Source organism: Vulpes lagopus, chromosome 19 (genome assembly GCF_018345385.1).
Source record: "Vulpes lagopus strain Blue_001 chromosome 19, ASM1834538v1, whole genome shotgun sequence".
Taxonomy (NCBI): Eukaryota; Metazoa; Chordata; class Mammalia; order Carnivora; family Canidae; genus Vulpes; species Vulpes lagopus.
Window position 1 is genome coordinate 5,230,474 of NC_054842.1, and position 72,089 is coordinate 5,302,562.

At 38.1% G+C, this 72,089-nt stretch overlaps 1 protein-coding gene across 1 annotated transcript; it reads right to left on the reverse strand.

Moving 5' to 3' along the window:
* Window positions 1-9,374: 9,374 nt before the first annotated feature.
* LOC121479042 (probable 18S rRNA (guanine-N(7))-methyltransferase) lies at window positions 9,375-32,983 on the reverse strand. Its single transcript, XM_041734550.1, is given in 7 exon segments — window positions 9,375-9,655; window positions 9,658-10,023; window positions 10,026-10,140; window positions 14,399-14,454; window positions 14,884-15,035; window positions 32,687-32,785; window positions 32,838-32,983. Coding segments are annotated over 7 exon segments (1,215 nt in total).
* Window positions 32,984-72,089: the final 39,106 nt, after the last annotated feature.

The window sequence follows — 72,089 nt, forward strand, 5'->3', positions numbered from 1 at the left end:
GTAGTCTGTCCATGCATGGAATACAATGTTATTTTCCCTGTCAGAATAAAGGATTAGGTTAATAACAGATGGTCTTTACTGTGTTGAATGTTATAAGGTGATGGAAAATCCAATGAATTTTACTTTCATGATATTATGCATAGTTATTGCATAAGCAAATACTAACAGGAAAAACATGCGTGAACTGTAATAAATCAAATTTGAGACATAAAATGAAAGAAAAAGTGATTTTTGACTTAGTGAAGAATGTGACTATGCACCAAATGCAGTAGAAAACACATACTAATTCAGTTTATAAGCATTTGAAGCCAACATCAAAGTGACATTCATGAAGTGGTGGAGGACTTGCATCGTATCTCATTGGTCCCATGTAGAGACACAGGAGCAGGGAGAAGGATGAGAAAATAAAGATAAACTCACGTTTTAGGATAACCTGCTGTTATTTTCCCCTTCCCAAACAGCTTCAACCCTACTGATGACTGGCATTGCTCAAGTTTATCAGGAAAAAGAATCCGTAGCAGTGGGGTATTAGTGACATGTTCCATATTTGATGAGGAATCCAAGGTTCTTCCATCCTCTAAGCCCACACTCCATAGAGGAGACTTGTTGGTGGAGGTCAAGGCCATGGATGTTGGTGAGCTGTGCTACATGGACATGTGACATATGAATACTTGGTTTAATCTCTGCTGTAACCATCTTGAAATTATTAATCATTTTTTAACAAGGTGCTTTGCTTTTTTATTTTTGCACTGGGCCCTGAAAATTATGCACCTGATCCTGGCCATGGTATAATAAGTGTACATTCCTGTGTGCTTTGGGGATATCATTGAGTTTCATTTTGTGTAATCTTTATTGCAGATCACACTTTTAGGTGGCTCCTATTCTCATGAATTTGGGGTGATAATAGAGGACAGCTACCTTTCCTCATGATACAGAAATTTATAGGATGGGAAGAGAAGCTCAGGAAGTGGGAAAGGACAGATGAGGCTTAAAATTGATCAGGAAATGAGAATGTTTTGGAAATTATAAGGTAAGACTACACGAAACCTCTGGCCCAGTGAAGTCTCTGAGCATACATAAGAATATAGGAAAATTGGTCTGAGTGTTTAATATTACTAAGTGTTCAGACCAAACTCCACTGCAGATCTGTAGCAATTTAGAATAGTACAAGTGAAAAACTCAGTCTAATAACACCCCTCCTTAAAACTCAGACTCAACCTCAGAATATTTTACTTTGAAGGACTTAACACTTTTCTCAGACCCAAGAGAAAATATACAGTATAGTTTTATCTATAACTCACTCAAGAATGTAGCCCAATCAGTATTTTGCTTTCTGACCAATGAGGTTAACACTTCTAAAGGTAAATTAAGTCAATCGGAGAAGGACAAACAGTGTATGTTCTCATTCATTTGGGGAATATAAATAATAGTGAAAGGGAATATAAGGGAAGGGAGAAGAAATGTTGGGAAATATCAGGAAGGGAGACAGAACATAAAGACTCCTAACTCGGGGAAACGAACTAGGGGTGGTGGAAGGGGGGAGGAGGGCGGGTGTTGGAGGGGAATGGGTGACGGGCACTGAGGTGGACACTTGACGGGATGAGCACTGGGTGTTTTTCTGTATGTTGGTAAATTGAACACCAATAAAAATAAAAAAAAATAAAAATAAAAAAAAATAAAGGTAAATTAATTAGGAACCTTGAGGATAGGCAGAGAGAATATTCTTGAATCTTTCTCCTAGAGGCCAGAAATATTCTTTTCAAATATACATAATTTTTAGAAGCTCCAGTTGTAATTGATAATAAAACTTTTATTGTTGACTGCATTTCTCTCCTCTCTCCAGCCTAATAGCTGTAGTCCAGAAGTTGGAGCAAGTTTCCCCAAGGGCTAAAACTGTTAGGATCACCAAACAAGAATGTTCATTGTGAAATGCAGTGAGCTCAGGCAATTTACAGCATTCATTCTCCCTATCCATAAATGGCACTTCATTGCTCCTCCATAGGCTGTGGGGAAATGTGTTTATTGCATTCATTTTAAGAAATATTCTTGCACCTCTTTTGTGGGCCTCCCTACAATCTCAGCTATATTTCATCTCCTAAGAAGTTTGCTAAATGTAGCTTCAAGCAGCTCACTCTGGTAGGTGTGCTTGAGCCATTATCATCCATTTTTCAATAAAGCTGTGGGTGAAAGTGTCATTGATTCTTTTTCACCAGGAGAGAATATTAGCTTTTTATCCTCATCATATTATCTCTCTGCTTGACTGATAAAACTGCCATGCTAAAGGAAAGGTCAGGAATTATGGAGTGGGTGTTCATTTAATTCCTCTTTCACCCCCCTCTTCCAACAAATGTGTTGGGAATGTAACAGAAAATTTGTGTTTATGAAATGAGAATAGAAGAGGGAGATAAATGGATGAAGTCCTCATGGATTAATACATCATTTTGTTGTCTCGAAATATGTGTGAGCCTTAAAGGGTCTTCATTTATAGCTTATAGTTTCCCCTTATTTCATTTTCTTACACTGATAGAAAGAATTCTCAAATGACATTTAACCAAACTATGAGACTTCTTTGATAGGTTGTCACCTTCCTGGACACAGGGAGGGGTCAGAGAACAGGAGGGGACAGAAGGTTCGTGTGGCCAAAAAAGATCATACAGCTCTCATAATTCAATACACTCAAGGAAGTTATAATTAGTGGGTGTTCTTCTAACTGTATTTTATTTTCCAGGTAGCATGAATTAATGCTGTGATGAGCAGCTGAGAATGGGGAGGATCCAAACAGAAGAGATTCGTTAGAGCCCTGGTGAGTAATTTAGAGGAAACCAAACTGTAAACACAAGCAATAAAACTAATGGGCCAGTTCTAGGTGCTTCTCTTCCCATTCCACTTTTTGTGATTTTCATCCTGCCCTATATTCTCTAGATGGTCTGATAAGGTGGGAAGTTTAGGATTTCCCCCTCTCTGTGCTCCTACTCCCTAATCCTAAACAGCAGTCTCACTGAACACGCAGGAGAGAGCGTGATCTTAGAGAGATCTAGTTTGAATTCCAAATCAGCCATTTCCTGTTATAGGATGTTAGGCAAGTAATTAACTTCTCTGTATCTCGCTGTTCTTGTGGGGAAAAGGAGACAGAGTGAGAGGTGATTATCCCATGGGATTTCACTGTGTCTCTGAATCCAAAACTTAGAAGCCATCCTTGACTCTGTCCTGCTTTCCATCCCTCACATCCGGGTGGTCAGGAAGACTTTTCCAATTCTAACCATTAAATATCTTTTGAGTCTGTGACTTGTTCATTTCTTCAATGCCATCCCCTTAGACCAGACTGTTGTGGTGTCTTACTTGGACTACTGAAATGGCCTTCTAGTTGGTTTCCCTCCTATCTCATACCCCTTTCCAGTTCCCTTCTCTCCTAGTCAAGATAGTATTTTTCCCAGGTGCCTAGCCCTTCCTGCAACTATAAAAGCTACACTAAAGTCTGGATGGCTTTTCCTCACATGTAAACTTTTCTACAATCTAACAATTGCCCACAACTCAAGAATGGGTCCTCTCTAACTCTCCATTTAGTTAACTTTGTAGAGCCAACCCCTTCGTTTCTTTGTATATGCCTATCCCTAGGCTTAAAGAGTCTCTCTACACGGCACTTCCTTCCTCACCCAGTGGACTTAGTTATTTTCTATTTATCTTTGAAACCTAGCTTACATATGTCATCTTTTTAACCCTCCTTCATTCCTTTGAACAATCTTAATAGTTTTAACATTTCTATTGTTATATTTATTGCACTAAATCAGACTTTTTTTTTTTTTAAAGATTTTATTTATTCATGAGAGACACAGAGAGAGAGAGAGAAAAAGGCGAGATAGGCAGAGGGAGAAGCAGGCTCCATGCAGGGAGCCTGATGTGGGACTCGATCCCAGGACTCCAAAATCATGCCCTAGGACAAAGGCAGGGGCTAAACTGCTGAACCACCCAGGGATCCCCAAAATCAGACTTTTTAAATGCATGCCCTTTTTACATATATCCCCTAGATGAAAAAGGCTAATCCAGAAGAATTTTGTATTCTGTGTCTAAGACAGTGCTGATGTTTAATATATGAATGAATACATTAATGAAGTCATGAGTATTTGATAGTAATATAAACCTTCAGGGTCACAGTCCATATTAAGTGCCAATAAATGTTAGTCTCTCTTTTTCTTTCTTTTTTTCCCCCTTTTTAATATCAGTGTTTTAGTTAAACACACACACACAATGTGAAAAAGACATCCATGAGAAATGCCCGCTTTAGGGAAACCAAGTAAAAGATAATTTCTAAGGGAAATAGCAGAATAGGTCCATGGAAGCCACCAAAGGTGAAATGAATGATACAAAATCAGTTCGTTTAGATTAATTTCTCATTGGTACAAATCTGGGAAAAACTGATTTGTGGGATGGAAAAACTCCATCTCCCATCTTCCTTCCCAGCATTTTACCAAGCTCCTGGAAGTTCACCAAAAGTGCCTTTCTGCAAGCAGCTTTCTCTTCCTGGTATAGTCTCTCCCTTTCTTCAGCCAACTGTATTTAACTTGAGCTCGAAATTAAAGCTCCCTTCTTCTGGAAGCCACCTTAAGGTGTTCAAGGCTGATTGCATTACCTCTTCTCTGTGTTCACATAGCCCCGTGCTTTCTGCCTTTCACTCTGTCTTGTAACCACCTTTTATGCATTATTGTTTCCCACTGATTGTGAGCTTCCTGAAGACAAGGTTGGTGCTTCATTGATCTCTATGTTCCAGTGCCCTGTACAATGTATATATTCACTAAATACCTGAATGTATTTATCACTGATAGAAGTCCTTGCCTGTCACTGTTTTACACTTGCCCCTTTCTGGAGTATATCCCACTAGGGGACAACTGCTTTTTGTATCCTGCGTATGGAACATGCTTTGTCCATTATTCAGACTGGAGGCAAAAGCTCTAAGAGCCAGGAATACTTAGCCCCACCTCTTCCCATCCAAGAGCAGTGGAAGATGTAAAAGGACCAATCTGAGAAACAAACCTACACTGTGGATCTTGACATCTACCTGCAAACATTTGTAACGTCCTTCTCTTTTTGGCCTCTCATTAAACTTGCAAAAATTATGAGGCAGCTCTTGGCTGGCACTTCACTTTTTCCTCTTTGAAACTTGTGAGTTCTAATTATTTGTTGCCCTCTTGTGGGTCAGAGTTCACTTCCCTGCTGGGAAGAGCCTGTCTGCTGATGCCCCATCACACCCATCCACTCCTGCCTTCCTGCTGGCATTTTAGAATGCTATAACACTTAGGGAAACTTCTGATTAAAAAAGGTTTAAAACGAGTCAAGATGGCAGGTTAAAAATAACTGAAATGCTCCTGCTGTCCCAGTTAGTAGACCCATGGTCTAGCAGTTAAACCTCCAGGCAGTGCCTCTGGCGAAGTGAATCCAGCACCTCATCATTATCTTCCAGAAATCCTTAGGTCGGCTGAATCTGTAGCCATTAGCTAGAATGGAAAGGTTTTGACCTGTCATTTAAACAAGAAACGTCAGCCAAGCCAAGTTCTTCATTACAGGGAAGATTTTTAGTGTTAGAAGAAATCATGGCCTCTTTAATTTGTAAAGGAATGATAAGGGAACAACTTAGTGCTTCCCCAGACTATCTTCCTTCCACTTGTGTCCCTGCCAGTCTGGATTACGTGTCCTTCTCATGTGTTCTGAGAACACCTCCATGATCCATAGCTCTCATTGCTGGGGGAGGCACCCAGGGACACCCAGGGACACCCACTTGTGTCCCTGCCAGTCTGGATTAGGTGTCCTCCCCATGTGTTCTGAGAACACTTCCATGATCCATAACTCTCGTTGCTGGGGGAGCCACCAACCTGAGAATGGTGGCTGGGAAGGCAACCTCTGGAGTTGAATTGCCAAAAGTGGATGTCAGCCCTGCTTCTTACTAGTTGTGAGATCTTGGACAAGTACTTTACCTTTCCATGCTTCAGTTTATTTATCAGTAAAGAGGAGGTAAAAATGTATTCCCTACATTATGGGGTTTTGCACAAAAACTAAGTGAGATAATATGTGCACAACTCCCTTAAGAGTACCTAGGACACCGTAGGTACTCTACATGTTAACTGTTTTTATGAGTATGATGATTTTTTATAATTTTTATCACCTTGTCTTTTGTGTGCATGCCTGCCTTTCCTATTGGACTGTGAATATTCTGAGGACAAGGATTTCATCTTTTGATTCTGAATCTCCAGGGCATAACACAAGGGCTTTGTTTTTAGTAGAAACACAATAACATGTTTGAATACATGGAAGGGCCTAATTCAACATCTTCATTTGAGAAAGAAGAGAAATGAGACCACAGATCAGAAAAGGATCAGTGTCTAGAATTATAATCCAGCTTTCTTTGTTCTGTATCTGGTGTACTTTTCTAGGCATTGCAGGGCTATTTGTGCAAGGAAAATGGAAGACTAGGGCCCACTTCATGCTCTGGGAGTTTGGCCAGTGATAGAATTTGAGGAAAGAAAATATGAGCTTAAATTATGAGGTATGTCATCTCACACTATTTTGGAGCCCAATTTTCCAGAGATTTCTGAGCCCTCAAACTAAAACCTGTCTCATTTAACAATGGCATTTGAAGATTAAATAATATCTGTATCTGTATTTATATCTATATCTACCTATGTATACATATAGCAATATGTAAAACCAAAACCTAGAGTAATTAATTGACTAACTATACATAAGAAGTGAAAAAGTGACTCAGCCAGCACAAGTTCTATTACTGGCCTTTTAATTCAGGGTATTTTTAAATAACACAAATTATCAATTATTAAATATTTACCCTGTGTTAGATACTGTGTTAGATGATTCCTGTTTATAATCTTAGTCATTCCTTATGATCATCCCTATTTTACAGATAAGAAACCTGCAGCTTACAGAAGTTAGGCAACTTCCAAGGTCATACACATAGAAAGTAGTAGGGCTGAGCACTGTGATTCATTAGCAGAGCACCACCAGAACATTTGTCAAATCCACCAAACCATCTTTGCAACTCTGCTTGGAAACTCTGGACTTCTATGAACCAGAAGGAACAGTGACAGCAACAATAATTATCATGAAATCCAGCGGTATGAAACTCAATTTCATGTTCATTTTCTCATCTTTCAAAAAAGATTTTTGGACTTCTGCTTTTGGTCAAGATGGAGAGTGGATTTGTTCTCTTAGCTAAAATACCAATCAAAGGCCAAATATATTTTTTAAGTATATTTATAAGACACTGGTTAGTAGTCAATGGAAGGCAGTGCACCTGAGAAACAGGCTAAAAACTCAGCAAACTACGAATACAAAACACTTCCTCAACTTGAGAAAAGGCATTTACAAAACACCCACAGCTATCATATTTAGCAGACTGAAAATTTCCCATGATACCAGGATCAACACAAGGCTATCTGCTTTCTACATTTTATTCAGCACTGTACTCGTCATTCTAGCCAGTATAAAGGTGGGGCTGGGAGGGAATAAAGGACATTCAAACTGGAAAGAAAAAAGTAAAACTTTTTATTTGATGTTGGTATGATCTCTATGTAGAAAATCCAATAAAAGATACAGAAAAGCTATTAGGTCTTATAAGAAAGTTTAGCCATATTGCAAAATACAAGATCAATGTGAAAACCAATTGTAGTTATATGTACTAACAATGAATAATCAAAGATTGAAATAAAAATGTCATTTACTGTAGCACTAAAAATGTGAAATGCTTAAGGATAAATTTGCAAAAATATAAAAGATTTATACACTGAAGATAATGAAATACTACTAAAAGGAGTTCTAGAACATCTTAATAAATGAAGAGATATGCAGGATTCATGAAATGGAAGTTAATATTGTTAATGTGTTTATTCAAAAACAAAATGCCCCCAAACCAAAAAATGATCTATACCTCACACCACATATAAACATTAACTGAAAATGAATCATATACCTAAAATATTAAGCCTAAAATTATAACATTCCAAGAAGAAATGTAAAAGAAAAACTTTATGATCCTAGATTAGGCAAAGATTTCTTAGTACACCAAAGGCACTACCATAAACTAAAATTTTTACCGAGTTATCAATGGGACTTTATAAACATTGAAAACTACTCTTTGGCTCTACATCACTTGCCATCAGGGAAATACAAATCAAAAGCACAATGAGATACCACCTCACACCAGTCAGAATAGCTAGAATTAACAAGACAGGAAACAACAGATGCTGGTGAAGATGTAGAGAAAGGGAACACTCTTGTACTGTTGGTGGGAATGTGAATTGGTACATCCACTCTGGAAAACTGTGGAGGTTTCTCAAAGAGTTAAAAATAGAGCTACCCTATAACCCAGCAATTGCACTACTGGGAATTTACCCCAAAGATACTAATGTAGTGGAGCATTGGGACACCTGCACCCCAATGTTCATAGCAGCAATGTCCACAATAGCCAAACTGTGGAAGAGGCTTCAATGTCCTTTGACAGATGAATGTATAAGGATGTCATATATATATTTTTTCTTTTTTTTTTAAACTGGTCATCCTCATTCATGAAGGCTGAAAGAAGTTTTTTATACATCCTCCATGGGTCCAGGGAGCCAGCCCCAGACTTGCAGTGAGGATGTGTGGTGTCACACGGAGGCTGGAGGAGCTCATTTGCCACTTCATGGCCTATAGGTTGCCTCCAGATTTCCATAAAGGGTACTCTCTTGGGGTGCTTCCTCCGGGTACTCAGCGGGCTTTCTCAATGATAGCCTTGGCAAGCCACGGTTCATGAATCCTTCTCAGGTGAGCTGCCCAAACCTGCAGCACATGGAGATGTGCATGCCCCAGTGATATTTACTGGGTAGATGGGAAGGTTGGATGGCTGGTTAGATGAACAAAACAAATGTTTTACAAAGTTCATCTGTTGCTAGATGGAAGACTAGGCTGGCCGAACGACCTAGGGCATTTCACCGCAGGGCTCTGAGCTCTGCCTCTTCATTGGTTCAAACAGGGCCTGGTCACCTGTGCACCAAGGGCCACCCTTGGCCTGGGCTGGGAACGCTTAGGGGAAAGCGAGGGAGGAGTGTCAAATGCTCAGGAAGAGTCTGAGTGTTCACTCCCTCCACCTCTGCAGAGAGTGGCTTTCCCAGGCCTTCTAGGAGGCTGCTTCCCCGCCCCCCCCCCCCCCCCCAGGAAGTGGTTTATTGCTTTTAGAACAAAATAAGATGCTATTAAAACTTTTGTTAAGTGAAGAGAAACTGTTAGAACATGAAAACTTTTCTAAAACAATATTTTTGTCAGCTGATGGATGTAGGCTCTTCAACAGAGAAAACTGCTCGCCTGTAACAACTGCGTGCAGCCTGAGCGACCACCTAGAAGCGGGGCTTGCGCCTGCGGCGACGGTCCTGCGTGTCAGGTCCGACCTCCTTGCCCTGCCGCCTCCCTCCGGCGCTCCCTCCCAGCACCCCCTCACCGCCCCGCCGCGCCATCCTGTAGGGGACCCTGTCTCCTGTGACTGCGGCCTCCTGGACCTCCTCTTCCTCGTTACTCTCCTTACTCTCGTTCAGGGGCTTGGGCATAAAGGTCGAAGGCCCAGAAAACAAGCAGAGGTAGAACCTCTTTGCTTTGGCACTATTGGGGAAGTCCACCCCCCGCCACCAGTGAAGCCAGCCTTGGTGGCCTGGGTCGTAACCAGCTCCAACTGCTCGGAGTCCTCCGCGTACAGCTGCAGGACGGCCCGGCCTCCACGAACCAGCACAGAGTAAAGTGAAGAAAAAGAGCAGTACAGGCGCTTTGCAGGGATGTCAGACCTCTTGTTTGCATCACAGAGCCACTGTATAGCGGAAATGCTGACACAAGCATCAAAGGAGCCTGGTTTGAAGGGGATGCCCTGGCCCATGTCCCCCAGAAGCAGGTCTCCCTCAGTGTCTGGGTCCAAGGCTGCATGCAGCATGGCAGGGCTGATGCCGATGCCCACCCAGCAGTGCCCTTCATCGGAGAGATAATCTCCACTCAGCCCGAACCACAGCCAATATCCAACAGGTAACAGGGCTGACCCTTGGGCAGACAAAGGAGCTCCAATGCTCGTCCAGCCATCTTGGTCTGGACATCAATCATTCGTGAGTTGCTCACATATTTCTCATTATATATATATATATATATAATGGGATATTACTCAGCAATCAGAAAGGACAAATATCCACCATTTGCTTCTACATGAGTGGAACTGGAGGGTGTTATGCTGAGTGAAATAAGTCAATCGGAGAAGGATAATCGTTGACAAGGGGAGGTGCGTGGGAGGATGGGGTAGCTGGGTGATGGGCACTAAGGAGGGCACTTGATGGGATGAGCACTCGGTGTTACTCTATATGTTGGCAAATTGAATTTAAATAAAAATTAAAAGAAAACACTACCATTTGTAAAATACTGTGAAGAGAATAAAAAGACAAGCTATGGATGTGGAGAAAATACTTCATAAAAGACTTGTATTCAGACTATAATAGCTCTCAAAACTCAATTATAAGAAAATAATCAAATAAAAAATAAGCAAAAGATTTGAATGGGCACTTCTCCAAAAAATATTCATATAGTAGAAAACATAAAAATATGCTTAACATACTGAGTCATGAGAAAAATGCAAATTAAAACCACAAGGTCATCCCACTACACAACTATCAGAAAGGCTAAAATGAAAAAGACTTACTGTACTAGATGTTGATGCTGATGAGGAAGAACAGTGACTCACAGTCTAGGTAGGCTTCTAAAATGGTCCAACTGTTCTAGGAAATATTTTTCAGTGTCCACAAATGTTAAACATATGCCTATCATTTGATCCAGCAATTGTACTCCTTGGAATTTACTCAAGAAAAATGAAAATATATGTTTTTTATTTTTTTAAGATTTTATTCATTTGTTCATGAGAGACACACACACACACACACACACAGAGAGAGAGAGAGAGAGAGAGAGAGAGAGAGAGGCAGAGACACAGGCAGAGGGAGAAGCAGACTCCATGCAGGGAGCCCGATGTGGGACTTGGTCCTGGGACTCCAGGATCACACCCCGGGTTGAAGGCAGTGCTAAACCTCTGAGCCACTGGGGCTGCCTGAAAACATATGTTTATATAAAAAAAAACCTTTTGGGGAGTATTCATAGCAGCTTTATTTTTAATAACCAAAACCCAATGATCATTCAGAAGTTAAAGGATGAACAAAGTTCAAAGTGTCTATACAATGGAATAGTATTCAACAATAAGAAAATAATGAATGACTAATACAAACAGCAAGGATGAATCTCAAAATAATTATGCTGAGTGAAAGAAATTAGGTAATAAAGAGTACACATTATGTGACTTATTTATATTAAACTCTAGAAATTCAATTTTTTGGTGTCAGAAAGCAAAGCAGTGGTTGCCTGGAAGGTGGACCAGGAAAGAGACAGGGGGCAGGCAGATGCTTCTATGGGTGATTAATACATTCACTATTTTGGTTGTGGTGAGAGTTTCACTGAGTATTTATATACCAAAACTTATTAAATTATGTGTTTTAAATATATTCAGTTTATTATGTATCAATTATATAGCAATGAACCTATTTTTTAAAATCTTGACTTTTGACTGTAAACTTGAGGAGGCAATCCTGAGTCAGGACCTAAGATCAGACATGCTGTGCCATGGGCTGATCAGGCATGAAGTATCTGGCAGAGGTTTCACTGTGGTGATGACCATTGAAGTCCCCTTAGTCTATTTACAAGACATAGTTCTGTTGATTTCTCTTTACTTGTTTATAACTGATTACCTTGTAACCTAATAAATGGTGGCCAGAGTGTTGGGTGGTGGCCAGTTATGGGCTCAAGGACAGGTATCTAGAGTGAGGCCTTTAGCCTGATGGCTTCTGGGGGCGTGCAGGTGAACCAAGAGGCAGTGGGTTTGGTGACTTCTGACCAAACAGGCACCATTTTTAGCTTTAAGGATCCTGGTTTCCATAAGGATTAAGATACAAATTTGTGCATCAGGGGTTCATTCCTAAATTCAAACCCACTTGTACAGCACAGGATGCCCTTCAGTTGGATTGTGATTTCTCTTTTAAAGCCCAGGAACTTTCATCCTAAGCCACTAAAGTTAGAGAATCACCGCATGCTTCCACACGAAACCCCCAGAGCCAGAGATATAGGCTTTCACCTGGTCCCAAACATTCTTCTGTCTCTAAGGGGTGGCAACCCTTGAACTTTTTAGTATTGAGGTATGAGGGGCACCTCAATGAAGACACTGGGATTCCAGGATTGAGAATAGGGCTGCCTAAGAAAGACACAGGAATCAAGCAGCTGTGAATGAAAACATCATGTGCATTGAGTCTAGATGCAATGGTGTGGACTTAATGGGATAGTTTCATTGAAGACAGGGGTAGAGGTTGTGAATGCTGGGGCTTTTGTTGAATTCCTGTTAGAACCCTCTCTGTAAATGATACAACTACACGTAATGAATTCATCTTTCAGCGGCTTTTACTCAACTGTTCTTGGGAATACAGAAGTGGAGGTTCACAGCACATGACTCTGGAAAACTGCACACCTTTCTTATCCCTTTCTTCTTCTAGAGTCTTGGAATTTAAAGCAACTATTCAATTTTTTTGCATTAACTCTCTGTTCTGTCTTTCTCTCCCCCCTTTCTTCTGCTGTGCCAGTTTCTCTCCTTGTCTTCATTCCATTTCCTCAGAGAGCTCTGTGCCCTTTCTTTGTTTATTGATCATGTAGTTCTACTAGCTACCTTGCTCTTTCACTCCTAGGAGACAAGAAAGAGTGAACATCTGTGAATACTTAACCTCTGACATTTTCTTCAGTCCTTGTCTCATCACAATGATTAATTATCTTGTTTCAGTGAGCATCCTCAATATCTGCAAATCCTCAACCCCTGACATGGGCTTCTCCATTCCCCAATTCATTTTTTTTCCTGAGTACTTACACTATCTAACTTGTCCACATATTTTATCTAATATTTTTTTTTCAAAATCATCTGTTGTCCTCTCCCCAGTTAGAAATATAAGACTCAATAGGGCAGAAACTTTTATCTTGTTTGGTCCATGGATAGATTTCGAAAACTTCAAACTAAATTTAGTGCAGGGATTGATATTCAATAAATATTTATGGAATGAATAACTGTAATTCTTGCAAGGAGGCATCTTTTTCGGTTATTTTGCCTTTCAGAGCAAGTCACTCTCTGGATGTTCAGTGACTCCCATTATTCTTTATCTGGGACTACTCCTTAAATTTTCTCCAACCATCTGTTGACTTCTCTTGGCTTATGAGTGTTTAGTAGCAATAGGCAGATTCCCAATTATTTTAATATATGACATAGTTATTCCAATATAACATGGTCAGTCTCCTCTTAGAGGTTACATTTCTATGCAAGGGACAATGAGCAGACTCTCTGGGAATCCCTGCTCTTTGGGCATTTGGAACGTTAGCATCAGGAATCAAAACTGAATCTAGATGCAAGGTTAACCAGTCTTTGAAGGACACAGATCTAGCTTTGAAATTGGATTCTGCCACTTACATACTATATGTCCTTTGACCAAATCCATAACCTTTGAGAGCTTCAGGTTTTTTTCCCCCACCTATAAGACCAATGAACCAACAGGCTTCACAGGCCATATATTAAATGAGATAGTGTATGTAAAGTCAGCCCAGGCCAGGACATATGAGAGGGCCCCACTAGATAAATACAGGTGAAAAAAGAGGGAGAGAGAGAAGAAAGCTGTATATTCAATAAGTAGAAGTCACAGAGAGAAAGCGATTTGGACTTGAAGAGTAATATTGGGGCAATTAGATGTATGCAATAATGGAATGACACTCCTTCAGAGAAGTGTGAGTCTCTGTAATGATATCTTAAGAGAGGATAAGTGACAATGTATCTGGGAAGATAAAGAGGCAAGATGTGCACCGGGTATCAGAGATGCTCCATGTGCTAGTTCAAAGTCCCCTGAGAAGTGGATGCCAAGATGGGATTAAACCTATGAGAAGTTTCTTAGGAAAATGCCTGTGAGAGACAATATAGTCAGGACCAGAAAGGTCTGGAGAGCCTCAGAACATGATGCATTCTGATCTAGAGCAAAAGAGAGAAAGAAGGGCAGAAGGAAGATAGAGTGGAAGTGTCTCAGACTTTCTTGCAGTTCTAAGCAAGGTGTCAAAAGGTCATTGAACCAAAGCCACTGTCAAAGAAGTCACATGTCTCCCAGGAAGATGTGTCCATGTTCTCAGTCGCTGAATGGGAGCAGCTAATGGGAAGGGTGGCAGTGGTACAGTGATGGATTTCAGAGAGCAGTAGCTAGGTCCCGAGTTCAGTAGCACTCATGGAGATGGGATTCAAGCAGAGCCTTCCCAATTCTGTTACACACAGCACTACCTTTCTTCTTGATTTAAATCTGAGGAGACTCAAGGAGAGCTCAACACTGTGAGTCCCTGAAAAGGGTCAAACACTTTCAAATCTAGTCTGAGACTAGATTTAATAATCAGTATTCTCAGGGGGTTCAGCAAATCTCAACAATCAATCTTTCCAAGAATGTTGACATTTAACTAGAATCCTTGCTTTGGATTGAATTGCACTTTGGCATTAATTAACTCTAGAGGTAGGAAAAAATTATTTTAATTTTTTTCATTGGGTCAACTTTAGCAAGAATTGAATGAAATGAAAAGTCATTTCCTAGTGCTGCAACTAGGTTGAGTCCCTCAGTTAAATTAGATTAATTAATAAAGTGAGTATCTATTCTGTGTCAGACACTGCACTCAGTGCTGATGAGATAAGAATGACTAAGAAATGGATCATGCACTCAGGACATTTGCACTGATGTCACATAGGGTATCTTATTCTGTTGACATCCGGCAACCTACTCTCATTCCTTAAAAGATGGCATTCTCCAAACCAGTTAGGGTCTTCACACCAGTAGCTCAGTATCTGCATTGCAGGATCCATCCACATCTTCCTTTCCCTTCCAGCAAGGCACAAAGGAAAAAGGACAGATTTAACGTCAAATTCCAATTGCCTAAACATGTAAATTTGGGCAAGTTTCTTAACTTCTACAGACTTTCATGTCTTGCCATAAGAACTGGGGAAATGAAACAAAATAAAACAAAAAAAACCTCCTACTTTCCTGGATGTTCTGAAGATTAAAGACAATCTATGCAAAACATTGTTGTAGGTAGGTCTTAGCACATCTCAGAGGCTCTAATTATCATAAATACTTTCATTCTTATAAAGTGACACAGGATTGGCCTGAACCTACTCCTGCTATTATGATAAGGGGTTAAGACTTGTCACAAATAACCTGTTTGACTTTATGTAATTGCCTTGTATTTATTTTTTTTAATTTTATTTATTTTTTATTTTTTAATTTTTTTAATAATTGCCTTTTAAAGTCACAGTGTCTATGCCAGGAAAATCAGGTAGTGCAGATGCCAGACCCCTTGTAAGACTTTGGCTTTGAAATCTGGAGCATCTATTAAGTCATGGCTACTCCAGTCAGCCTTAGATACATATCTGACTGTTTATTCATGTAATAAGAACATACAAACAGTTATTTGTTTCTTGCCCCACAACACTATGCCGATTCAAATAAAGCCTTTAAATGACTCATTTTGGTCATAATCATTTTCTCCATTAGCTGAGCTGGTCCAATTAGCTTATTGATTGAATATATTTCAGTTCTTATTTTCCTCAAATATTTCTGTATCATTTGGCATTTCATGAAGGACTCCCTCTTTCCTAGAACATTCTTTTTTCTAGCATTTCTGACATTGAACATTCTTCAGAATTCTTTTTGATCACCTCTCCACCTTATTCATTGCTGAAATATCTGGGACTCCTAGGATCCTGTCAGGCCCCTTTTCTCTAGATTCTTTCTATGGGAAATATCATTAGATCCCTTGGCGGCAAGGGTCACCTGTATATTGATAACTTCAAAATCTGTATCTTCAGTTGAGCCATCTCAGATGAGCTCTTTGTCCATATATCCTACAAAGTGTCAAGAATCTCCGACTGGATGTTTTTATTGATGACTATCAGATGAAGACCAGGCTGCAAGGAATACACTTGTAGCCAAGTAAAATTAGATTTGTTTAGTTTACTGTGGCTCAGGAGAGTTCACACTAGAGTCACCAAGGGAAATAGTTCTGAACTGTGTCTGTCAGAAGGCAAGTCAGTGATTGGGTACCCTGGTGAGCTTTACCAGAAAGCAGGATGATTAAAGAGAGTAGCCACTCCTGTTAGTTGGACCAGGGCGATACTTCACTATTTTTGTGGTTGTAGAGTAACTACAAAATAGAGTCCCAAGAGTGGCCTTGTTCATATGGCATAAATATAGTTTATGCTTGTTTGGGGGAACGATGCCTAGTGTCATCTCTCACTATGAGTCTATGGATGCCTAAAAATCCCTTCTCCCTACTTTTACACTGATTTCAATCATATTGTTGCCTCAGTGAACCTCCAGTATAGGTTTAATGTCCACCCACCCATACCAACCAATAGCAACTTATGTCTCCTACCCCCTCATCCTGACCACCAATGGTCAAAGTTCAGAAACTTGACTCTTCTTTCCTCTTTTATGAAAAAAATATTTTAAATAGTGTCCTAATATATTCCTCTGTGTCACTACCATACTCCTAATTTATTTGAACATTGCTAATGTAATGAATTTTCTAAGTAGAAATCTGATCATGCAACCAGCTTTTCTAACAATATTCACTGGCTTTTCCAATACTTTAACCCAGCCATTCCTGAATTGGCTTAGGAAACCTTACAGTATGATATTTGCCAGTGCACTTTAGAAATCACAAATACAATGAGCTATTACTGCCCAGCTCATGCCCTTGGGCAGCTACTAGAGATGGCTCCTGTCCCCTCTTGTGATTTGGTCTAGGCATATCATTTTGAGTGAGAATGTCTCATTGGGTGAAAAAAAAAACTTTGATAAAAAGGTAGATGAGTGGAAAGATTAATAATAGAATTTATACTTGGGAAGATACTTATAGTAGGAGGTGTGAAGAAAATAGAAAGGTTGAGAATTGGAAGACAAAGAAGGAAAAAAAAGAAAATGAGGATTTGAGAAAGGAAGAACAATAAAAGGGTATGAATGAATAAAAAAAAAATAACCTGTATTTGTGTCCCAGGCATGTGAGGTATTTGACTGTGATCATCCTATTGTGGCAGATGGGCATTTGTTGTGTTCCCCAATATTATGTACAAGCGCTGGTAGCAGGCAGGTATTGGTTCTGACTGCTGTGTCTGCCACAGGACCTGGGGCAGGCTTTCAGGGTAACCAAACTTTTTAATATACAGACAGGGATTAATATTCCTTAGCAGTGGTACTACTTGCTATGGAGATTCCTTGCAGTAGTTTACACTGGGAAATTAAAAAGAAGTTAGATGTTTTATTTTTTTTTTAATTTAATTTTATTTATTTATGATAGGCACACAGTGAGAGAAAGAGAAAGGCAGAGACATAGGCAGAGGGAGAAGCAGGCTCCATGCACTGGGAGCCTGACATGGGATTCGATCCCGAGTCTCCAGGATTGCGCCCTGGCCCAAAGGCAGGCGCCAAACCGCTGCACCACCCAGGGATCCCAGAAGTTAGGTGTTTTATACTACACTCTGAAATTCAACTAGAGAGTATGTTCTGCTTGGTGGCTGGCTTTCAAAAAATAGCCCCAAAATGATTCAAACAAAATGTTGCACTGTAGGTCAATAGTAGGCTTTGAACAGAGCAATATTTTTTCTTCCCATCTCAAAATCTTTTGGTCCCCTAAAAAAGTGAAAGCAGCGAAATAGATTGGGTCACAACTTCTAAACATGTGTTAATCCCTTGAACATTTTGACAGTCTATCAGATTCTACGAAACATGTTCAAAACACACTTCTGAGAAAGAGGAACATAATACCAACCAGATTTCCAAACCTGTGAAATGTGATATGCTAGTGGCTGGAAAAATAATATCACCTACTAAAAAATGTGTTTCTGATACTTAATTTTGCATTCACACTGGGAATAACAAGTGTGACTCACTAAACATACAGGATTTGATGCTGCTATAGTTACTATTACCGTCAATAGTCCAATTAACATTATAAACTGAAAAAAACCTGCTAATGTTAAAATTCATACATATAATCTCTTACTGAAGAGTATACTTCTTGGGAAGAGGGTATTATTTTTATTATTAAATTTTAGTGAAGTAAATGAAATTGGTGAATAAATATTGCCACACCCTCAATTATCTCTTGTGGGGAAAGTTAATTCATTTTATCATGTGCTGTCTGCATACTTTTCTTTACACAGGGTGCAAAAATAGGTTATGAAGGAGGGATTTCTTAACTATCACCGAGATGTGCAAGCTTATAAATAGCCATGGTTGAGAAAGCTGTGGTGCACATAAAACACACAAACTGGGCACTGTGGGATTTCAGAAAGACTGTGTTCCTTTGATGTCAGACATATGGAGAGCAGCACTGCAATAAAACTGGACAGGCAGAAGCTAGGTGTAGGACATTTGAGGTGACAGGGAGGGGTGGGGCACAAAAATCACCACTTTGGAATCATTTCCAGGCATCTGCTGCTTTGATTACATCATTCATCTTGACTGCTTGCAGGGAATCGTTCTGACATTTAAAACTGAACTCCATGAAAGAAAACTCACAAATTAAGATGAAACTAACTACCCAACTCACAGCATGGCTGTTAAATTGAAATGAATCAGTGCATAAGAAACATCTAGCACATAGATGAGTGTGGCACAGAAAAAGGCAAAGGTTCATGTCTTCTTAATAACGAGGCCTGTATCCCATCGCTTTCATTTCCCAGGGTTTTAGAATTACCAGGACACATAGTAAGCAGTCACTAATACTTGTTGGATGTATGAAATAGGGTTATTCATATCCTTGGAATTATGTTGGGCCAATTTGACATCTGTTTTCTCTTAATAAGCCATTTCCACCTCAAGTATCTCCATATTATGCCAATCCTTCTACAATGCCTTTTGGATCCAAACTTTTCTTCCTCTCCCTGCCACCACCCTATTGTGACTAATAGTTGCTTTATACAACAATGATTGTGTTCAATCCCTCTGTAAAACCTCAAGCCCAGCCTCTCCCTTTCTGTCTTTTCCTTTTCTAGATCTTGCCTATCTGTGGGGTGAATCTTCCTCAGATATTTCTCTGCATATTCTCGATGAGTGGTCCTCAGAGTATAGAGCATCACTACCACCTGGGAGCTTGCTCATGTTATTGCTGAGTCAGAAACCTGGGGGACAGGGGTGGAGGTCAGGCCCTCCAGATGATTCTAGTCCATGGTAACACTTGAAAGGCCACTGATTCAGCTCTTGCTCCCTTGTTCTAGGTCCTACTGTGACTTTCTCTGCTGTTTGGTTTAAGTCATACTCTCAGAGTTTCTACTAAAGAGCTTGCCCAATTTAATCTAGCCTTCATTCTTTTATATTGTCATCCCATATGAATGTCCACACACAGTCGTATTTCAATTAAGATAATGATAGTTACTCATAGGACTTTCATAATACAGTTCTCTGGTGCAGAAAGGGGATTTGAAAAAAAAATAGCAAGAGATGAAGCTGTGAAGGCCATTTCACAAAGAATGTCATAAACCATCTTAAAGGGCTTAAATTTTATCATAAAAATTATGGGAACCCATTGAAGTTTTAAGCAGGAAAATAACCATGAGTAGATATGCATTTTAGAAAGACCACCTTAAATGTTATATGACCATTGAGAAGGGGAGTAAAGCAAGGTATACTTAAGTGGAATATCCTTCAGAGAGCTCCTATGAATAAACTGATGACCAGTCAACATGATATTTTGATTGCTACCAATTTCTGAATGTTGATGTAGAGGTAAATACATCATGATATTTGCCCTTGAATTGGTCACAGTCTACTTGGAGAATCAGTCATATGAGCCTATCTTTTTTTTTTTTTTTTTTTTTTTTTTTGAGCCTACCTTTCTAATGCATAAGGAGAGTTGTGTTGAGAGACCTAGGGAAATTGTCATGGCACACATTTGTGCCTGGGGGAGATTGGCCACACCTAGCAAGGGAAGCTGATTTTGGTAACTTTTCTGGTGTTCTGAGTTACATTAATATTCTTAGATTTTTTTGTATGAGAAAAAATACAAAACAATTTTTGAGAAAGATTTAGGTTAGGATACACATGGCATTTTTGTGTCCCTACATACCTCCAGAACATGGGATACTCAGCAGAAATTAAATGATTTACTGAGTGTGAGTGAATCAATACATAAATGGTAAGCTTACCTTCTGATTTCTAAGTGCCTGATGCTGACTTTTAATACATATAGAGAAAAATGCCATTTGATGGGTTACCTGTTCTGGAAGGGATTAAAACTAGAGAGGATAGTTAGTGGTTCCCATCAAGCACTTAATAAACCACAATTCTAAAGCAGAATATGTTAGCCTAGGTGGGATATGAGGTTTTTTTTTTTTTTAAAGAATGGGGGTGGAGGGCCCAAAAACCAAAAAGCAGCAACAACAAAAGAATGGAGGGATCCAAAATTAGGATATTAATGTTCAAAGTCATTTGGCATATGCTTGACTAGAGACTTTTCTTAACCTAAGTTCCTCCTAGACACTGAGATTGAGAAAGGGGCCAATGATAAAGTCTAGGAAGTCATCAGAGGGAACAAGAGTGAGAGACTTAGGAGTGTGAAGCAGGAAAGGAAAGGTAGGTCAGACCCTCAAGATCTTCTGAGAAACCATAAAGAACAGACATCCATTTTTTCTATCTCAAGGGCCTTAAGAAGAGAGCATTTATCCACTAACTCCTGTGCCCCATTGATCAAGCATTCTGATAGGACTTGTAGGGTATGCATATGTGAGAGTCTGGAAGGTCCCTGTGACTCTATGTCAGATGATAGTGATAAGGGATGTTAGAGATTGTGCTGTGCAGAGCTGAGGCAAGGTGCTACCAGTTTATAACTGAGTAATATGGGTTATTACAGCAGAACCAGAGTGAATGTAAAAAAGCCAGATGCAATGCAAGGACATGTCTTTTAAACAATTCTATGAGATGGGCTTCATTGTTATAATTTCACAGATAAGAAAATTGAAGATCCTAGAGGATAAGTAACCCACTTATGATCACCCAGGTGAGCATAGCCAGGACTATAGCCTGTGAATGTCTGACTGTAAAGTCTATATGCTTTTCCAGTGACATCTCAGAGCTTCTCCCTTAACTCCATAATCTTCAACCCTAAAGTAGTGATGTGCTCATCAGTTCCATACTCATATCTGTCACTCTTTGGCCCTTGATGTGCACTCTTGAGTATTTAGGGTTCCCTATATTGTAGACCCCAGGTCATCCCAGCCTAGAGTGACCCACTGTGTTTCTTTCACAATGTTATGCATCTTCCCAGGTCTTGCTCTCCCAAACCTTAAAATGTACCCCTCTATGATATCATAAATGATGTATTTATTAACTTTGACATTTAAAATTACCCAGTAGTACAATTTATAGTCAATAAGACTTTTATTTTTATCTAATAAGGGAATTATTATTTGAGCTTGCATTTCAGAACCAGGCAGTACAGTCAGACTACTGTTTATTTATGTCCTATAAACTTATGATAAGTGATAAACAAAATAAGAGAATGCCTATAATCATCCAGATACATTTCTCAGAAAGGGAAAGCTCTTTGATTCAATATTTATAAGATCCAAAATATTTTATTGAAACTTGTTAGTTGCAGATTTCTAAAAAAAATATGCAGAACTAAATCTGTCTATCATGGAAGAAGGCAAAAATAGCTAGTAAGGCTAGTGATCACACTGCCTTGAAAGTTATCAGTGTGAGCGCCTGGGTGGCTCAGTCAGTTGAGCGTCCACCTTGGCTCAGGTCATGATCTGGGGTTCCTGGGAATAGGGTCCAGTGTCAGGTTCCCTGTTCAGCCCTCCCTTCTCCCTCTGCCCTTCCCCCCTGCTCGTGCGTGATCTCTCTCTCACTCTCTCTCTCAAATAAATAAATAAAACCTTAAAAAAGAGAAAGTTATCAGTGAGGAAAATTCTATTACCTATTTACTTACTTATTCATTCATTTAAAAATTATTTAAACATGTATCAATTTTCATCGTAAAGTCAAGTCAAGAAATGAGTAAGGACTATATATAAGGAAAAACAAGGATTTGGTTCTTATTTTACAAATATATACACAAATAGTCATACAATTTTATCTCAAATTCTCATTTGTTAAAGAGTTAGAATCATTGACTTTAATCCCCCAAATTGTCTACTGCCTCCTTCCAAACTATGGTATTATTCCAAGATGCCTAGAATAGAATAGATATTCTTTCCCCAAGAGATAACACTCCAGTATTTAATCAGAGATTGGGTGAATTGGATAATACTGGGGAGACCCTAGAATGTTACTGCAAATAAAAAAAAACTTTATGAAAACATGAGAAATTATTTTTCATTAAAAACTATGGCCCATGGTCAATATCTTTCATACACAAAGTACAATTACAACTAAATCAAGAAGAAAAATGAACACAAAGATGAAAATTGGTTTAAAGACAGGAAGAGACATATCACAAGAGACAAACTATAAACGGTCAATAACAAAACTTTAAACTTCACTTTTAATCAAATAAATGTATATCATATGACCCTTTCCTGTCACACTGGAAAAAATTTAAAAGTAATCATAACCTCTGTTGATGAAAGCAAAGAAAATTTACACACTTATGTAGAATCAGTACGAATATAAATCTATATAGTGTTCCTATGTAGTAATTTAGAAATGTTTATCAAATGTCTTTTTTCCTACTTTTTTATACTCCAAGGAAGATATTAAAATTGTATCTTTATAGTTTGTGCTTAATGTGAGGAAGATGATGCTTATCTTGGTTTTGTTCCAATGAAGCTGGTGGAAAATGTCCTTGAATATGATTAACAGCAGTCAAGAAAGGAATCAAGGAAGTCAAAAATCACACACTTGCAGAAGAGGCTAGTAAGAGGTTAGTAATAAGTGGAACAGAAAAGGGAATGTTGATTCCTTTTTTAATTGAAGTATAATTAATAAACGGTGTATGTTAGTTTGGGGTGTACAATATAGTGATTCAACAATTCTATACATTTCTCAGTGCTCATCAGCTAAGGGTACCCTTAGCTATCACCTATTTCACTCATTTCCCTACCCACCTCCCTCTGGTGACCCAGTTTGTTCTCTGTGAGTTTAAAGAGTCGGGTTTTTTGTTTGTCTCTCTTTTTTTTTTTTTTGGTTTGTTTCTTAAATTCCACATATGAGTGCAATTATACGGTATTTATTTTTCTCTGATTTATTCCCCTTAGCATTATACTCTCTATATCTATCCATGTGGTTGCAAATGACAAGATCTCAACCTTTTTATGGCTGATATCTAGTGTGCATATGTGTGTATGTGTGCATGCATGTATCACATCATTATTCATTCATGTATGGATGGGTATTTGGGCTGCTTCTATATCTTCACTATTGTAAATAATACTGCAATAAGCAAACAAGCAGAATGGTGCATATATTTTTTCAAATTAGTGTTGTCATTTTCTTTGGGCAAATACCCAGTTGTGGAATTACTGGATCATATAGTAGCTTTATTTGTTTTAATTTTGGAGGGAACCTCCATACTGTTTTCCACAGTGGCTGCATCAATTTACACTCCCACCAACAGTGCACAAGGGTCCTTTTTTCCCCACATCCTCACCAACACTTGTAATTCCTGGGTGTCCACTAAACAGTACAACATGAGGATTTCCCTGTGGTTTTCTGTGTGGGCATCTACCCTGTGTTTGGAATTTAACCCCCTGATTATGAATAATTCTTTTCTGGCATGGAGATACTCAAGAGCCTGGAAGTCACTGAATTGGATTCTCTCTCTTCTGTGATTTCACATGGCCATTCTTCTAGTGATCAAGTGTTCAAAATTCAAAGCCTCTCTGAGGGCCCAGATCCTGGGTCTTGAGCTCCATGACAGGAGTTCCTCCTCCTCTGTTATACAGGAAAGGAGAATGGACAAGGAACACAGCTTCTAAGCCTGTTACTGGGAACCACTCCTCTCTTTTATAGTGCTGTTCTAGAGCTGAACTCAGATTGAATTTCTTCCAGCCCTGCTTCCCTTTTATGATCCATACACTCTGGTCTTGATGCATATTTTCAGTGTTTCAAAACACTATGAAGGAAAATCTTCACAGATTTTTACAACATTGGTGACTTGTCTGAGTTCATCCATTTTACTACTCAGGGTGTATACTAGTATTTAGAGTTAGGGGAAAAAGGGAGTGGTGAGGCTATAGACCATTTCTATTCCTGTTTGACTATGGCATTCCAATCCTGTTAAGAAAACTTTACACTTATGGAGCAGAGTCCATTAAGTGTCTGCTTTCAGCTCAGGTCATGATTCCAGGGTCCTGGGATGGAGCCTGCATGGGAGTTCCTGCTCAGCAGGGAATCTGCTCCTCCCTCTCCGGTCTGCACCCCCACCTCATACTCTCTGTCTCTCTCTCAGTCTCTGTCTCTCTCTCTCTCTCACTCTTGCTTTTTCTGTCAAATAAATAGAGAAAATCTTAAAAAAAATAACTGAGGTCACATTCCAAATAACTGACCATTCCAAATAATGTATACATAATGTATATATAATTATATCCATAAATGTACATAATTGCCCTCCAGAATTCCTCATTTTTTCATGTTTACTTAAGTATGGCTTTCGTAATTTTCCCCTTAGACTTACATTTATTTTTATTTATATTTTCTCCTGGGAGAGAGGCATCTCTTTCTCACCTTTATCTCTTTCTTTCTCTCACATTCTTAATCTTATTTGTGTGTTTCTAAACAGAGACATTCTATACTACAAAAAACACTGTTCAGAATGTTCATTTTAGGGCACTTAAAAATTGGTATACACTGAAATTGTCCTCAGAATATTTAATTGTATGGAAATATCATAACTCATCACACCATTTTCTTGAGAGTGAAATCATTGCATCTGTGAGTTTTGCATATATAGTACAAAATTTCTCACTGACTTTTACTCTAACCACGTAGGAGTTTTCCTATTACCCCACACTCCTGCCAACACATTTAAAAAAATCTTTTCCAATGTAGTAGGCTTGTCAATTAAAATAGATTCCATTGCGCATAACAGAAATATCCAAATAATATTGGTTAAAAACAGGGGATCCCTGGGTGGCTCAGCGGTTTAGCGCCTGCCTTTGGCCCAGGGCGTGATCCTGGAATCGCGAAATCGAGTCCAGCGTTGGGCTCCCGGCAAGGAGCCTGCTTCTCCCTCTGCCTGTCTCTCTCTCTATCATTAATAAATAAATAAAATCTTAAAAAAAAATATATATATATATATATATTGGTTAAAAACAATATAAAATTTTATTTCTCTGAGGAGGAGGGGCAAGACGGCAGAAGAGTAGGGTCCCCAAGTCACCTGTCCCCACCAAATTACCTAGATAACCTTCAAATCATCCTGAAAATCTACGAATTCCGCCTGAGATTTAAAGAGAGACCAGCTGGAATGCTACAGTGAGAAGAGTTCCCACTTCTATCAAGGCAGGAAGACGGGGAAAAAGAAATAAAGAAACAAAAGGCCTCCAAGGGGGAGGGGCCCCGCGAGGAGCCGGGCTGAGGCCGGGGCGAGTGTCCCCAGGACAGGAGAGCCCCGTCCCGGAGGAGCAGGAGCTGCACCAACCTTCCCGGAGGAAAGGGGCTCGCAGGGAGGTGGAGCAGGACCCAGGAGGGCGGGGATGCCCTCGGGCTCCCGGGGACACTAATAGGCAGGCATCTGCGGCGCGTGCAGGAGAGTGCGCCGAGCTCCCTAAGGGCTGCAGCGCGCACGGCGGGACCCGGAGCAGCTCGGAGGGGCTCGGGCTGCGGCTCCGCGGAGGGGGCTGCGGGGCGGGAGCGCGGATCCAACAGCGCAGGCCCCGGAGCACAGGGCGCCGGGACACAGCCCAGGATCCGGCCTCCCCCGGGACAGGCAGAGGCCGGGAGGGCCCAGGACAGCGAGGACGCTCCTGCCCCGAGCTGAGCAGATCAGTGGCCCCGCCCCGGAGCCCCCAGGCCCTGCAGACGGAGAGCCCTGGAGTTACTGCGGGAGCTGACTCCAGGGCTGCAGAGCTGGCCCCGCCACTGCGGTTGTTCCTCCCGGGGCCTCACGGGGTGAACACCCCCACTGAGCCCTGCACCAGGCAGGGGGCAGAGCAGCTCCCCCAAGTGCTAACACCTGAGAATCAGCACAACAGGCCCCTCCCCCAGAAGACCAGCTAGACGGACAGGGAAAAAACAAATTCTTGACCAAGCAGCACTGGAAAGTTCCAGGGGAAGTCGAGGATTTACAGTATACAGAATCAGAGGATACTCCCCCTTGTGTTTGTGTTTGTTTTTGTTTTTGTTTTGTTTTGTTTTTTGTTTTGTTTTATTTTGTTTTTTTTTTTTTTTTGCTTTTTGATTTCTGTTTGCTTGCCCCACCCCTTTTTTCCTTTCTTTCTTTTTTTCTTTTTCTTCTTTTTTTCTTCCTTTTTTCTTTTTTCTTTTTTTCCTTTTCTTTCCTTCTTTCTCTTCTCTCTTTTTCTCCTTTTCCCAACACAACTTGTTTTTGGCCACGCTACACTGAGCAAAATGACTAGAAGGAAAACCTCACCTCAAAAGAAAGAATCAGAAACCGTCCTCTCTCCCACAGTTACAAAATTTGGATTACAATTCAGTGTCAGAAAGCCAATTCAGAAGCACTATTATACAGCTACTGGTGGCTCTAGATTAAAGCATAAAGGACTCAAGAGACTTCAGGATTGCAGAATTTAGATCTAATCAGGCAGAAATTAAAAATCAACTGAATGAGATGCAATCCAAACTAGAAGTCCTAACGACGAGGGTTAATGAGGTGGAAGAACCAGTGAGTGACATAGAAGACAAGTGGATGGCAAAGAGGGAAACTGAGGAAAAAAGAGACAAACAATTAAAAGACCATGAGGATATATTAAGGGCAATAAATGACAGCCTGAGGAAGAAAAACCTACGTTTAATTGGGGTTCCCAAGGGCACCGAAAAGGCCAGAGGGCCAGAATATGTATTTGAGGAAATCATAGCTGAAAACTTTCCTAATCTGGGAAGGGAAACAGGCATTCAGATCCAGGAAATAGAGAGATCCCCCCCTAAAATCAATAAAAACCATTCAACCCCTCGACATTTAATAGTTAAGCTTGCAAATTCCAAAGATAAAGAGAAGATCCTTAAAGCAGCAAGAGACAAGAAATCCCTGACTTTTATGGGGAGGAGTATTAGGGTCACAGCAGACCTCTCCACAGAGACCTGGCAGGCCAGAAAGGGCTGGCAGGATATATTCAGGGTGCTAAAGGAGAAAAACGTGCAACCAAGAATACTTTATCCAGCAAGGCTCTCATTCAGAATGGAAGGAGAGATAAAGAGCTTCCAAGACAGGCAGGAACTGAAAGAATAAGTGACCTCTAAACCAGCACTGCAAGAAATTTTAAGGGGACTCTCAAAATTCCCCTTTAAGAAGAAGTCCAATGGAACAATCCACAAAAACAGGGACTGAATAGATATCATGATGACACTAAACTCATATCTGTCAATAGTAACTCTGAACATGAATGGGATTAATGACCCCATCAAAAGGTGCAAGGTTTCAAACTGGATAAAAAAGCAGGACCCATCTATTTACTGTCTACAAGAGATTCATTTAAGACAGAAGGAAACCTACAACCTGAAAATAAAAGGTTGGAGAACCATTTACCATTCAAATGGTCCTCAAGGGGATCCCTGGGTGGCGCAGCGGTTTGTGCCTGCCTTTGGCCCAGGGCGTGATCCTGGAGACCCGGGATCGAATCCCCCATCTGGCTCCCGGTGCGTGGAGCCTGCTTCTCTCTGCCTGTGTCTCTGCCTCTCTCTCTCTCTCTCTCTCTCTCTGTGACTATCATAAATAAATTATAATAAAAAAAGGAAACCAAGTTGGATTCCTTTAAAAAAAAATCAAATGGTCCTCACAAGAAAGCAGGGGTAGTCATCCTTATATCAGATAAACTAAAATTTACCCCGAAGACAGTAGTGAGAGATGAAGAGGGACACTATATCATACTTAAAGGATCTATCCAACAAGAGGACTTAACAATCCTCAATATATATGCCCTGAGTGTGGGAGCTGCCAAATATGTCAATCAATTAATAACCAAAATTAAGACATACTTAGATAATAACACACTTTTACTTCGTGACTTCAATCTAGCATTTTCTACACTCTATAGGTCTTCTAAACACAACATCTCCAAAGAAACAAGAGCTTTAAATGATACACTGGACCAGATGGATTTCACAGATATTTACAGAACTTTACATCCAAACTCAACTGAATACACATTCTTCTCAAGTGCACATGGAACTTTCTCCAGAATAGACCACATACTGGGTCACAAATCGGGTCTGAACTGATACCAAAAGATTGGGATCGTCCCCTGCATATTCTCAGACCATAATGCCTTGAAATTAGAACTAAATCACAACAAGAAGTTTGGAAGGACCTCAAACACGTGGAGGTTAAGGACCACCTTGTTAAAAGATGAAAGGGTCAACCAGGAAATTAAGGAAGAATTAAAAAGATTCATGGAAACTAATGAGAATGAAGATACAACCATTCAAAATCTTTGGGATGCAGCAAAAACAGTCCTGTGGGGGAAATACATTGCAATACAAGCATCCTTCCAAACACTGGAAAGAACTCAAATACAAAAGCTCACCTTACACCTAAAGGAGCTAGAGAAAAAACAGCAAATAGATCCTTCACCCAGCAGAAGAAGAGAGTTAATAAAGATTCGAGCAGAATTCAACGAAATCGAGACCAGAAGAACTGTGGAACAGATCAACAAAACCAGGAGTTGGTTCTTTGAAAGAAATAATAAGATCGATAAACTATTAGCCAGCCTTATTAAAAAGAAGAGAGAGAAGACTCAAATTAATAAAATCATGCATGAGAAAGGAGAGATCACTACCAACACCAAGGAAATACAAACGATTTTAAAAACATATTATGAACAGCTATGTTCATATGTTTTGTATGTTGTTCAGGCATATCTTTTGGCCATTTTTTTTAATTGAAAAGAAACATGAAATATTCTTGTGAAAAGAACTTGACGACAAAATGGCAGAGATATGACTGCATATGAAGAAGGAAAGCATGGAAACAGAACTAAAGGTGAATGCTGAATTCATTTAAATATAAAATGAAGACCAAGTGTCTTTCGGGAATGTAGTTGCAGAAAGTAAATACTAGGAACTCTGACAACATAAAAGCAAATAAATATGATGAAAACACAACCTGGAGGTGGGTGATTAAGGAAGTTGTGAAAGACTGTGCAAATGTCCTTATATATTTTTTAAATACTCTGTTAATAGCTTCTACTTAATTTAGATGCACCTTAGAAAGGGATAAAGGAAGTTGCAGAGTACAACAGTGGAAGAGATAATAATAAGAATATGTTAATAACAACAACAAAAGTAAATATGGAAAGCTAGAAGGAACAGAGGAGGTGACAAGATATGCAAGGTTCTTATTTTTTCACCTGCGGTAAAAGACATTCAATATAGGTTGTAAAAAAATGACCCAGAGAGGTAAGTGTACTATAAAAAGTAAGTGTAATCACTTAAAAACCATAAGGAGACTCTAGATCTTTTAAAATATAAGATGGAAATCACACACACACACATACACACACACACCACATATCCTAAAATCTACATTAGCCACATTGCAAAAAGACAGAAAATACTAAAAGGAAGAAAATTACATAAAAGGATACTAGGGGGACTGATTCTGCTAGTTCAATAGAAAAATGACATAAATTTTAATCTCTTGAAAGCATTAAAGGCTCAGATTGCATCAAAGAGTAATGCCCAATGCATATTACATGTAAGAAATATCTAAAACAGTGTGACTCAGAAAAGTAAAATATAAAAGGATGGACAAGTGAGTACTGAAGTGTAGCAGCAAAAATAAGTGAAGGATAAAGAGAAATTGATGCCAAGCTAGGAGTAGGGGGAGTTTTTAAGGGATCACCGTTTGATGATACTTAACTATTTTAACTATGAGGCTCAAAAATTTACAAAGAGAGCAACAATAATGGAAATGTATGAACTGACTTTACTTATGAATATTAAGGTCAAACTAAACATTACATATAAAAACATAACTCCGTGAATTTCAAAAATAAAATGTACCATGACCCAAATGGTAAGTATGCAAATATGGTTCACTGTTAGAATATATAGCAAATATGGTGGTTTGGTTCTTCCAAGGCATATGCCAGTGTTGAAGAGACTAAGCAGCTAAAATTCTGCATGTGATGCTTTCTCTGTGGCAGAGAGACAGATGACCAAGTAATCAATTGAAAAACCATAAGGAGACCCTGGATCATTTAAAATATAAGAAGGAAGTCACACAACACACAGACACCCCACATATCCTAATATCTTACATCACCACATATCTTATCCTACATAGCCACACTGCAAAAAGAAAATACTAAAAAGAGGATGTTAGTTGCCAAGACCAAAAATTACAAAGGTGATGGCTATCTCTGATCTAGATCTTAACTTGAATGGTGATTTCCTTAAGTTATCAAGCATGGAGGCATCTCTCTGACTTCAAGATCCATGTAAAGGTGGTGTGATCCTGGACTCAGTGAGATGTTCAGAGGTACCAGCTGCTTTGGGGGGTCAGTTCTGCAAATTGTTCTGGAAGCATCAAGAAGGACATTCATACTCTTAAAACATACTCTAAACAAAGATACTTAAATGAAATGAGATAAACTTTCTCATCTATTCAAATGGCAAAAATTTTAATTTGGTAATGTCGGTACTAGAAAGTTGTGTAAATTATTATTTCTCTTCAGCGGAAAATTAAAAAAAAAAGCTGAGTGCTTAGATTCAGTGATTCCAATCTTTTGATTTGTACCAGGAAAAGTTGGCCAAATTGTTAGGACTAGAATGTTCTGCACAGCTCTGTTTACTATTAAACAAACAACAGTAAACAAACAATAGTCAAAATGTATTTAAAAATCTAAATAAATATTACAATAGGCTCTTTTATAACCATTAAAATATATGAAGAGGATATATACATACATTATTATGGAAAGATCTCTAGCATGTGTTACTAAGCACAATAAACAAAAATCATTATACATGTACACTATTAGCTATTATATAAATATGAATGATGATTATCTTTATATTCATAAACAAGTATACACTGATAAATGCATTTTAAAAATTGTTCTTAAGGGAATTAAGTGAGTCTGTTGTCTTGGTGACTTTGGACCACAGCACTTGGAATGTGAGAGGACAGTTTTCTTTACACTTTTATTTTTCTATATTATTTGGATTTTCCAAACTTGACCATGAGATGTTTTCATTACAAAATTTATCCACATGGATTATTTAAAAATGTGAGATTGTAGGCATTTTGCCTTCTTCTTAATTTTATTAGTAGTTTAAAGGACCTCGTTAGTATGTATGAAGGGCCAGAGTATCTAATTTTTCTTGAGAATTAACTAGGTGACCATGAAACAGTTTTCCCTGAATTCTCTCTTTAATTTATGCCACCATGATGTAAATCCTCTAAGACTGATGCCACCACTCTATGTGTGAAGCTTCAGAGACTCAGAAGTGTCCATAGCACTAGGCTCATGTCACACACAAGGTAGGAGATAAGGAATTTCAACACACACACTTTTTCCACATGCTGTGTTTCTTTGCTTCCTAGTATCCATAACAAAAATTAACTTCCTTTAAATAATACATTTCTAATATATTAAAAGTTATTTTAATTCTAAGACTGGGTGAATGTTTACTTTTTTCCCCATGAACAAAAGTGGAAGATAATATGCCAAGATGACACTGTCTCAATAAAAAATGATATTCATTATTATAGCATATGTAGTTGTGTGATATCTCCTCGTTTAATGACTTGCTATGCATAAGTGCCAGAAGACGAACTTGACATTTGATACTGATACAACTCTAAAGAGAAGACCTTGTATTGTGGCCTAATATAGCTTCCTTAATGTGTCAAGTGCTTTATTTTCCAAAAATGAAAATGTAGGGTTTGTCCTACCCAGAGAAGTCAACAGCCCCCCTGATTTTATATTTTATTTTTTTCTTCCCTCTCCAATGACCCTTCCCAACCTCTTTATTTCTCATGCCATGTGCCCCTTTTTTTATTTGTTCCCTCCATTCCCATAACCTGAGTTTTTGAAAGTGTCAGTGGCTCAGGAAGATCATGGTGAGCAACTCCTGTATGTGGCATTAGTGAGATGCTTTAATTTGACCCTGCATCAGTAGACATTTTTGTATTTTAAAACATTTTTCCATCCCCCATCAGAGGAACTTAAGGAGGAGGATGAAGATGAGAGGTTCTTGCTTAGAACTGAGGAGGATGAAGATGAGAGGTTCTTGCTTAGTATATGATTCTACTGATGTCCTGAGCCCCTAGAGGCTGCTTTTGTCTAAGGAAAGGTCGTTTCTGTTTCAGTCTTCTTGTAGCCCCAGTGTGGATGCTGAAGAATGAAACGTGGGCTTGAAAGAAAGCCTGGAAGAGGACAGAGGCTAAATCTTGCTTGTCTTACTTGTCTCTGTTTCTCTTAGTCTCATGTTCATCTTCTCTTCTCATTACCACAGTACCTCCCCCGATGCCACCTTTTCCAGGAGGTCTCTGCCTTACCTGGCTGGAGGAGAAAGAGGAACCAAAAATTGGCTTGTAAAAGTTATTTTGTTTACCTGAAGGCTTTTCCTAAATCCTCTTGCTGAGAAGCCTGCAGTGCTTCCTGTAGCACTTTTCTGTGTCTAGGCTGGACTTTACCACCTAACACAAGGCCCTCTGCAGTTGGCCTCCCCTGTGCTTCAGTACCCTGCTCCCATGACATCCTATCTCCACCCTTGGCCTCAAGCACCACACTGAACTCTAACACCTAAGTACATAGAAAAGCCCTCTTCACTCTGGTAACTCACACATGCCTCAGGGCACCTCTCCCTCACTGTACCACCTTTTTGTCTTAATTGCATTACATTCATTCTGTAGATTTACATCATGAGTCATCAGCTGTAATGGTAACATACAATCTCTCCCCTTGGGGTGCTCCAGTCCACTTTTTCTATAGTGGTTCACTGTGTATCACTATAGACCATGTCCCATGGCAACCGCATAAGCATAATTCCTCCTCCACCATAGTATAAGTTCTATTTGATTTATGTCTGCAGCTTCCCTTCTTCAGGGCCTTGCACATGGCTCAAGAAAACATTTCCTCTATGGCAGTGACTGATAGGAACTACAGGTGCTCTTTGAGTTTACTGACAGCCATATCATGGACTACTGTGAACAGAAGGCATTCACATAAGACCCAGATTTTCTGAGATTTCCCTCCATTTAAAAAATTATGTCTTATTTTCACAAGTCTTGAATTCCATATTAAAAATTTGATGACAATAGTGTTTTACATTTCTCTTTATGTAAAATATACTGCTCAAAACAAGAGTATCATTTCTACTCTAAACTCAAAGCAAAATTCATTTTTTCCCCTAAATTGTACTTTACTTGTGGTTGTTCCAATTCATATGAATGTAAACAAACAAAAACACAAGTTTGATGTCTGTGTTGTATCATCAGTAAAAGACTGAAATCAGTGCAAACTCTTCTCTTGACGATCTCAAAACTCTTCTTGTTTTGTTTTATTTTGTTTTCAAAGGTCTTCTGCGGCCAGCACATCTCATCAGCAGCTCTGCAGTACTTTTGCTGATGCATGCCTTGAGTACTGGGGATCAGAGCTTTCTAACCACTGGAATAGAATTTTCAGAACCAGGAAGAGAAGGAAGACCATGATAATTGGAGATAATGATAACAGTTTCATGTAAAGGTTTTCTAAAGTCAGACATCTGAATGTCCTACAGGACCAAGGTTGGGATGGAAAGAAGTATTTTTTCCCCTAAACCCCAAAACTGAAAACTTACTGAGGTTGAACACTTCCCACAAATCTATGTCCTAAAACCAAATATCTTCTGCTAAATATGGAAGTGGATACGTTTCAATATTCATTTTTCCCTCTCCCAAATCTCCTTCCCTTCATCCTTCCTATCACTCAGCTCCTGCTGTTCTTCTGATCACCAGCTGCACCTCTTTCTTTGCAGGACTACAGCACTGAAGCAGCACACATTTTAAAGCAGAATTTAGGACTTGACACAGAGGAAGGAATCCAGCTAACTCTGTGGAGAGAATCTAATTAGGTAGATGGGATTTGAGAAGCTGAAGCTTTTCTAGGACATCTGGCTCACCCTTCTGTGTAATGGAAGTTGTCACTGGCCCTTTGCTGGCAGCTGAGGCACCAGGATGTGGGTGTCACTTCTTATTTGAATTAAATGCTGCCTCCAGCATGACATGTCACAGGCAAACAGAAACTGCTGGGTGCCCAGGCATTAGGATCTTTACCTGAAGTCTCTTTCAACTCAGTGACACTATAATTTTGCACAGGGAGAAAGTTGCCACCTCAGCAGAAGAAAGAACTTCCTCTCAATCACTAGGTAAACTCTTTAGTTCAGTACTGGGATCTCCACTACTGGCCAAGGACAGGCAGAGAGGTGGCTTGGTGGGGAAAGCAAAGATGGGTCTACCTCTGAGCCTGAAGACTTGCTAAGTTAACTCAAAGCTTTCAGCCTCAGTCTTTCACCCATAAGGTGGTGGATATTATATTCATTCAGTCACATATTCAATAAATATTTATTGGGAATCTGCAGTATACTAGGCATTCTTCCAGGGATGAGAATAGAATGATTAACAAAAGAAGTGAAGTCCTTGCCCTCAGGGAGCTTGCATGTTAATGAGAAAAGGCAGAAAGCAAGCAAATAGATACTTGGCTGTGCTAATACTGGCAATAAGGGATAGAGAATGGTGGTGGAAATGCTGCCAAACCTGTGGAATTAAATGAAATTAAATGATATTAATAGCAATTAAATGAGATAATAATGACCACCATTTATTAAACATTTTTGGGTTCCTGGCACTGTGCAAAACACTGTGCCTTAAATAAACCTCATATCAATAAAAAACCAATATTATTTTGTAGACCCTGCAGCTGAGACTTTGAGTAGCTGTGTAACTTGTCAAGTAAACCTAGCTAGTTAAAGGTAAAGCTGGCAATGGAATTCAGGTGTGAGCATCTGGCTCATAACAGGCACCCATTAGTTATGTTGTTTATGGAATTTGTTAATATTTTTATAATATTGAGCTATGACAAAAGTTATTTGAAGTTAATTTTTTTTTCATTTAACAAATATTGCCTATGGCATAGTGCTAGAGGCTATGATGCATGTAAGGAAACATACAATGCTACCTGTGCTTTGTTCTACATTTCCATCTAATGTGGAGAATGCTATCTTGGGAGAAATTAAGTTAAAGCAGCATGTGACTCTGATATATAATAGTTCTAGACAACAGAAGTCACTATTACCAAGGGCAGCAGGGAGAAAAAAAAAAGGAGTCAGCAATGGGGTTCTCTGTGGTCAGGAAAGACGTGGGTTTGGGTGAGGTCTTGAGGGGGATAAACCTGCAAGGCTCTGGTAGGAAGTAGAGAGTAAAACAGATGGGATGGTTTGTTTGCAAAGATTAATGAAGCTTCAGCAAAAATTGGAAGCAACCCAAAAGTCCATCAAGAGGACAATGGCTAAACAAATGGTAGCATATTCGCCCAATGGGATATTATCCAGTGATAAAAAGGAATAAACTACTAACACATGCAACAACATTGATGAATCTCAAATGCCTTATGATGGGTAAAAGAATCTAGACACAAAAGAGTGTGTATGGTTTGGTTCCATCTGTATGAAATTCAAAATTAAACAGAACAAATCTATGGGAATAAAAGTCAGAAAAGTGATTCATTTTTGAGTGTGAAGGAAATAAATCAGGAATGGGAATTAAGGAACATTCTGGGCTGATAGAAATGTTCTGCAGCTTGCACTGTGTGGTAGTTACATAGGTGTATGCATGTATAAAATGTCACTGAGTTATACATTTTGCTGCATGTAAATGAAACTATGGTAAGTCAAACACAATAGAGGAAAAGGTTAGGGTTGGAATACTCTTGATCAGAGATTGGTTCATATAACCAAGACAGAGATCACCAAAGGCGTTCTGGGGGAAAAACAAAGTTTGGAGTCAGTTGCCAGACAGCTCATAGTCCTCATAATAAAAAATACAGGAATTATCATTTATCCTATGAACAACAAGTAGGCTTTGGAGTTTTGGGGTAGAAAATTAATAAGTGATGTTTCAGGAGGGCGTCTGTCAGAGATCTGAGGTCTAAGGTGGAGGAACATAATCTGGAGGAAAGAAAGTATTAAGAGTCTACTGTGTGCTAAACTGGTATTTTCATAATTTGCTGGTTGAAGGAGATAATGCTCAGAGAACTTGGTTTCCCTGGGTCACAAAGCTGATCCTTATAGGAGCTGGGATTTTGGATTCCAAAGCTCAGATTTGCGGCACTGTGCTGTAGTTTTTCCCAGAAGTTCTGAAGTGAGGAGACAAGCTAGCCTATGGAAGGGAAGAGAGGAAAAGATGTAGGTACATAACATTGAAAAGAAACATAAAGGGACTTCCAATGTGTGTGGATGTAGCTATATTTTCTTTGGGTTATCTCAAATGAAGATTAAATTTCCTTGAGCAGAAGGACACTTCTGGCATGGTATGAAGATTCCATCCACCTTGATGAAGGAGGACTAAACCTTCTGGCATTTGAGACTATATAGAAAATTGTCAATACATCTTCAAAATAAATAGAACAAGAAATATACAGATATTTGCATACACTGGGGAGAAATTTTGACTTCAGAGATAGACTTCTCAACTGGGAATGTGGGAAGTTCCTTAATAAGAATTATAGAGGCAATCCTAAATCTAACACAAAAGGGTGTGAATATTTCATCTCTCTCTCTCTCTCTCCAAGGTTAATATAACATAGCTTTCTTTTTTTGTTTTTGTTTTTGAGGGGGGTGGGGGAAGGGGTTGCTTTTTAAAATTCATTTTAATTCCTTAATTATAACCTGAATTCATCAACCTAGAAAAATATTACATTGAAACAGAGTCCTCCTGGGGGCACTTGGGATGAGCACTGGGTGTTATGCTATATGTTGGCAAATTGAACTCAATAAAAAAAAATTAATTTTTTCGTTCAAAAAAAAAAAAAAAAGAAAGAAAGAAACAGAGTCCTAACTGATTCTAGTTCTCTCCAAGGATGTAACCACAATTTATATTTTTATATGTATCCCTATAATATGCTGTGCATTAACATACACATGATATATAATATAGACATGCAATCATTTTTGGTGGCAGTTTTAAATAAATTTTTACAAATTTTAAGGATTCTATAGCTTTATTTTTTAATGCAACAGTATGTATTGGGGAGATTTTCCCGTCAAAATATATAAAAGGACTTCATTCAATTGTAATAGGGGGGGTGCATTGCTTAAGATGAATGTGCTTTAGTTAACTTAACAGTTATCCCACTTACTGTTGTTTTTATAAGAATACCTGCACGGAACCTCCTTGTTCTATGCCTCCATTTGCATATGTGGAAGTACTTTTCTCGGAAAAATTCTAAGAAATAGATTTATGGTTTAAAATGATAATACATCTCTTAAAATTTCCCTCAAGCATGGTTGAACCAATCCTGATGCCTCTAAGCAGCATATAAAATTGCCTGGCACACTTTACAAATACCCTATTATATAATTTTCTTGTGATCTCTGTTTTTCTTAGTAATTATATTATCATATCTATTATTACTGATGCATAGAGGACATAAATCTTGCCCTGCCCAAACTGGCAATCAACATCTCTGTGGTTGATGGTAAAATAAAGAAGGTAATTAAGAAATAAAGATAATAATAATGAAACTTCCAAAAACACAAAACAAGACATCACAGAGTAATGGTCATTTTTGATGACTTTCTGATATTTGTTGTGGGCTTCTGTTCTGTGATCATAAAGTCTGCAGAAGTGAGTTGTCTCAGTGGTGGTCTATATGACCAAGAATCTCCAATGGATTCAAAGGTATTTCTTTTGACTATAGGCAGGAGGATTGCCCGGGAAGCAGCATGGAATGGTAGAAACCATCACTGATGGGGGTGCTGAGTCTGGCATTTTCCTAAATCCATTGGTCATTCTGGCCACTCTATACATCCTTTTTGAGCATTAGTGCCTTCACTTGAGTAAATGAAAACCCCCAAATGTTCTTTATAGATGTAAATTTTCATAGTTTTAAGAACAAGTGAAATATGTATTTGAATAGGGTATTCTTTTTGCACAAACTTCAGTGGGTGTCAGAATTACCAGGAAAGTTTGTAAAATGTCAACCTCTAGGTCCCACCAGTAGGGTCTTGTCAGGGGCCTGGAAATATTCATCTTTTACCAGTTCCTAGGTGATGCTGATGCTGTTGTTGCTGGTGTGGCAATCACACTTTATTGCTTTAGTGTGGTTCTCAGGCACTATGGAATGGACATTGAAAGAAAGCCTGAGAAATAGTGAGCTTTGAGGATTTTTGAATGATAGAGATACAAGGCTCCAGATGCAACGAGTGTAGAGACAAGTTGTGTTTGAAAGAGGCCATATGGAGGCTGCAAGAAAGGAAGGCTGGGCCAAGAGAAGCCATCCAAGGAGGAGGCTTCTGTTGTAACTCAGGAGAAACATGAACAGAGTTTGAACTGGGGTGACATCGAAGGGAATGAACAGGAAGAGATTTATTAGGAGTAATTTGGAACTTGGGTTAAAGGACCTGGAATTGTATGGTGGGATGAAGGTAAGGGAGGAGTCTTGGATGCCTACAGATTTCTAGTCTGGGTACTGCAAGGGGGTGGTGTCACGAACAGCCCCAGGTTCCTGCACAAGGGCCAGGAATGCGTGGGAAATAAGAGGAATGACACCTCGATGTGACCTTGATTAATGGGACCTTTAATTGAGAATTATTTTACCAGAGCTGAGACCAAACAGGAAAGTCAAGAAGATGGGTGTTTGAAAATAGGGTTAATTTTATTTTTAAATTATAAAGTTTTCTTACATTTCAAAATGTAAGGATTTTGACAAATATTTTGGAACTTCAATAAATAAATAATAGCAAGGTGTGGGCAGCTATGAGAGTGTGATAAAGAGGCAATTGTGGCAGCAGCAGCTACAAATTCACAAGGATAAAATCAGAGTCATGAATAAGTCAGAAGTGCACACACATGTATATGAGATGGCAAGGAGAAGAAAAGAAGGCTGAGCTCTCTAAACAATCTTAGCTTATATCTTAGATGAATAATAGTAACATAGATTATATATATAGATATGTATTATAAACACATACAGAGAAATTAAATAGGTGAAAGATTGTAAAGAAATATATTAATGCATGGACAGTGGTTCTATCTGGGTGTTTTTAGACTATGTTCATTGTCTTATAGAAACTTTTATTTTCTTATTTTCTATAATCAACGTGTCATGCTCTTAAACCTTGTTAAAGGTATTTACATTTTTTTTTTTTTTTTTTTACCAACTTGTTTTCAAGTGGTGGGGAAAAAATGACAGAATTCTTAGAGAATAGACTGGAGAGTTTGGCTTTCTGGTTCTCTTCTCTCTACAACCCAAGACAGATTTTGGCAATTTCATGAATCATCTAGATCTCTCATTGTTGAATGATGGGCAGGCTGGACCCCCTGAATGTTGCAGCCTCACAGGCAATTTGATCCATTCTCTTTGGGAAGCCTGAGGCTAAGAGGTAATATTTAGAGGGCTATAACACTGAAGCCGATTTGAAATACACACACAAGTGTTAGTGATTCAGAACAGTGTAGCCACAACTCACTCCACCTGCCAGCCTCTGGACAAGTAGGGCCCCTGGGCAAGTAGTGGAGCTCTAGTAAAAGTAACCTGGGAGCTCTGGGCTGGCTTTGTTTCCCAGGATTCAGAGGACCCAGCAACAAATGGCCAGGCCCACACAGCCAACACAGATGGATGGCAATAATAAAGCAGAAATTTTATTTTATTTTATTTTATTTTATTTTATTTTATTTTATTTTATTTTATTTTATTTTATTTTATTTTATTTATTTTATTTTATTTTATTTTATTATTTTATTTTATTTTATTTTATTTTATTATTTTATTTTAATTTTATTTTTTTATTTCATTTCATTTTATTTTATTTTATTTTATTTTATTTATTTTATTTTATATATTTTTTAAAGCAGAACTTTTAAACATAAAACACACATGCTTCCCATTGCTCTTTACTAAGAAGTAAAATAGGGCTGATTTTAAGGTCCATTCTTCATGGTGCCTGGATGACTCAGTGGGTTAAGCGTCTGACTTTTTTAAAATTTCATTTATTTATTTATTTATTTATTTATGAGAGAGAGAGAGAGAGAGGGGCGCAGAGACACAGGCAGAGGGAGAAGCAGGCTCAATGAAGGAAACCCGATGTGGGACCTGATCCCGGGACTCCAGGATCACGCCCTGAGCCAAAAGCAGGCGCTAAACCACTGAGCCACCCAGGGTTTCCAGGTGTGTGACTCTTGATTGTGGCTCAGGTCATAATCTCCGGGTCAAGGTCTTGAAATCCAGCCTTGCCACAAGCTCTGTGCTGGTTGGAGCCTGCTTAAGATTCTTCTTCCTTCTGTGTCTTCCCACTCTTCCAGTCCCCATCCCTGCTCACACTGTCAGGCTCTCTCTCCCTCAAAAAATAAAAAATGAAAAATAAAAATCAGGTCTTTATATGGGACAGGGCATTCACAGTAAAATCATATAAGAGCTTTTGTTCCCACATCCCACTGATCCTTGTTTTCTTCTTTAAATCCATCCCTTTGCTTTGCAGTTAGTTCTGATTCTAATTATGTGGCTCTGTGACCTAAGAAATGGAAACACAGGGGTTCACAGTTATGTGGATGCTTTCCCTTATTGCTCCATGTTCTCTGCCTTCCTTCTCTTTAGAAGAACTCAAGCCTTGAGCCCAAGCTTTAAGAAGTACAGGTTGATTTCTGCCTACAGACATGCACATGTGCCTTTCTGCCTTGTCTTCCATAATCTCTCAACAATGACCCCCTGAATATTTTTAAACTTTTATTCATCTGTATTGGATTATTTTTGATTAGGTTCACATGGAAATCACATTCATCCTTTATTTAAACTTTTATTTCTGTATACTGTACATTTCAGTGAGGACATGCAGTGACCCACTATTTCTCCTTTAGCATGATAATCATAGTTGTGAGGTGGCTGTGATCACACAATGGGAAAATGACGTGGAAAGTTTCTTGTCTGCTTCTCTGCAAACATGACATCTTTCTGAATCTCTTTGAGGTCCAGGCTTGGCCTTTTTATCCTAGCAGACAGATTCTCTGACATTGGGTAGGCCTGAAGGCTAAGGAGGGAATAATTATCTGGGGAGAGAGCTGGCTGCCACTGTAGCCGTCAGATGGCCTAGCAATAGGAAGGGAGCTTCCTCCATCTCATTTCCAAGCAGTAACGCCACTGGCATAAACCAGAATCTGGAGGGATTTCACTGCATGTTTGTGCTCACATACCTGAAAGTGCCTATGTATATCTATCTGTATAGTCTTATTTTATGTAAATATTACATATATTTTTCTGCAATTTGTTTTCTCCCTTAATAATATATGAGCAAAATCTCCAGGATCTCCACTGAAATGAAATGGGATCTGGCCAGGAAATACTGATAATCAGTCTGCAAGCATAGGTTTCATTTCTATACTATTCCAAGACTCCACCATTAGGGTAAAGCTGAGATTCAGGCCCTTTGTTTAGGTGCATGTTTTCTCCAGGGTTATAAAGTCAGACAAAAGAAGGTTTTAAAGTATTGTAAATCACAAGAATGTTACAGAATGTTATAGTTGTTCTGCAACATTGACTGTTTTTCCAGGTTAAAAAAAAGAAAGGGGGACTTTTCTGGCTGGAAAGGTCATTAGTTAATTTGAGATAAGCAATTTACTAGAAACAAGGACAAATGTATTTCTGAGCTGATTCATAGGGGAAGGTCATGGGGAGGACGTGACCCCCAATTGACTTGTGAGCAGGATGGAGGCTCCCAACCCCTCCTCTGTCCTTACAGTGTACCATCCGCCCACCTTTCCCACTGTTTGCAAGGATGCCTCCTTGTGACAGTGAGATTGTGTTGAGACCCTACAGATGATTGGTGTATGTGACTGAGCTCTGTTAAGGTCTCCATAGAAACCTTAAGATTCTGGCAGCAGGTGGAAATCTACTTGTCTTGAAGCCCCAAGACAAGCCTGGTGAGTTCCCATGCTGGTTAAACCTGCCACCTGCCAATCTGTAGTGTCCCCCGCCCCACTCCACCACCACCACTTCGGTCTCTGCCTGTCCTCCTTGCTCCAGGCCAGTTTCAGATTTCACTCAGGAAGCTCTGAGATTTTGAACCAACAGAGGCTACTTGAGGTGGATAAGGAAATTACCTTTGCTCATCCAAAAGTAATTTGTAAAGAAGTTATGATTTTAAATATTTTTGGGAGGAGGGTGAGGAATCATATTATATTTTATATCTTTTTATATGTTCCACTTCAATGAAATTGTCTTAGTATCACAGTGTTTTAAATGACTGGATATTATTCTGTATTAGCTATGCACTGTAAATTGATTCCTCACTAACACATTGAAGGGCATTTATATTTTTCCTGATTTTTCTTTATTCTAAACTATATCAAATCTTCTTTTAAAAATTTCACATAAATATATGTTCAATACTTTTAATAGATAAGCAGTTTAATGGATAGCATATTGAGAATCCCAAAAGTTTCCTTCATATTCCTTCCCAAACATTCCTCTCTCTCCTTTCCAAGGTTTATAAATAACATGGTTTCTAACATTGTGTATTAGTTTTTCTATTTTTAAACCTTACATAATGGAATGATCCAGTAATAATCTCTTAGGTTTGCATTATTTGGCTCATATGGTTGCACTTGTCTTTTTTAAGATTTATTTATTTAGGACCCCTGGGTGGCTCAGTGGATTAAGCATCTGCTTTAGGCTCTGGTCATAATCTCATGGATTGGGTGATCAAACCCCACAGGGGCTCCATGCTGAGTGGGGGGTCTACTTGAGATTATCTACCTCTGCCCCTTTCCTATCCCCCACTGCTTGGGTGCTCTCTCAAATAAATAAAATCTTTAAAAAAGATTTGAGAGAGAGAGAGAGAGGGCGTGCCCATATGTGGGGGGAGGATTAGAGGGAGATAGTGTGAAAGTTTATTAAGTGAAAGTAAGAAGAGAAAGGGAAAAAAATATCTCAAGAGAGGGGTCCCGAGTGGGTTGCCCCTGTGGGCTTTTATGGTCTGTCTTTTACAGAAAACTTACCAGGGAACTTGGTAACTTTCAGTGGTCAATCTGTAACTATCATGAAATTATCTCCCTCTAATATTTAAGACAAACAAGGTAGTCTTGTTATGTTCCCTTCTCTCTGGGTTTTAAGCCTCAGCATTTCCACATCTGGGATTCTATGAGCCTAGCCATGTAGCGCCCTACCTATGTCTCCCTACATAGCCCCACTTGTCCCTTATTCAAGACCATGACCTGAGCCAAAAATCACTAGTTGGTCACTTAACCAACTGAACCACCAGGTGCCTCAAATTTATTTGTGTTTTAACATGGAGGGGTGGTTCAACATCTTTATTATTGTATTGTGTTCCACTGACATCATTTGGAATGTGTGGATATTTGTGCAGTTGCTAGTTTGTGGCTATTATGATTAATAATGCTATAAATATTCTTGTGCATATATATTCTTTTGCACACTAGTGAATTCTTGCTAGATATTGAAAAATTAAATGTTAGGTTCAAATTTAGTTGAAAATGCCAATATGGTAGAAAACATACGTCTGAGGCAAACTGTTAGTATTGAAAAGGATTTCATTGTTTGACATTTTCACTAAACTTAAATTATCAAAATTTTTTAAATTTTTAAACATTTCAGTGAATGTGAAGTGATATTTCACTATTGATTTTTTTTCATTTTAGTGATATTAATGTAATTTCATATAATTGTCCATTTGTGGAGCACTTTTTAAAATTTCTTGCAGTTTTTATTAGATTGATTTTTAATTCATTTTAAATTAAATTTCCTATTGAATCAAAAGTATTGTTTATATATCTTGATAGGAGTCTTTCCTTGTTTATGTATATTGAACATCTTTTCCCATTTTGTGGCTTACTTTTTTCTGTTTATTTTACTTTCTTTCTTTCTTTTTTTTTTTTTTTTTGAGGGGTTATAATTTTTCAGTTCATTTCAGTATAAACATAATATAAAAGGCATTGCCATCCTCTTCTCCTCCTGGGGGTGATCCATCAAGCCTGTCAATCTGGACCATTAGTTCACAGCTCACCATGAATTATGTGCAGGGCATGGTCACATAGATCTAGTAGCTTACTACAAAGTTTGGCTTTGACATTGTTAGTGTGGCTTACTTTTTAATTTTTTTTTTTACTGGAATCTCAAGATAAACAAAAGTTGACAATTTAGTTGCCCTATTTTTCCTGAGGGTTGATATTTTCCTAGTTTCATTTAAAGCTCTGTTCTCATATAATGCTATAAATGTATTCTTCTGTATTATAGTCTCCTAAATTTACTTCTTGCTTTTTACATTTATAGTTAAAATCCACTTGAAATGTATTATTGCTAGGTTGTGAAACAGGGAGCAGGACTTTTTCTATCCACATGGATATTCAATTTTCCAAGCACCATTTATTAAAAACTATCTTTTCCTTCATTGTTCCTTAGTATTGCCATTGCCAAAATTAAGTGGTCATATATCTGTAAGTCTGTTTCTGCACAGTCATTTAATCCACAGAGTCTGTTTATTAGTCTGTGCTAATAACACAATGTCTTCATTACTGTAGTTATATAATAATTCTTGGAAATTGGTAAAGAAAGTCCTTCTACTTTTTTCTTTGTTCCACTTGCTCTTCTTCCAGCATATCTTGGCTCTTTATTCATCCCATAGAATGTTGAATAAAAATGGTGTAGAGGGGTGGGCATAAATGCCTTTTTTTCTCTGATATTAAAAGAAATGTTTTCTGCAAATGACCATGGCATCATTTCTCTTCATGATTATTATTTTAGAAATATGCTTTACCAATTTTCTTCTGTTTATAGCTTCTAAGACTTTTCCATCATAAATAGAATTTTTTTGTTTCTTGAGTATGCATATAATATTTTTCAGTAATTTTATTAATATGGAAAATTACATTGATATATTTTCGGTTGTTGAACCAAACTTTCATTCCTGCAATGTCTTAAATTTGGTCATGATATGTCCATAGATATAGATATGAACATAGATATAAATTATATATATATTTGCCATCATTAGCATATTTTTAGTATTATTTGTGTATAAAACAGAATGTTTCTATCTCTTAATGCCTTTGTGAGGCTTTTATTTATTTATTTATTTTAGAGGGGGAAGGAGAAGGAGGGTGGGAAGGGTGGGGCAGAAGGAGAGGGAGGGGAAGAATATTTTTTAAATTTTTTATTTAAGTTCAATTTGCCAACATATAGTATAACACCCAATGTTCATCCCATCAAGTGCCCTCAATTAGTGCCTGTCACCCAGTTACCCCATCCCCCTACCCTCCTCGTCTTCCAAAATCCTTTGTTTGTTTTCCAGAGTTGGGAGTCTCTCATGGTTTGTCTCCCTCTCTAAGTTTCCCTACTCAGTTTTGGAGGAGAAGAATCTTAAGCAGACTTTATTATGCCGACTTCAGAGCCCAACTCCAGTTTTGTCTCACAACCCTGAGATCATAACCTGAGCTAAAATCAAGAGTCTGATGCTTAACTGATTGAGCCACTCAGGTGCACCCCTCTTTCGTTAGGCTTTGATATCAAGTTCATGCAGACCTCATACAAATTTTTGGGAAATATTTCCTATTTGTCTCTCTACTGAAAGAGTATTCATAAGATGATTTTTTTCCTTATATATTTGGTAAGACTTACTATAATAAAGAAATATACCTTTGCCAGGTATACTTTGTGGGAAGCAATTTTTTTTTCAAATCACAGATTGATTTTCTTTAATACTCATAGGACTATTGCATTGTTCTTTAATTTTTGTATTACTTTTAATAAGTTGCACTTTACCGGGAATGAATTCATTTCATCTAAAATTTACTCACTATTTTTGTGCTTTTCTTTATCCTCTTTAGTATATCATGTTCATTTATAATAGGCTTATGAATACTTGTATTCTAATTCTATAATCTCTGTGATTTCTAGGTCTATTTCTAGTGATTGATTCCCCCTCCCCTTGTTATGGGTATATATTGCAGGGATTTTTTTGTGCCTGGTGATTTTTGATTGGGTATGGAAACTCTGAATTTTATATATGTTGGATGCTGGAATTTGTTGTGTTCTTCTAAATGCTGTTCAACTTTGTTCAATTTTGTGGTCACTTAGGGTCAGTAAATTCATTTCCAGTCTTATTTCAAACTTTGTTATGATGAGTCTAGTGTTTATCTTAGGGCTAACTTGACCCCACTGCTAAAGCAACAATATTCTGAAGACACTACCAATGTCATGTTTTATGATGTTTTCTCACTTATGTCATGTTTGTCACAACTAAAGAAAAACATTGGTATATTATTGTTAAGTAAACTCCACATTTCATTTGGATTTCATAGGTTTTTTTTTTTTTTTTTTTTCCTTTTACCCAATGTCCTACTGTTCCAGATCCCATTCAGGATACCACATTATATTTAGTCATTATGTTTCCTTGAGTTCCTCCAGACTGACAGTTCTTGATGACCATGACAGTTTTAAGGAGTACTAGTTAGGTGGGGTTTTTTAGAATTACCCTCTTATTTTGGGTTTGTCTGATGGTTTTCTCAAAGTTGGACTGGAATTATGCATTTTGTTGATAACAGAAGTAAAGATTCATTCTCTTCTTAACATATCAAGGGTACATGCTAATGATGTGACTTCTTGCTCATGATGTTAACCTTGGTCAAAATGACCAAGGTGGTATTTTCCATATTTCTAACTGTGAAGTTGCTTTTCCACCCTCTTCCACCGTGTGCATTTGTGAAGCAAGTTCACCAAGCCCAACCCACAATTAAGGATAGAAGGTGTACATGAAATTGGAGAGGGTAGTATATACATAAATTGTTTAGAAGTCTGCTTTTAAGATTCTTTCTCTTCTCTTCACTAAATATAGTGATATTTTAAATATGTTTTTTAACAATGTATCTGATTATTTGACATATAAATTTTCTTGGGTTTTATGTTGATTTATTTGCATCGTTCATGATGTTTTGCTTCTTTGTGTGTTTGACAATTTAATGTTGCAAGCACATTGTTAAAGGAATTTTATTTGTGGTAATCATATGCAGTATGGCATATAAGACACTACTTATACTCCACTTCAGAGCCTCTCAGCTATATTGCCTCTTGTTCCCACTGCTACTATGGTCACCAGCTCTCCTTGGGCTTAGACTTTTCATGAAGACACAACCCCATATTACCTAGTCATATGTCTCATACCATCTACATTTTGCCTCTTGCCCAGGGCTTCCCTTTTGATGTCCGAGTTTGGAACCTCAAAGACCGGGCTTTGCAAACACTCAGACGTTGGGGATGTTAATTCCTAGAGGGCAAATATTTGATGAATGAAATATCAAAGCCAGGAAAATAGAGTTGTCCCCCTTTCTCCTTTTGAAAATATCAATGAGATGTAGTTACATGGTTTGTATAGGGTCAAGTAAATAGTCACACCCATCAGCAGCCTACCATTAGAGTTCCTCATTTCAGTGGCTCTTCTAGCTTGACTCTGCTTGGAGTCAGTCGCCCTAAAAAAATGGTGGCCGATAAGTCCTTTGCCACAGGCTCTGCTTTCTAAGGAATCCCTAAGAATAATGCCTCTGCCTGACGCTCCTGAGTTTACCAGCCTGGGACCACCTTTTGTCTAAATTTATTAACCTGGGGTTTTTTGGAACAGGCAGACTTGGCAAATTTCAAAATTAACCCTAATAGAGGATTATGTTTATAAAATCTTAGGGGATCTTTTCTTTTCCTTTATTTAGAATTCAGAGCAAAATAGACATTTCTCCTCTTGTCCTTTATCTCTGAGGTGCCATTAAAAAATCAAGTCTATCTTCTTACTACTGATGAAGCATTTTCAGATCACATGTTTATATGGGGATCCTGGTATCTCCCCACATCCATTTCTCCTAACCATATATGGTTGTTAAAACTAACTCCGTTACTGAGATTTCATTTAGACCCAAAGTGGCAGAAATCTCAACACCTACTTGTGTCTGGTTTCAAATTCTTCTTTATTTTGCACCCTCAATATTTCCCTTACATTCTTTATAGCCCTGCTATACATTAAAATCATGTTTATTATTTTTCATCCAGTGTTTTCTAGGTGTTCTTATTGGTGAGACTTTCCTGATGTATTGTCTGTATAGTCCCAGGAACAAAACCCTGAATATTTGCAATTCTGCCAAGCTTGGTGATCTTTTTTATAAATGCACTTCAACTTGGAAGCAGAAATTCAAGAGGAGCGTTTGCTACTAGCAAGCACATGCCTTCCCTGAGAAATAACATGGAAGTAGAAAAGACAGGAAAAACAGATACAGACCCAAACAGTATGCATTGCAGCCCAACAATAGTTAGTGTAGGGAAATCATCTCTACATGTTTCAGCAAACCTGATCATCCATGTCCTAGAACTAAATTATCATTAATATTAATAAAGTTGACATCAAAGAAATGTAAAAATTTTAAAAATATTCATCATATCAAAGAGGGTAACACTACATAAAATATATTTAAAAATCTTTTTCCTGGGATAATTTAAAGTGTCATGTTACTTTAAAGAGTGGATAATAATAAGATAAAAATTATAGTCATTGTCAATTATTGAGTTTTTAATAGGTGGCTAGTACTGAGCTTTGCATTTTATCTAAATTCTTAAAATGATCACTTAATTCTCACAATAAACCTGCATGATAACTATTATGAGTTTTACTTTATAATAAGTACATTAAAGTTATGCAGCAAGTGGCCAAGACAGAATTACAATTTCCATTTCACTATATTAGTATTCTTTTCCATCCAGAAAGATTTATTATACTATAGACATGTTCTAAGAATGTGTCAGATAGCTGAGGCATTATCACATTTCTTTGCTCAGAAAACTCCCTGACAACTCAGGAAGAGACAGCATGTATTCAGTGTCTTTCCTTTGACCCCTGTTTATGACCTTGTACTAGCAGACTCCCAGATGTTCAGACCCTCTATGTGGAAGAGCCTGTGATAGAGGTATTTTGGCACACATGCCAAATTTGTGGCATTGAAACCAGCGGGGAGATCTAAAAGAGGAACTAGATAGTGAGTCAAAAATGACAAAAACAGCAATAAACAGGAGAGCCAAGTTTTCAAATATGATAATTCTGTCTGGACAGTTGACAAAGAACAAATGCTCCCTTGCTCCCTATGGAAATGATAATTTTAAAAAGCAGACTGGGAGCTTTAGATAATTATTTAGTCCTTTTAAATATTTATGAGTTCCAGTGTGCTACATACATTTTAAAAGACAGTTGACAACTGCAGCATATATCATCTTGTTCCCCTAGCAAGCTAAAAATAGTTTTTTTCTTCTTAATGTAAAAACAATACTTTCAGGTTGGCGCCCGTGAAATAAAAGACTGTAAAATACTAATTTACAGGCATGACGGCAAATGATGTTATAAGAAATTCTTCATGTGGCCTTTCAGATGTGTAATCGGTTCTGTCACTTCTGCCTGAGAGAGACCATAGAGGGCACTCTTGATTAGTGGCCAGGACAGGGGCTGAAATTTTGAGGCCCTGAGGTTAATGCTGCCAGTCTCTACCCATGGGGTGTGGGAAGCTTAAGGAATCAGTTCACTTGTAGCCTGGAGGAAAAAACTTAGATTTGATTCAGAAATGAGAACCAGTCTTATGATCAAAAAGGCAAAGCATTGACAGGAGCAGGAGAAAAAAAAAAAGAGAGAGAGAGAGAGAGTAAGCTTCCAAAAAGCAAGTGTTGACTGTTGTTTCAAATTGAGCTCATGTTTTTCCTCCTTTTCTAGGGGGGCAGATGCAGTGGTGTAGATGAGTCTGGCTGATTTAATGGGGCAGCCGAGGACCTCCCATCCTTTTCTGTATCTCAGAAGGTAGAAACTTGTCATGGAAACCGTCGGTGCCCCAACCCAGATCTCCTTCACCAGCAGGTATACTCATTCCCAGCTTCCAATAGTACTTCCTGTTTGCATTCCACAGAATTGGAAGAATTGCCCTCCTTTCTCTGAAGAATTGCCCTTGGCCTAAAAGGAGCCACTTACTTGACAGGCTACTTCCTCTTGAGTCAAAATCAGTGATTGTTAACATAGAGTAAAAAATGCCAGCCCCATTACTGCAACATGAGAATGTCACTGTGGCACAATGCATGCTGCAGAACTCCCCATGGGATCAGGCTGGACTTCCTCTTCTGTTGAGGCCTCATTTTTGCTCACCCTCTTCCCCTGTCCCATTATGCTCCCTTTGCTTCTTTACATACTTCACTTAAGTTTACCCCTTTAATAAATTATTTGGTGAGAATCTCTACTCTAGGGAACCAACTAAGCCAGAAGGATAAGGAGTGACCTTGTTATGTGAGCCAAATGGGGAAACACAATCTCTAACAAGGTAAGTGGGGTCTCCCAACCTTATATAGCAAGAGCTTGTAAACAGCCATTCTCTAAGCTTAAAATGTGCTTCTCCTCCTGAACACTGCTCGTGCTTTAGGACTGCATCTTAATGTCGTTCTCTTGGAAAATGCTCTCTACTTGTCCTGCCTCTGGTAGTCCTCCACGGGTCTGACTGGATCTGATTTCTCCTTTACTGGGGTTTCCATGATGGTTTACATTGCTTTGTGTTGTTGATATATCACAATGTATCATGAGGTTGGCTCTAATTTTTATTGAATGTGGCATAAATGCCCTAGCTTGCTTCAGCTAGAGGGTGCAAGGCAAGGAAATGTTCTATACCTGAGCTCCTACTTCTGAGGATGGCAATGTCTCTGCACTTCTACCTACTAGGGGCACCACACTCCCATCCATCACCTATATCACACTGTCTGAGAGTAGCAGGAATGCCTGAGGGTCAACAGCTATTACATTAGATCTGTCTGGAATTGGTGTCTCCAAAAGTCTGTCACACAGTGCAGTGTAGTGATAGAAGGACACTGAGATTATCATGGGAATCCAGCATCTCCCAAACAGGACTGAAGAGGAGGGCTAGCTCCAGGCCATCCTCATGAACATTAAGCTTCTTTGCTAAATTCTGTGCTATCATATAAGCTAGTCATACAAACAAACAAGGATGCTATCTCATCATGGGGATGGCTGTACAACTTCTAAGGTGTCAGGTTGTTGTCTTGGTAACACCCCGTGGAGGAACTTCCAGGCCTGAGGAGGTGTGAACTACGGGGAGATGTAATGTATTGAGCTAGATGAAAATGCTACTGAGAGAGAACTAGGCCTACGGATTTCAGAGCAGGGAGCTTTGGAACCCCAGCTCCGGATAGCAGCTTGTACATTCCCTTGAGTACCATTATGCCCTGAGAGAGTCCACACATACCAGAAGACATATATGCACAGCACATGCAGGGGCTGGGGGGCACATACACATGCAAGAGGAGGGAACCTTGCCTTTTAGTCTGAGCTGAGACCTGAGTACCTGGGTCTGCTGTATACAGTAGTGGAGGAAGCCCCTAGAGAAAAGGATACCATAAACCTGGCTCTAAGGAGCATCCCTGACCCACAGGGTGGAAGGTCTGAACCTGTAGCTGCTCCTCCTTCTCACATTTAGGCCTAGATCCTCAGTCAAAGAAGCCTTTGTCCCAAGGTAGCTAAAAAGTTTGGGGGACATATGAGAAGTCTGCTGGATGGACCAAATATGAGGGGAAAGGCCTGGAATCACTCCAGGAATACCTCCTCAGAGGATAGGGCTCGTTAGTGGGTAGATGCAGACAAATTTGTGAGAACCCAACACACATGCAGGGAGATGTTAGCCCACACATGATGAAGCCTCAGCTCATCATGCTCAGCCTCAGCTAGCTGGCAAATCAGATATAGTCTTCCTGCAACTGGCCAAAAACCTGAAAGAAGAAGAGTTTGATGAGTATATGAAAATGATCCCAGAGATAAAAATCCCTCATATGCTCTTGAAACAATAACAAAAAGTCTGTCCTAGTCAACACAGCATGTGTGAAAACTGAAATCTTGTTTATCCATCCAGACAGGAAGGAGAGATCATGTCCCTAGGCCTACTGCCACATCTTCAAGCCCATGGCTCTTAGCCTGAGACCCATGCAGTGCAATTTTGCAAGCAGAACCAGCAGTGGAGGATTAGAGCACTCAGCTTCCAGGGCTTATTGACACCACAGGAGGTGGTAAGGTCAGGTGCCACATGGGGACCTGAACATAGGGCTGGAATTGTCCTCTGGAAGGTTCATCCCTTCTCAAACCCTGAGTCTCAGCCTGCCCACAGGTCTCTGCTACCATGAGAAGATTAGATTTGGAGGCAAAGGACTTGAGTGTGAATTCTACTCATAAGTCCATTTATTAGTTGTCAGGCTTTAAGCAAGGAACATTAACCCTCCCCATCTGTAGAAAGGGAATGGCAATGCCCACATTTCAGGGTTACAGTGAAAAACACTTACGGAAATATACTGAGCATTCCACCAACTGCACATGAAAAAATGGCAACTAGTTAATGAGGATCTATTCTCTGCTACATTCTCTATTCAGCTCAGTAGGGGTGATACAAAGATGAATATGACAAAATCTTTGCAGATGGTTTACAATCCCATTTAGGAGAGGTGGCTGACCTATGGCTACAGGGATCAGCTCACAGGCAGATCAGGATATATTGCAAAATATTTAAGGCCCTGCAAGAGGAATCTCAGGTATGTTTTGAGGAGAGAGGCCTGATTCTATTTCTCAAGTTTATGGAATTGGGATTAAACCCATGTCCACATAAATCCAAAGCCGGCCTTCTTCCTCTTTCAGAGATGTGGCTTATTTAGTGCTAGTGCTAGAACTACTGTCAGATTTTTTGACTGCCAGCACAGAGGTATTTTCACTACAGCACACTTTTGTTTTTCCATCAACATTAAAAGCAAGTAATTTCGATTTCAGAGTCTAAATGAAAACACTGGGGTAGACCCATTGGGAAATGTACTATTAGACCAATACTTTTCTTCCAAAGCATCATAAGAGATTTTTATAACCCTAATTAGGGTTATTTTATTGCAACCTAATGCCACAGCACAGATGCCTAATACATTTTTTTTTCCTTTATGATCTAGGAACAAGGTCTTCTGATGCTTAGATAGTTTGACAATCTAGTTCCTTCTCTCAGGAGAGAGAACAGTAACATTGCAACTGAAAAGCTATCTCTGGTTTGGGAAAAGTGATTTTTCATATTAGCCAGTTAAAAAAGCTGACTAGTGGAATAAACATCCTAGTTCCTCCTTTGGAAGCCTGGGGGCTGCCCCAATGGAAATGTGCTATAGTGTGTCATCTTCCGCCATGGATTGTTCCTGAAAGCAGAACAGTTGCAGGTTCAAAGCAAATCATTGTTGTGAGTGATTTCATTTGGAGGATTGTCCAGGTTGACCAAGTGGTCAGTGTTGTTTCCCCAAAATAAGAAATTGTTTGTTTCCTTCGTGCTCTCACTTTTTCCTGAGAGAGCTGCTGGAGAGGCAGTTGATTAAAGCAAGAATAAGAATAATTCTCAAAACTGATAAAAACAATTCAGCCAAATGGAAAGCTGCCTGGCACTCTGACACTCACTATTGTCATTCAAGTGGTATCTCTTGCTTATGTTAATTAAGAAAAATAAACACTGTTCCATGTTGCCGTATACTGTCAAAGCAAATACACAGTAGAAAGCATAATCCATTTGCCTCACTGCAAGTCCCTACTACTGAACCAAGCCATTTGGAAAAATTGTTTAGCTTAGCTCAGGGCGACTTTATCAGTTGCTGATTCTAACCTCCAATGCCAACATTTATTAAACTTTTACTCTAGGCCAAGACCTGTAAATGTGGGGAAAGAGATAACTCTCCATTTCTCAGGGCTCTTGCAACTTAACTAGAATTTTTTATGATATAGACATAGTATTTTATATTTATTCATCCACTCAGCAAATATTATATTTAAAAATTAAGCACCTAAATTCTAGAAGGTGTGGATCAATACTGAACCTAAAAGAGCCAGTTGCTGCCCAATTTCTAATGAAGGAAATCTGACTGTAAACAAATAAAAAAGTAAAGTGCATAGTAAAATGATAGAAGCCAATAAGTGATATCAAGAAGAATAAAGAAGTGAAAGGAGAATGCAGAGTACTCAGGATGGGATTGGGAGGATTATTCTATATCGTGGTCAAGGAAGACTTCTTTGAAAGACATTTGAGAAATCAGAAGAAAAACAGAGAGAAAGTGATGTGGCTATGAGAGAAAAGGTATTTTAGGCAGAGGAAACAAGTGAAGGGGCAATGAAGGTGGACTGTGCTTCATTCCAGGAGCCAAGGACCAGCAAGGAAGTGGGTGTGGCTAGAGGGGAGAGAAAAATAGGAGATGAATGTATGGAGGAAAAGCTGCACATCAAGCAGAGCCTTGTAGCATCAGTAGGAGCTTAGCCATTATTCTGAATGCTCTGGAAAGTATATGGGGGCAAGGGAGAAAGTTCAGCAGAAAAGAGACAAGATCTGGCTTGAACTTGAGAAAGAACACTCCAGGTCCTTTTGAAGAAAAAATGGTAGGGGTTGTAGATAAGCTGAGAGACCAGATAAAAAACTAATGCAGTAATCCAGGCAAGAAATGCTAGTGTCTAGTACTAAGATGATAGCAAGAGAAGAGGCCAGATTTTGGATATATTTTAAAGATAGAGAAATAGTATTTATTGATGGATTTGCTATAGGGTGTGAGATAAATGGAAGAATTGAGAATGACTCAAAGGTTTGGAGGCATACACACATGGAAATACAGAGTTGCCATTTACTAAGCCAGGGAAAGTTGTGAGGGAAGAAGATGTAGGAGTGAAATTATGAATTTTGCTACTGATGTGATAAATTTCAGATGTCCCATTTAATCTAGGCTCAAGAGAAAGAAATGTGGTTTAGATGTAAGTTTGGGGGACATTGACATAAACATGTTCTATTTGTTACCAAAAGATAAGCTTAACCAGTGGGCAAGTTAATATAGTAGAGAACAGGTCATTGGTGAGTGCTGGTAATATATAAAAACTGAGAACTCAGGAATGAAATAGCAAAGGAGACAGAGAAGGAGAGGCCAGGAAGCCAGGGGCCAAGCCAGGAGAGAGGGTGATGTCATAGAATTCAGGTAAAGAAAGTGTTTCACCCAGAGAGAGAATGATCAAGAGTGGTGTGGGTGCAATATGCATGCCAAAAACTTGGAACTAATTATGTGTTTTACAGGAGTTCAGAGGACAGAGTTATTTGTAAGGTTGGAATAAGAGCTATGGAGAGGCTTTGTTTTAGAATGGGGCTGTGAGTGGTGGAGAGAGGAAGGCTTTTTAAATGATAGATAACTCATATTAGCAAATGCTGAAAAATGCTTAGCTTGTGCCAGGTACTCTTCTCAGAAATTTGCATGTGTACTAAATATGTATAAATATATAATCTTAAAAGTCTATGAAGTAGGTACTATTATTGTACCTTGTTATAGATAAGTGCTTGAGGTTACAGAAATAGTATGAATTGGGCAATATGATTTTGTAGAGCATTTTCTTAATGCCTTTATCCTTCTGTTTTTAAATTCTTTTTTGAATTTAAATTCAATTTAATTACCATATAGTATATCATTAATTTCAGAGGTAGAATTTAGTTATTCATCAGTTGCATATAACACTCAGTGCTCATTCTATCAAGTGCCCTCCTTAATGCCCATCACCCATTACCCCATCCCCACAACCACCTCCCCTCCAGCAACCTTCAGTTTGTTTCTTATTGTTAAAAATTTCTTTTGGTTTGTCTCCCTTTTTGTTATCATCTTATTTTTCCTTCCCTTCCGCTATGTTCATCTGTCTTGTTTCTTAAATTCCATATATGATATTTGTCTTTCTCTGAATGACTTATTTGGCTTAGCATGATACCCCCTCATTCCATCCACATTGTTGCAAATGACAAGAATTCATTCTTTTTGGTGGCTCAGTAATATTCCATTATGTAAATATATATATTTGTGTGTGTATATACCACATCTTCTTTATTCATTCATCTGTTGATGAACAACTGAGCTCCTTCCATATTTTGGCTATTTTGGACATTGCTACTATAAACATTGAGATGCGTGTGCATGTTCAAATAATTATGTTTGTATCCTTTGGATAAATTCCTAATGTGCAATTGCTGGGCTCTTACTGTTTTTATAAGTAAACTCATGGAGTTAAGAAAGGACAACTAGATTGATAAACTGTTAATAGACTAGTTTGACTAGAGCAGAAGATTTTTTTACAATAGCAAGTGAAGTTTAAAAGCAAGGTTAGGGCTGTATCACATGGTGTGGACAGATCTTGATGGTTTTGGACTTAATTCTGTGGGCAGTACGGGGGCATTCATGTTTCCAAATGGTACAGTTTTTAGTTAATATTTCCTTATTTTCTAAGGGACATATGACCACTTAACAACCACTGTTTTGAATTTGAAACATTTCCACAAATCCTAAAGGTGCAGAAACTGACTGGACACATAAATTAGTTCTCTAAAGTTATACAGCTATCAGCAGGGATGTCAGCGGGGCCAGACCCAAGTCTGTGCCTTTTAACCTCACACCTTTACCAGCAGGAGTTAATGATTAGGCTGTAACTAACTTAAAATTGGCTTAAATATAGTGACTTGTCTAGTTTTAATCTTTCTTTTTATTTAATTTTATAATATATTTTATTGTGAAATATTTCAACAAAAGTTCATAAAATAAATTTAATAGACACTGCATTTAATTTGCACCTTTAGGCTTAAAGCCTTTAAGAACAAAGGTAATCCAAGGAGAATCACTTGTAAAATGTTTAATAGGTGCAGCAGACACAGCTTGTGTTCTGCCCACATCCTCTCTGATCCATGTGTAGCAGTCCAAATTCTAATAGTCGTCCTTGCATTTTTGTTGTTGTTGTTCTTTGGAGAGGGCTTCCCTTGTTTAGGTTTCAAAAAACCTACTCTGTCCATGTTCTTCATAGGTTAGAGAGTCCTGGGAGGTAATATTCTCCAGGAGCAGCCATGAGGCAATGACTGCTGGGTGTGAGGTATAAATACCAAGATTCCCTCACCCTTTATCCACTAAAATAATTTTCCCCACATGATTAACGTCATGTTGTTCACTGTGGTAGCTGATTGAATAAAGCACCCTTTATGGATTTCCCTTCCCTTGACTTCCTCCTCTCCCTGCCAGTGTTATCTTTACTTCCTAAGTCAATTTTTTCATAATCATGGTCTTGGTAATTGTTTCTAGAAGAACCTAAAGGAAGACAGCATGTGCACCTTAAATGGAAATTAGGCCATCCCTGTTGCCTTTTTAAACAAACAAAAGCTCTGTGTTCTGCTAATGATTGCAGCATTAACCTGTATGGTGGTGGAGAATGTGCCAGCTCTAATTTTTAATTTGCATTTCCTGTCATCCAGAAGATGAATGCAGGTCTTGCCTTTCCTGCACACCTTCAGGAGAAGTCACTGATTTGTGTCCCTTTGTCATTTCATTTCAGCAGCAGGGGCTCAGGTCACTGGGCCTGATGGGTCACAGCAATTGCTGGCAAGAGACAGCAATGCAATTTTTTTCTTAAGTAGAGAACACACTAGAATAAGCAAGGCAATTGTTTCCAGCTTTGATTTAAATTAAAGAGCATTTGTGTCTTTGGCCAAGCTCTTGAAGCCACTCTCTGAGGGTTAATGGTGGGCTGTACAAAAGGTTCCCTAAGTTGCTCTGCTCCACTTTTTTCTGGGTAATGCCCCTCCATGCTCATCACTGGTAATTGTATTTCTCATAGAAGGATCCTAATATCAACATGAAACACCACTATAGAACTTCTCACTGAGGGAAGGTAACAAACAAGTTTCCAAGGCATTAATCACTTAAAGAGATTTTATGAACAGTAGTTCCATCTCTGATGACTAAACAAGCACATGGTTGAGAAATTAAATTCTGAGGAAGGGAATTCACAGTTTTCTTTCATGCAAGCCTTCAGATCCTTTCATATACATTATATTAAACAATTTTATATTATATTATAAACAATATAAACAATTTTATAATTTTATAATATGAACAATTTTATATTATATTAAACAATTACTGTTAAAGTTACTAACGAATAAAATGAAGATCAGAGAGGTCTAGTAGCATGCCCAAAGCAGTATGCTATTTAGTGGTGGGGCCAATATTCAAATAAAGCCTTTCTGGGTCACCTGGGTGACTCAGTGGTTGAGTGTTTGCCTTTGGCTCAGGTCATGATACTAGGGTCCTGGGATCCAGTCCCACATCAGGTTCTCTGCGTGGAGCCTGCTTCTCCCTCTACCTGTGTCTCTGTCTCTCTCTGTGTGTGTCTCTCATGAGTAAATAAATAAAATCTCTAAAGAAAACAAAGCCTCTCTGATTCAAAGCCACAACAGCATGCCCTGCTTGACAGTAAAGGATGAAGAGCAGAAGTGCTCCAGCATGATTTTTTCCTACATTCCAGAATGTGAAGCATTGCTAAAACAAGGCAACAGGGGACTTTGAGCCAAATAAGATGGAGTGTTTTGTTTTGTTCTGTTTTGTTTTGTTTTTCAGACTGAGGATGTGTTCAGGAGAAGAAATAAGTATCTTAAAAATTAATTTCTTTTTTTTTTAAATGATAGTCACACAGAGAGAGAGAGAGAGAGAGAGAGGCAGAGGGAGAAGCAGGCTCCATGCACCCAGAGCCCGACGTGGGATCCGATCCCGGGTCTCCAGGATCGCACCCTGGGCCAAAGGCAGGCGCTAAACCGCTGCGCCACCCAGGAATCCCTAAAAATTAATTTCAATTACAGTAGATGCAAAGGCTGTATCTCTGTCATGGAGCTAAGAGTGACACAAATCAGGAGATGTGTGACTGGAATCCAAGAAGGATGATGGTATCAAACCTGGTGTCCCCAGAGTGCAAATGGTCTGATTGCTCTCTGGAACACAGGACATTCTCTATAGTCCTAGGCATGCAGCCTAGAGGGAAGCTGGTTCTCAAAAACTGTGGAAAACCTGGACAACTTTCTTAGGCTCTGTAATAGATACTTTCCGTGGTGTAAGAAACTATCATGACCTTAAAAGCTTGAAAAAACAGTATTTATTTAGCTCAAAAATCTGTGGATCAGTAGATTGGTTCTCCAGGACTAGTTTAGCTTAACTGATCTTTATTGGCATCGCTCAAGCATTTGTCATCACGTAGCTAGACTGGACTGGTAACTGAATAATCAAAGGGCAACCTCATTCTCATATCTGACAAATTTGACCAGCTTTTTTTCAGGTTGACAGATGGGATTACACCTTGTATCATTCATATTTGCAAGGTTAGCCCAGGCTACTTCTCCTGAGAGAGAGAGAGATACCAGGAAGAGCAAAAAAAGCAAATCTCAGTGGACAAGCTTCCCTAAATAATAACATATTTCAAAACTATAATACATTATCACAACCAGGATGTCAACATTGATATAATCAAGACAATTTAATCACCACAGGATCCCTCTCATTGCACATTTATAGGCAAATCTACTTCTCTTCTGTCCCTGCCTCTTCCTAACTCATGACAAATACTAGTCTGCTTTCCTTTCTATAATTTTGTCATTTCAAGAAGTTTATGGGATGCCTGGGTGGCTCAGTGGTTGAGTGTTTGCCTTTGGCTCAGGTCATGATCCAAGGGTCCTCAGATCAAGTTCTGCATTGGGCTCCCCACAGGGAGCCTGCTTCTCCCTCTGCCAACATCTCTGCCTCTCTCTTTGTATCTCTCATGAGTAAATAAATAAAATCTTCAAAAAATATTTTATATCAATATAATCACAGAATATACAGCCTTTGCTTGAGATTCATCCAGGTTGCTTGTATCAATAGATATGTGTTTTTTATTGCTGAATAGTATTCATGATATTGGTGTCTCTAGCCATTTATCCATTGAAAGACCTCAGGGTTACTTCCAGATTTGGAGTATTTTGAATAAGGCTACTATAAAAACATTTGTGCACAGGTGTTATGTGGACATAGTTTTCATTTCTCTGACAGGTATAATGAAGACTAGTCCCTGAGCCTTATGATATTTGCACATTTAGTTTTTATTTTTTTTTTATTTTATTTTATTTTTTTTTTAATTTTTATTTATTTATGATAGGAACACAGTGAGAGAGAGGCAGAGACACAGGCAGAGGGAGAAGCAGGCTCCATGCACCAGGAGCCCGACGTGGGATTTGATCCCGGGTCTCCAGGATCGCGCCCTGGGCCAAAGGCAGGCGCCTAACCGCTGAGCCACTCAGGGATCCCCACATTTAGTTTTTAAAGAACATTTCAAAATGTTTTCCAGAGTAGATGTACTATTTTATGTTCCACCCAGCAATGGATGTGATCCAGTTTCTCCATAACCTCATCAGCATTTAGTGTTGTCTGATAGATCAGTAGTGATATGCTGTTTATTTGCATTTCTCTAATAGCTAATGATGTTGATGTTGAAGATCTTTTCATGTGCTTGTTTTCCATTTGCATATCATCTTGGTGAAATGTTTCTTCATGTCTGATGTCAATATTCTACTTGGATTTTTTTTTTAACTTGTAGAGTTTTGAGAGTTTTTAGTCTACATAGTAGTAATTGTCAGTTGCATGGTTTACAAATACAGTTTCCCAGTCTGCTGCTTATCTTTTCATCTTCTCCACAGGGTCTTTCTTTTTTTTTTTTTTTTTTTTTAAATTTTTTATTATTATTTATTTATGATAGTCATACAGAGAGAGAGAGAGGCAGAGACACAGGCAGAGGGAGAAGCAGGCTCCATGCACCGGAAGCCCGACGTGGGATTCGATCCCGGGTCTCCAGGAGCGCGCCCCGGGCCAAAGGCAGGCGCCAAACCGCTGCGCCACCCAGGGATCCCGACACAGGGTCTTTCATAGAGCAAAAGTTTATAATTTTAATGAAGTCCAGTTTATCAATTTAAAAAAATGTATCATACTTTTGGTGACATCCCTAAGAGTGCTTCACCAAAGGGCTTGGCCCTGAAGATTCTCTTCTATGTTTCTTTTCTAGATTGTCTCCTACTAAGTGTTATCATTTTATGATCAATTTGAGTTAATTTTTCTATCAGCTATGAGATTTGGGTCAAGTTTCATTGTTTGGTTTTCATTTTGTTTTGTTTGTCTTTGTCTTTGGGTATCCAAATGCTTAAGCACCATTTATTTTGTTTGTTTGTTTGTTTGTTTTGTTTTGTTTTTGTTTGTTTTTTAAATATTTTATTTATTTATTCATGAAAGACACAGCGCCAAATCGCTGAGCCACTCAGGGATCCCCAGCACCATTTCTTTTTTTTTTGTTGTTGTTGTTGTGAAATTCTTTTATTAGTTTCTAATTTATAGGACTCATCAGTGCCCCTGGTGGTACTGTTTTTTTTTTTTTTTTTTTTTTTTAATTAACTTTTATTGGTGTTCAATTTACCAACATACAGAAAAACACCCAGTGCTCATCCCGTCAAGTGTCCACCTCAGTGCCCGTCAACCATTCCCCTCCAACACCCGCCCTCCTCCCCTTCCACCACCCCTAGTTCGTTTCCCCGAGTTAGGAGTCTTTATGTTCTGTCTCCCTTCCTGATATTTCCCAACATTTCTTTTCCCTTCCTTTATATTCCCTTTCACTATTATTTATATTCCCCAAATGAATGAGAACATACACTGTTTGTCCTTCTCCGATTGACTTACTTCACTCAGCATAATACGCTCCAGTTCCATCCACGTTGAAGCAAATGGTGGGTATTTGTCGTTTCTAATTGCTGAGTAATATCCCATTGTATACATAAACCACATCTTCTTTATCCATTCATCTTTCGATGGACACCGAGGCTCCTTCCACAGTTTGGCTATTGTGGCCATTGCTGCTAGAAACATCGGGGTGCAGGTGTCCCGGCGTTTCATTGCATCTGAATCTTTGGGGTAAATCCCCAACAGCCCAGCACCATTTCTTGAAGAGATTATTCTTCCTATATTGGACTGATTTTGCATCTTTTTTTGAAAAGCTGTTGCCTATAATTTCTGCTGGGCTATTTCCAAATTTTCAGTTTAATTTCACTGATATATATGTCTGTCCCTCTGCCAGTAACACAGTTTTGATTATTGTAGCTCTATGATAATTTTTGAAGTCAGGTAAAATTACTTCTCTAACTTTATTGTTCTTTTTCAAAATTACCTTAGCTATTCTGTTTGCCTCTGCATATACATTTTAAATTAATATCTATTATTTTACAAAAATAAATCTTACTGGGATTTTGATTATAATTGTGTTGAAACTGTCTAACAATTTGGGGAGGGGCATCTGGGTGGCTCCTTGGTTGAGTGTCTGCCTTTGGCTCAAGTCATGACCCTGGGGTCCTGGGATCAAGTCCCACATGGGGCTCCATGCAGGGAGCCTGCTTCTCCCTCTGCCTATGTCTCTGCCTCTCTCTGTGTCTCTCATGAATAAATAAATAAAATCTTAAAAAAAACAATTTGGGGAGAATTAACATCTTTGTTGAGGTTTCCAATCTATAGCACTGTGATTCTTCATTTATTTACATCATCTTTGTTTTCCTTTATCAGGACTTTATAGTTTTAACTATACAACCCCTATACATGTTTTGTTAGATTTACACTGAAGTAATTCATTTTATGAGCAAATATAAATGGTATTGTGCTTTTAACTTCAGTCCAAGGGTTCATTGCTAGTATATAGAAATGCGATTTATGACTATCTGTCTTCTATTCTGTGTCTTTGCTGAACTCATTTAAGTCACTTACTAGTTGCAAAGTTTTTGTTTTGTTTTGTTTTTAGATTTCTTTCAGTTTCCTACCTACATAATTATGTTATCTGCAAATATTGATTTTCTTTCTTCCTTTCTCATTTATCTTTCATTTTCTTTTCTTGCCTTATTATAGTAACTAAAATATCTAGAATATGTTGAGTAAATGAGGTGATAATAGACATCCTTGCCTTATTCCCAATCTTGGGGATGGGGAGAAACATTTAGTCTCTCACATAAAATATAATGTTACATTGTTTGTACACTTTTTAAAATCAATTTGAGAACATTCTTCTCTATTCCTGATTTTCTGATAGTTTTTTTTTTTATGAATTAGTATTTACTTTTTGTCAAATGCTGTTTTCCTTATCAACTCATAGGATCATGTGGTCTTCTTTCTCTTCTCAATCTATTGATAGAGTTATTTAATTGAATGATTTTTTGAATAATGACACAGCCTTTTATCACCAAAATTTGCCTTATAGAGTAATAATGCACAATTTTCAAAATATTTATCTGAATTATATTTGTTAATATTTGGTTAAAGATTTGTGTATCTATATTCACAAGAGAAACTGATCTATAGTTTCTTTTTATATGCTTTTGTTTGATTTTTGATAATAGAGTAACATTGGTTTCATAAAATGAATAGCACTGGTTTCATAAAATGAAATGGAAATCATTTCCTTGTTGTTTATTTCCCGAAAAAGTTTGGGCCGAATTGGAGTTAATTTTTTGTTCTATAGTTGGTAGAATTCTCCAGCCAAAGCATCTGGGTTAGAATCAAACAACTCAATCAAACAACTCATTTTTCAAAGGCTTATTTGCAATCTGTACATCATCTTTGGTAACAGGTGAACTATTCTAAATGATACTATAATGGTGGATACTTGTCATGTCATTATACATTGTCAAAAATCCATAGAACATCAAACACCAGGAGTAAACCCTACTGAAAACTATGGACTTCATCTAATAATGTGTCAATATTTGGTCATCAAATGTAACAAATATATCACACTAATGCAAAATATCAATAATAGGAAACTCTGTGTATGGAGGTTGCTGGGGGGGCAGAGGTAAGAAGAGGCATATGGGAATTCTGCATTTTCTGATCAATTTTTCTGCAAACCTAAAACTGCTATAAAAGAAAGTGTATGTGTGTTTAAAAATACTTCTTAACTGAGAAAAACCACATTGAGACCTGTAGATTTCATTTTGAGAGTTTATAAATTACAAAGTCAGACTTTACTCTCATAAGTTCCTTCATTTTGCTTACGTTACGTTTATTTTGCTTTTCTTTATGTTCTTAATGCAGAAACTTAGATTTCTTTCTTTGTGACTTTCCCTCTTGATTGCTATAAATGTTTTTCTTATAACTGGTTTATCTGTGTTTCACAAATTTTAGTATGGTGTCCTATCATTTCATTCAATTTTGTGCATTTTAAAAATTTCTCCTGACACTTCTTGTTTGTGTTGTTAGTTTCTAAGTGGAGATTTACTTGTATTTCTTATTGATTTCTACCTTGATTATTCCATTGTTATCAAATAACAGAGTCTGTATGATTTCAGTTTTTTAAACTTTGTTAGGATTGTTTGGTGGGTGAATGTATATTGTTATACATTTCATGTGAACTTAAAAAATGTGTATTCTGCTGTTACTAAATATTTATACATGTCTATTAGACTCTGTTGTTTGATGGTGTTGTTGAATTCTATATATTTGCTGATTTTATATCTAGTTTCCTTAAATTGTTGGGATAGAGATGGAAGTCTATTTAATAATACAGATTTGTCTATTTCTCCTTTATATTGGTTTTTGCTTCACATATTTTGCAGCTCTGTTGTTCAGTGTGTACATAGGATATCTGTCTTCTTGAAGGATTTATTGTTTTATCATTATATAATTTCCCTCTTCTCTCTAATAATTTTTTCTCTGAAGTGTTTTTTATATTAATAGAAATATTCTGCTTTATTCTGATTATGTTCACATGAAATATTTTTTCCAGTATCATAATTTTAATTGGCATACATTGTTATAGTCAAAGTGAGTTTGTCTTGACAGTATACAGTTGAGTTATGTTTTTATTCCACTCTGCCAATTTCTGACTTTTAATCAGTTTTTGAGACTTTTTACATTTAATTTAATTATTGATATTTAGGGTTTACATTTGCCATTTTTTTCCTTTTTTGTTCCTACATTTTTTCTCTTTTTATTTTTTTGCTGGCTTCCTTTGAGTAATATGAAAATTTTTATAATTCTAATATGATTTATCTATAATGTTTTATTTTTTTTTAATTTTTATTTATTTATGATAGTCACAGAGAGAGAGAGAGAGAGGCAGAGACACAGGCGGAGGGAGAAGCAGGCTCCATGCACCGGGAGCCTGATGTGGGATTCGATCCCGGGTCTCCAAGATCGCGCCCTGGGCCAAAGGCAGGCGCCAAACCACTGCGCCACCCAGGGATCCCTCTATAATGTTTTAGAAAAAATATTTTTAAAGATTTTTGTGTGTGTGCTCTAGAGATTACATTATATTCATATAACTTCTGATAGTCTACTGATGTTATCACTTCACCAGTTTTAGTAAAATGCAGAAATGTTACTTCCCTTTATATCTCCATATCCTCCTCCATTTATATTATAATTTTCTTATATATCTTATCTACACACATTTAGAACCACACCAGGCATTGTTATAATTTTGCTTCAATCATCCTAATCTAGAAAAGTCAAGAAAAGAAAAAAAGGTCTATTGCATTTATTTGTATTTTTGCTTACTGTATTCTTTCTTCCTTTTAAGGTTCCCTCTTTTTTTGATTCTTTTCTCTCTTTTTTTTTTTTTAAATTTATTTATTTATTTATGATAGTCACAGAGAGAGAGAGAGGGGCAGAGACACAGGCAGAGGAAGAAGCAGGCTCCATGCACCGGGAGCCCGATGCGGGATTCGATCCCGGTCTCCAGGATCGCGCCCCGGGCCAAAGGCAGGCGCCAAACCGCTGCGCCACCCAGGGATCCCGATTCTTTTCTCTTTAAAGAAATTTCTTTAGCCAATTTTTTAGTGTATATATGTAATATATATAAAATATATAATAATATATAATGTATATATTATTTAGTATATTATATATATCCTATATTTAGATATATCTAAATTCTTTAGTCTTCCTTTATCTGAACATGCCTTGACTTCTTCTTTCCTAAAAGGTATTTTTGCTACATATAGGATTCTGGGTTGACAGTTCTTCTCTTTTAGCACTTAAAAAATGTGCCACTTCATCTAGCCTATATTTCTATTTTCTGGAGAGAAGTTTACTGTCATTTGAATTATTTTTACCTGTAGGTAAGGTGTTGTTCTCTCACTGCTTTAGATGTATTTTCTTTGTCTTTAATTTTTAGCAACTTGATAAAACTTGATAAAACTTGGTAAGCCTTGACATAATTTCTTTGGATTTAACTTGTTTGGAGTTAGTTCAGTTTCTTGAATCTGTACAGTTCATTTTCGTGAGCTGATATGTTTATGTCTTTTTGCCAAATTTGGTAAGTTTCTGCTGTTAGTTCCTTGAGTACTTTTTCATCTCTATCCTCATTTTCTCCTTCCAGAACTCTGATTACGCAAGTTGCTTATTTAATTCCCATAGATTCCCAAGGCTCTCTTTATTTTTGTTTCAGTTTGTTACATCTTACTTGTTAAGACTTGGTAATTCTTATTTGTTCTATTTTCAAGTTTACTTAGTCTTTCCTCTGTATCCTCCATTCTTCTCTTGAGTAGTTCCATTGCATTTTTTATTTACATAAATGTATTTTTCAGTTCTAAAGTTTCATTTGGTTTTTCTGTATGTACTATATTTCTTTGCCAAACTATTTTTTTTCATTTGTTTCACGCATGTTTCAATTGCTTGTGGAAACATTTTTATGAAAATTGTTTTAAAATCATGTCGGACTATTCTATTTTTTTTGGACTATTCTAATTTCTCTGTCAGTGTTGATGTCTTCTAAAATGCATTTTAAAAAAAAATAAATAAATAAAAAAATAAAATAAAATGCATTTTAAGATCTTTTTTCTTTTTATGATGAGTGATTTTCAATTGAAACATGCACATTTTGGATATTATGATATGAAACTCCCCATTTTACTGAAGTTGTCTGTTTTATCTGGGGCTTCCTCTTACATCTTTTAGACAGGAAAATTAGGGCACCTCCTTGTTACTGCCAGGTAAATTAGGATATGAGTTCTCTACTCTGCATCCATTTACACATGAGGAGAATCCACTTACAAATGAGAAGAATCCTTTTTACTGCAGGGGAGGTGGGAGTTTGGTTTCCCCACTAAATGCCTCACTAGTTTTCCATGTAGGAGAGTGTTTTACTGATTCTCATATGACCTCCACTGACACCACAAGGAGTGATGCTAATGCAGTTAATACTGGGTGATGGTTGGAGTTTTTACTTCCTTTAACACGACTCAATCAGAGAGAGAAAGATGCCTCATTACTGCCAGGTTAAGGTGGAGAGGTGGAAGCTCAGGGTCCCTACATGGTCTTCACTGATTCTGCTGGGGGTATTGGTAGACGTCTAACTGATGCTGTATGGATAAAAGTCCTAGGTTTCTAGTCATACTTCTATGACACTACACCAACATGGACATAGGGACAATTTGTTATAGCCTGTTAGGGGTGGAGGTCTAGGCTCTGCACTGGTTCTTTGCTGACACGGTGGAAGTGGGGTAGATGGGCAGGTATCACAGTTATTTTATGATGTTTGGCCAGAAAAATGTGTTTACTATCTAAAGGTTTTATGTCTTGCTAGGCTTCCCTTTTCCTTTTATTTATTGAGAAAGTTTTTGTTGGGGCTTCTTTTGTTCGTACCTGTTGGCATTTTTAAATTTCCAGCTCTTGCAGCTCCACGTCTGGGATATGTGAGGCAAAAAAAGAAAGCTCAGGGTACTTACTCTTAAGCCATGCCTTGGGTTATGGGGTCTTTACCCAATCTGCCTTCTTTTCTTCACCTTTCAGAGTCTTCTTATGGTTGTTTCATGCATAATATTCAGGGTTTATACTGATATTTAGTGGGAAGAACAGGGAAAATACCTCTGTTCCATCTTCCTATAGCCAATAATCCACAAACACTTTTAAAGTCCCTGCTCGTGTCAGATTTCTATCGTTTCATGAGTCACAGCCACAGACCAATCCTAACTGATAGAGAAACTGACTCCACCACATTACAGGAGAACCTTCAAAGTCATGTTGCGAGCCTGTAGATGTGGGATGGGAAGGAATTGCCAGTTCTTATTATAACCTATCCAAACCTCTCTGATGGATGAGAAATGAGGAGAAACATATGGAGCAGAGAGAGAGAAAGAGTTGGGAAAAGAGGAGGGAGATAGAAAAAGAGATATCAACAAAGTTGTTAGTAAGATCAAGAGAAACTATCATTGATAACACAGTTGTCAAGAAAAAAAATCCCAATTGGTAAAAGCTGCAATATTGCACAAGTATGTGATAAGAAAGCACATAAACAATCAATTAAAAATACGGCAGTGTTGGAGTGCCTGGGTGGCTCATTTGGTTGAGTGTTTGACTCTTGGTTTCAGCTCAGGTCATGATCTTGGAGTTGTGGAATCAAGCCCTGCATTGGGCTCCAAACTAAGTGGGGAGTCTGCTTGAGGTTCTCTCTTCCCATCTCCCTCTGGCCCTCTCCACTTGTGTTCTCTCTCTCTCTCTCTCTAAAATAAATAATCTTTTAAAAATGTGGAAGTGTCAAAATGAACACATAGTTTCATGTGGGTGGTAAGAAGAATATAGGCACGTGGAGATTGTATGAACAAGGTACTCCTTATGGTCTTTCATAGTTTCTTATTTTCCACCCTGATAAAATTTTTTTAAAGACTATTACCAATAAAAAAAAGGTTTCACTATGTCTAATGTGTTGCAGAATAAATGGAATGGTTACTTTCATGTGCTTTTGGGGTGAATTCTGATGTGTTTAAGGTTTCTGAGATCTAATTTTTTTTCCACTTAAGGAAGTCCAAGTTCTCCCACGTTATATCTGTCAGTGACTGGGTGTAATTAGAGATAAAGTCTGAGATCACTTGCAACTTTCCTCCTAAAAGCAGACCTCAAACTCTTCTGTCTCCTGTTGATTCATTCATTTTTCAAAACAGTGTATTCTGAGTTCAATGTATAGCATAAACATTTCCACAGAAGCTAGGGAAGCTCTCCTCAAGTGACCAACCTCACCATCATAATATAGTCTAGGCAGTCACGTCAAGGGGGCATCTCCATACCAGCAACACTCCAACAAATGATTCCAAGGTGCTGAGTCAACTTCATTCTGTTCTGTGTTTCAAAATACTGTACTTTCTTTGTGTTAAATATAATGGTAGGCACTCTGCATAAAATGTCTCATTCACCTATTTGGATGTATTTATATTCACCATTTTATAGGAAGGAGACAGAAATTTAAAGAAGTTGATGCCTATCAAAAGGCATACTAATAGTAACATAACTAGGAATCAACCTCAGTTCTCTCTAGTTCAAAGATTTAGCCACTTAACCACAATTTCACATTGTCTCTCCATCAAATCTCAAATGGCAACAGCAGTAAAGCCAAGTTTCTACAACTGGGGAACTCGATCTCACAACTTTGGGAACTTTTGGCATTAAACTGAACTTTATGATAATGAAGTTGAATACACAATTGTGAAAAAGAAAGAGTTCATACTTCTCCAATAATGTTCAGTGTTTATTGATAAAGCTTTAAAAAGAAGTTTAAAAGAGAAGCTCTATTGGAGTTTTCACCAGATAGTCTTACATACCCCCAAATGCTCCAGTACTTCTTCTTATTCTGAGCTCAAATTAATCAATGCCAGTATACTGCTCTGAGACACTTGATTCAGAGAAATTTTACAATAAAAATTATTCATCTTATTTCTCTCCTGCTTAGGCCAGTACACAGCAAATACATCTTTCTGCAGCATCTTAAGTAGTAAATTTTTCAACAAATCAATAAATGCTAACATATTTGAAATTAATAACTATGGAATGTCTGAAGCTTAGCTCTGTCTTTCTGAAAATATATATTACTTACAAGACTATTTTACTGCAGTTATGAGGGCATCAAATTTGTGAGAAAGAAAATCAATAAATCGACCAACCACAAATTATTGCAGACCAATTGCTATCAGCAGGAATTATCTGCACATATGTGGGATTTGAGAACTGCCTCTTCTAAGACTCATAGACAGTGGAGATCATATGGCAGGGAGTGCTTTGGAAAGAGATAGAAAAGAAAATAAACTCATAAGATTTGGGAGATGAAAGGGACCCTTGTGATTATGTTTGTTCATTTATTGCTTCCTTTATTGGTATGTTGAGTCACAGGCAGCATGGCACATTGGATAGAATGGATATCTAGAATGGACTCATGAAAATAACTTCCATTCCTAACTCTTCCACTTCCTGTTTATATTGCTCAATCTCCCAGGGCTTCAGTTTCCTCACCTGCAAATTGGATTTTGTTATATAATTGATTATTTTATCATTATGAAAAGAGCTTCTTTATCCCTGTTCATATGCCTTGTCTTGAAATCTTTGATATTAATATAGTCTCATCTACTTATTTTTATGCTTGGAATTTACAAGTATAATCTGTTTCTATTCTTTTATTTTCAATCTTTCTGTGCCTATATATGTATGTATATAATATTTAAAATGTATCTTGTAAATAACATATAGTTAGGTCTTTTTTTTTTTTTTTTACATTCTGAAAACTTTTGCATTTAACTGAGTATTCAGTCTGTTTATATTTAATGTAATTATTATGTGGTTGGAGTTCAATCTACCATTGTGATCTTTGTATTCTATTGGTCACTCTTTTTTTTTTTCTTTTTTCTGCTTCATTCTTATCTTCCTTTGGGTGTTTTGTTTTGTTTTGTTTGTTTAAGAATTTATTCTGTATCCTTTACTGACTTTTTTAGGCTAAATAGGTTTTATTTGTTTGTTTTTGAGATGCTTAATTCAGTGGTTGAGACTGATACAACAGCTATTTCTTAATCATGAAGTACTTACACAATACAGTGAGTAACCAAATGGACAGAACATTACTTTTGCCCTAAAGGGACTCAGAATTTAATGGGGGAAGTATAATATATAGATTTTTTGTAACGACATGTGTGAAAATGGAAGTATATATAAGGATGTTCAAGAAAACATTGAAACACAGAGGAGGTAGTAGGGTTTGGAGAGAAAGAATGAGAAATATTTTCAAGTGACATATTGAGAAGGATGATTTATTTACAAATGTTCACATAAAAAAGAGAATGGTCATGTTAGAGAATGCTGATTACCACAAATGGATTAAAATGTGATGTATATATACACACATGCATATCATTTATCATATCATCATATATATCATCATGTATATATATGCATGTGTGAAGAAGGCGGGGCATAAAATGGCAGATTGTAGATCACAAGGCACTTTCAAATCATCTGAGGGAAACTGAATTTCATTTTTGTGGTGATAAAGAATTACTGAAAGATTTTAAATCATTTGGTTGATATGACCTGATCTATATGGACAAAAGTCACATTGCTACTGTGAAATGGATGTTGATTGGAGGGAGATAAGCATGAGGATAAGGGAGCCAAACTCTTTTTACAGATAAAGAAAATGAGACTCAGAGAAGTGATAGAACTTACTTAAGCCACAAGTTACGAAAGGTGATCATGGCACAAACAAACCTGATTCTTCATCCAGCTTTAACACAGGTTGCATTAACCTGGTAATATTTTAAATTACATATTATGTACTCAAGTAATAAATACCGAAGATAATACAATATGATTGTTTAATAATACAAATACATTGATATTTGCAGTCAAAACTATACTAACCTGAGTGGGAGAGATGTCTTAATATATATTC